The sequence below is a fragment of the Diuraphis noxia genome, unplaced genomic scaffold (genome assembly GCF_037042655.1).
Source record: "Diuraphis noxia isolate RWA-SAM2 unplaced genomic scaffold, SU_Dnox_SAM2 contig0001, whole genome shotgun sequence".
NCBI lineage: Eukaryota > Metazoa > Arthropoda > Insecta > Hemiptera > Aphididae > Diuraphis > Diuraphis noxia.
The window spans coordinates 19739203-19811291 of NW_028301711.1; the positions used below are offsets into that span (position 1 = coordinate 19739203).

General features: G+C 32.7%; 4 protein-coding genes and 5 pseudogenes across 7 annotated transcripts; all 9 read left to right on the top strand.

Annotated features, from left to right (window-relative positions):
* The first annotated feature begins 7102 nt into the window (after positions 1-7102).
* LOC149060244 (uncharacterized) lies at positions 7103-10505 on the top strand. Its single transcript, XM_089220441.1, has 5 exons — positions 7103-8188; positions 8270-8358; positions 8681-8766; positions 9080-9202; positions 10372-10505. The coding sequence occupies exons 1-5, from the start codon at positions 8147-8149 to the stop codon at positions 10407-10409; spliced, it is 378 nt and encodes a 125-aa protein (XP_089076567.1). The 5' UTR covers positions 7103-8146; the 3' UTR covers positions 10410-10505.
* Positions 10411-11363, top strand: LOC149060245 (uncharacterized; annotated as a pseudogene). The gene is made up of 4 exons (XR_016190402.1): positions 10411-10700; positions 10769-10837; positions 10910-11102; positions 11169-11363. The product of XR_016190402.1 is annotated as an uncharacterized LOC149060245 (transcript).
* A 2794-nt stretch (positions 11364-14157) lies between these two features.
* Positions 14158-15580, top strand: LOC149060246 (52 kDa repressor of the inhibitor of the protein kinase-like). 3 transcript variants are annotated; one of them, XR_016190424.1, is made up of 3 exons: positions 14158-14300; positions 14390-14755; positions 15237-15562. XR_016190424.1 is itself a non-coding variant. In XM_089220478.1 (3 exons), the coding sequence occupies exons 2-3, from the start codon at positions 14743-14745 to the stop codon at positions 15395-15397; spliced, it is 174 nt and encodes a 57-aa protein (XP_089076604.1). In that variant the 5' UTR covers positions 14158-14300; positions 14390-14742; the 3' UTR covers positions 15398-15580. The 3 variants fall into 3 exon arrangements, 2 of the variants coding, with proteins under 2 accessions (XP_089076604.1, XP_089076595.1); XM_089220478.1 differs by having other exon boundaries at positions 15237-15580; XM_089220469.1 differs by lacking the exon at positions 15237-15562 and having other exon boundaries at positions 14390-14979.
* An 8847-nt stretch (positions 15581-24427) lies between these two features.
* LOC149060247 (uncharacterized) lies at positions 24428-25921 on the top strand. The gene is given in 7 exon segments (XM_089228499.1): positions 24428-24537; positions 24601-24761; positions 24908-24945; positions 24947-25013; positions 25143-25391; positions 25467-25628; positions 25689-25921. Coding segments are annotated over 7 exon segments (1020 nt in total).
* A 647-nt stretch (positions 25922-26568) lies between these two features.
* Positions 26569-27340, top strand: LOC149060248 (uncharacterized). Its single transcript, XM_089220414.1, has one exon. The coding sequence runs from the start codon at positions 26804-26806 to the stop codon at positions 27338-27340; it is 537 nt and encodes a 178-aa protein (XP_089076540.1). The 5' UTR covers positions 26569-26803.
* A 7431-nt stretch (positions 27341-34771) lies between these two features.
* LOC149060249 (E3 SUMO-protein ligase ZBED1-like) lies at positions 34772-38909 on the top strand (annotated as a pseudogene).
* A 4636-nt stretch (positions 38910-43545) lies between these two features.
* LOC149060250 (uncharacterized) lies at positions 43546-45408 on the top strand (annotated as a pseudogene).
* Positions 45409-47634: 2226 nt separating this feature from the next.
* Positions 47635-48565, top strand: LOC149060251 (uncharacterized; annotated as a pseudogene).
* Positions 48566-49095: 530 nt separating this feature from the next.
* Positions 49096-51795, top strand: LOC149060252 (uncharacterized; annotated as a pseudogene).
* The last annotated feature ends 20294 nt before the right edge of the window (positions 51796-72089 follow it).

Sequence of the window (72089 nt, forward strand, 5' to 3'; positions counted from 1 at the left end):
ATTGTAAATATAAAAACATTGATAATATAATACTTATATGTAATAACAGAAAATATATTAATATATTTTACAGCCTTCAGTTGCAAACTAAAATTATTATTTATAGTGAAATGTTTTAAAGCAGTTTCTACCCTCTATATAACACAGTCTTACATTACATTTTAGGCAAATCACACTTGTTTGCCCAGTTGAACAAAACCGACACCTTCCTTTTTTTGTAAAATCAGGACACGAAGACTCCCGGGTTTGATGCCTTGCGGCTACAACCGCGGACCTCATATTAGCGCTGTGCGCTAGTCGAGAGCCGTGGAGGTTCACGGGCGGCGCAGGGTGGTTTTACCCACACAGTACGCCGGCCGCGCGTCGTCTAAGGACCACGAGCACCGGGCGCACACCCTTCCCCACCGAAGTCGGGAGAGAGTGCGCCCGTACCGTTGGCTGAAGCGTACACGTGCCCTTCGCCACCCAGGTCGGGTCGCAAGCTATCCTCATTGCTTCCCGTTTTTGGTTACGGGCAACCTCCGGTGCATATAGCCCCACCGGTAGGCTGGGTAGGCGCTAAGGAGTAGTCTCACTCGGCAGCTTTCCCCTAGACCGAGCTAGGTCTTCCACCACAAGGTTAGCTCCTGCTAACAGCCACTCCGAAACCAATCCCCCACCGACCGCGCTGCGACCGAAGCCGATGCGCGGCCGGCGTGTGAGGGCACGACGCCAATTCCCTCAGCGCCGCGGGGCTCCCCCACATCCCGAAGTACCATTCTCGCACCACGTTGGGTCTGCACGTCAATGGTTGGACGCTGGGACAGAGCTTCGTCGACGGTATTAAGCGCCTCAACTGTAATCCTACCGAGATTTGGGCCGTGTACCCGGGCTCACGGTTGGCCCTCACCGGGTGGCGCTCACCACCGGCGCGGTGGCCGCGACCCCCGAGTTAGAGGCTCGGTAGCCTGTGCCACGCCTCCCAGAAGCATCACCGGAGTGATCGACTCGCTCTTCATGAGGTCGCAGTCAGAACCTCCAACACCCTAGTCCCCGAAGGTTTCGGTGTGTCCGCGTCCCGGACGCCGGCCCCGTCTGGCCAGTTCCCTTTTAGTCGCCTTTTACGACAAGCAGGGAGTACTGTTGCTGTATTCTAACCGGCCCCAGCAACAGGGCCGTTCTCCTCGTCCCTGACGCGTGAGCACGCCCCTGGTCAGGACGCGCTAGAGCGTGGCCCGCCGCTTGTGCCGCTTACGCCTTGCGTGCTCACCCGGGCCACCCCGAGTCTAAGCACTTACACCTCCTGGTGCGGCTGCGCCCTGACCTTTCCGTTCCTGTTGTCAGTTATGTTCTTTTTGATCATCGATCTGTACGTTTTTGGAGGCAGTCTCTGGCAAAGACCCTGAATGCCTCATAGGTGTTCTTATTTTTAAGGATGGCTCCGTCGTACGGAGGCCACGTTACTGACTCTTTTTGTAATTTCATCTTGAGATGTGTCCTCTGTGCTTCAGTCCTTGGACAGGCAAGGAGAACGTGCTTGACAGTTTCGCTGCCGTTACCGCATGCGCATCCTGGTGCCGGTACTAGCTTGAATGTGTGTAGCTTCCCTCGGAAGTCACCATGTCCTGTTAGCATTTGGCTTGTATAGTGATCCATTGCAAGTGGCAGTCCGTATCGGATCCTTATGTCCGGGATGAGTTGGTGCGTCCACTCACCTTTGTCTTGGGTGGCCCATCGTTCTTGCCAAACCTCTAAGAGCTTACTAAGGTTACTTTCATATTCTTGATAAGTGATGTCGCTTGTCTTCAGGGCTCTTCGAAGAACAAAGCGTCGTACCTCTAGATCAAGTGGGAGTTGTCCTGAGATAACTTGCAAGGCGGCGGTGGACGTGGTCTTATATGCGCTCGTTATAGCGATTAAGGCTTGACGTTGTATACTGCCGAGCTTATTGATGGAGCACTTAAGCTCTAGTGCCTTTTGCCATATAGATGCGGCGTAAGTTATCCTTGGTAGGAATACCGCTTTGTAAATAACTAGTGATGTGCTCTGGTTGATTCCCCAATTTGCCGATGTCATGTGTCGTAAGCGCTTGAACATTTCTGTGGACTTGTCCGAGATGCTTATTATGTGGTTCCAAAATGATCTTTTCGGGTCTATAGTGACTCCAAGATATTTCACAGTTTTTGATGCTGTAATTGTCAGGGCGTTAGCGCCTGAGCCAAAGGGAATAGTGTAGGTTGGTTTAACCCCACCTTTTAATGTCATTACTTGGCTTTTCGCCATCGAAAATTCTAGGCCGTACTTCTTTGACCAGATTGTTAGTTGGTCTAGGCAATTCATCAGTCTTTTCTTTATTGTTTCTAGCCTCGCGCCCCCAACGGCGAGTGATATGTCATCCGCGTATGCTATTATGTGCGATTGTGGACTTGTTATGTCGAATGCATCTGACATTGCCACTTTCCACAGTGTTGGTCCTAGCCTTGACCCCTGTGGACAGCCTCTTGTCATTTGTCTTGTTCTTGTCTCATTTTCAGTAGTGAGCGAGGCCCTTCTGTTCACGAGATAGCTCTCGAGAAGTGCTAACGTTCTTTTTCTAATGTCTAGGGTCTTTAGTTTCTCAAATATTGGTATCCATCGAACGTAGTCGAAGGCGCCTGTTATATCAAGAAACGCACCTATTACTATTCTGTTTGGGCAATTGTCTGTCCATTCGTATAATGCTTTAACTGCTGTTTCCGTTGATCTCCCGGCGACGTATCCATGTTGCTGGCCTACTTCATTGAGGCCGGTTTCTTTTTCAAGTCTTGTCGTGATCAAGGATTCCAGTGCTTTACCGAGGGTCGATAACAGACTTATGGGTCTATATGACCCCGTGAGCAGCGGGTCTTTTCCTTTTCCCTTTGGAATAATGACTAAGTTAGCTGTTTTCCAGCAGTCAGGGAACTTTGCGTTTTTAAGGCAGTTTTCGTACAAGTTTGTTATTGTGTCTGAGATGACCGGCCATGCTGCTCGAAGCATCTTGGCGGTGATTCCATCAAGCCCAGGTGCCTTATTCGGCTTCATTTTCCATATAGCCTCTTTCACTTCTTGAGCGGTTGTGCTGTCAACAAGCGTATCATCTGCTTGATGATCGTAAGGCGTGAAGGTTGGAGGTTCCTGATCCTCAGGAAGATAAGCCTCAAGGAACGTATCCAGCGTATCTTTTAGGCCAGTGGTATATGTCCCTGTGCAGGTCTTCACCGTAGAGGGCATTGGATTCTTCCGTGAGCCACTCTTTGCCCATCGAAATGATTTGCCCCAATGGTTGCTGTTCATGTCTGAACTAAATTCTCGCCATAAAGTCATTTTAGCGAGTCTTATTTTGTGCAAGTGTTGGTTTCTTAGACGGTGGTAAGCCTGTCTGTTTAGTTCAGGGAGACCTTCCCGTCTTGCTTTTTGTAATGACTTTTTTGACTTGGTTAGATCGTCCGTCCACCAGGGAGGCATGACGAGCCCGGTCTTCGCCCTGCCACGCATTGGCATGGAGAGTTTCGCTGCTTGGACAATAACCTTAGTTAGACCATTTGCACTTTCCTCAACTGAGTCCTCTTGAATCTGGGACATGAGACCCAGGAGTACTAGTTTGAACTTATTCCAGTCTACTTTTTCAGTGTTAAACCTTATGCCAGAATTTTTGTGTTTTGATTTTTTGAGACTAAGTGTCATTTCCAGTAGTCGATGATCGCTATCGATCCTATTGGTCACTGACCAGTCTCTCACTAAACTTCGAATCGCCATGGTGGCCAAGGTGATGTCAATGTTTGACTCGCCCATGCCATGTCTTTTGTATGTTTTGAGCTCTTGAGGGGTATTTAGAATGCCGAGTTCTTGATCGTCGATCATTTCCTCAACAGTTTTCCCCCTTCTGTTTGTGTCATTGTTGAACCATCTAACAGAATGACCGTTACAGTCAGCCCCTATTAATAGGCGCTTACTGGATAGGCTGATGCTTGTCAGTAATTCGGTGAACATCGTCGTAGGCTTGTTGTATCTAAAGTAGGCGGACACTATCACCACATCGTCCTTGCAAGGTCCGATGCCGATTCTGGCTGTCGCTATATATCTGGTCGTAAATTGTCCAAGTTTTATGACTTTAATTTTGTCATTGATTATGATTATTGCAGCCTCAGGATTGTCATCGAACAAAACTTGACGGCAGCTTTCAAAGGACGATACTCGTCCTTGAGAAATGTATGGGTCTTGGGCTAGAACGATATCTATTTGGTCTTTCAAGCAGATATCCCTCAATTGCTCAGAGGCAATCATTTGCTTGTTGAGATTGACCTGAATTATCTTCAGGCCATTCATAATGGTTCTTCGTACAAAGATCCTGCCGTTGGCGGCTGACCGTAGTCAGTTCGCTTGGCGAGTCGCTTGAGAGCAGCAGTTCTGGCGGGACAGCTGACACTTGATGCCTTGCATACCTTTGCAGTTGCAGCACTTAAAATTGTCTTTAGCCTTGCAAGTACGGCTGTCATGACTTTCAGAACAGTTACGACATGTCGACTGTTCTTCGCGACAGTTCTTGGCGGTGTGACCGTATTTTTGGCACTTGAAGCACTGTGAGACCGAGTGGTTCAGACTCAGAGTGCTTCGTATACCACCGATGTAAGTCTTTTTGCCTTCAATTCGTCGGAGAATCTCGGGACTTACTTCGAGGACAAGATCAGACATAATCTCTGACTTTGGCCCAGAGTGGTAGGCTACTCTAATGTCCTGTGAATCAGTATCTGATAAACCAAGTTCTGGATTGCATTCTATGAGTTCTTTAATAATTTCTATATTTGTGAGGCTGCTGTCCAAGCCTTTCAGTATAATGCGTGGCCTCTTAGGGATAATTTCGGAGACCATCTCCATGTCCCTTAGAGCATTTGTCGTCTCCTTATTGTCTGGGGTTAGTATCGTCGGGCCTTTAATTCGGCTTTTATGTACAGCCAGTCGCGGATTCTTTACCTTTCCCCTAAGGTTGATCCAAAAACTTTTCCATAGTTTTGGATACTCTACTGTAGTAGCAGAGTCTTTTAGGGTGAACTTCGGCAGTGCCTGAGTTTTCCTTGCCTTTGTAAGGTCGATGGTTGCCTTAATTTTTGCCTTGGGCTTATTTTTCTTTCCAACTTCTTGGAAGGAGCCTCTTGTGGTTGTCTTTGGTACCGATACTGGTGCCGGTGTAAAAGTGTTTGGCTTTGGACCTGAAGAACCTGCCGATTTTTGATTCTTAGAAGGCTTGTTGCCAATCCTGCCATCATGAACGCTGACCCTTACTGGTTCATCGTTCTTCGATGCGGATGGCTGGAGAATTTCTGCATAAGAGATCTTTTCCTTTTTAGATGTACTTTCTTGCGGCCTTTGTGACATGGGTAAATGTTCTTTATTCTTTTTTACCATTTCTTCGTATGCACCTTCCAACTTCGCATGTCGGTATGTAATGTCTCTTACCACCGAGCAGATGCGGTTGTAAGATCCAGTAAGCTCCTTACGCATGGAGATCGTAATGCGTTTAGATAGACTATCGTTATCGATCAGTGTTCTGAGGAAATCAAGTTCCGAGTGGACTAAGTGGCTGAGGTCACCCACATGATCTTCGGGCTCCTCCTGTGTTTTTGTCTTTTTCTGAGTGTTGTCAACTAAAGTGATTTCTGACTCAGGTTTGTGTCTTTTCGTTGAGGTAGAAGTACCTTCGTCGCTGTCTAGATCGTACACAGGACAAACTAGATTGCCAGGACTTTCTACATTATCTTGGTCATTTCCGGTATCCATATTGGTGATCGAAGTCACCGAGACTACCGAGCTTTGACTATCTAATCTAGTATAAGTTAGTTTCGGACTTTTTGTCGGACTTCGTAATATCCTCATCTGTTCGTCTTCAGATAATTGATTGTCCGTGTTTTTATTCAGCTTAGACATAGCATCCTCTAGCAAACCCTTAATTTCTTGGGATCGTTCATAAACTGCTTTTTCCCTTGTATTCAGCCCTTTGACCGCTAATAGTTCGAGGTCTTTTATCGCTTTGCTGACTAAGCTCTTGACTATTTCATAGTCATTCCATTGCTCGTCCTTACTCGAGTCAAGGTTGGATAATTTGTAGTCAATTGTGTCTAATGCTTCAATCATCTTGCCTCGATTTTCATCTGAGGCAGTAGTATTGGGTTTTGGCCAATATAAGTCGTCTTCAAAGAAGCTTTTTATCCAAGCGACTCGTATTTGAATATCCTTTATTCCTGCATCCGTAATTTTAAATCCTTTGTTTCCAGTTTCATGTTTCCAGCTTACATTATCCGAGCTACTGATGACGACCTGTGTGGCGAGCTCACCCACACCTGCCGGGTCTGAGGTTTCCGAGGCCTCTGTACCTGTAACGTTTTTTTGTTTTGTTTGTATGTCCATATTAGTGTTGTTATAGGGGGGCTGCCCCTGGTAGCCCTACACCCTCTGGCCGCCGTCGGGCTAGTTCGGCGGTTGCATCGACCTGCCTTGGGATTAGTACGGTCCGGGGTCGGCCTGCCCCGGACGAGGGTTAATGTGAGAGCCTCTTAGCGACTGGAAAAGTCCAGCCGGGCGGGGTCACCACGACAAGGTGGGCTCTCGTCGACCCCGTGTAAAATCAGGACAATGATCTACTTTATCATATCGAATTTCATCATATGGTCTTGGAGCAATTTAATTTTTAATTTTTTTGGCAGGAAAATCATAAGGTTTTTCTAATGGTCTACGTCCAAGTCTAGGCTTGTCTTTTCTTGTCAACGCAATGCCTATCTCATGTCTAAACTCTTTCAGTCTTTTTTGTTTTTTTCCCCTAGTGCCTTACAGTCTCTACGATACAGTATCCATGCATTATTAACACATATGTCTAACATTTGTGAAAATAATGACATGTACCATTTGTGTGATTTTAGTCCAGTTCGATAAAGAGCCACAAACATATCAGCTAAATCCACTCCACCCATATGGGAATTATATTCTTTTACAATATTTGGGTATGGCACAGGGATCCTTTTTTTCTTTTCTTTCGAGTATCTTTGAATACAACTAGTATTTTGCGTGCTCTCAGAAGTATATGAACTGGCTAAGCAAACAATTTTATTATCTAACCATTTTACTATGGAAACTTTTTTTGATTTATCACATAAAGAAGTAAATGAACCTCTTGACATTTGTATCATTGTTTTGTCATCAGTAATGGGGCAACCACGCAGATGCTGTTTCCTCAAAGTTCCGAGACTTAAAATACCTACCAAATTCTGATCTCAAATAGCTAATAAGTTCAGGTGTGGTAAAAAAATTATCAAAATACACAACAGTTACTGGTTTGTCAGGAATTGAGAAGCACAATACAATTACTACTTTGGGCCCTAGTCCAAAATAGCTCATTTCATAAGGTGAAAAATGTATGTTACGGAATGTACTTTCTCCAGAATATGTTAAAAAGTCATATACCATTCCTGCTCTGACAAATAACTTGAAGCCCCATTTTTTTTTGTTTATTTTTCATGTACTGTTTTCTTGATCCTGCTTTTTTCCCTTTGTAGGGTACCATCATCTCATCGATCGAAAACTGTTTTCCTTGAGGAACTGAAAGGCAATTTATTCGAATAATATCTATAAGTTGCCTAACTTTAAAAAGCCTATCAGTGCCATCAGTCTCTTCATTATTACAAAAATGCAGATTACATTGTCGTTATACCAATGTGAATATGTACCCATTTCGGTTTTTAATGTACCTACCTACGTAATTTTAATCAATCAATTATTTATTGATGGCGTCATGGCAATAATTTAAAAGTATCAAGAATTTCAAGGTAGAAAATAATACGTATCGATACGTTCCGGAAACCGACTCGAGTGTTCAAGAAGTTTGCGATACGTAACTACGTTACACTTGCGATACGTATCTATTCGTACCGGATTTTGATGTCGGTACGTGGCTTACGGTGTGCCCGTTCGACCGTATCATTTATAATTTGGCGGGGAATTGTATTAATATTTTACATATTTAAATTTAGATTATAAATATACATTGGTATAATTATTTTGTAAAATATTAGGTTTAAGATAAAAGTGATTTGTTATTTGTCAAGAAAAATAATGAATGAGTTTTTATTGAATAAGCAATTTGTTTTTTAACGAATGCATGATTATGGAACAGCTATTGGATGAAACAATTAACGTTTATGTAAGTACAACACATACATTAAATTACGTAATAGACATATAGAATAGAGTACTACATAATGTTCTTTTGTTAATTATTTAGGTGTACAATGATTGCTCTGAGGTTTGTTTCAGTGGAGAAATCCACATTTGTAAGAATCTTCCAAAAAGAAAAACCAATCCAGAAATAAGGTAGTTTTAAAATAAAATAACTTACCAATAACATAAAATTAAATACATTTTATTTAGATCCAAAAATAGATAAACTATTATCCAAGGTTCTTGAATTAACATAACTACCACAGTCTGCAAGACACTCATTACTTAGTTTAGAAAATCTAAGTACATATTTAAAATTAATATGGATTTATTTTACTCTTCAAATTTTCTTAAAAATTTCAAAAACTATAACTCGAGTAATTTAATGAAAAATAGGGGTGAAATGTTAGGTGAATCACCATTCACCATGTAATTTATTTTAAGACATTTTGATTCTGATTTTATACTTTTATAGTGTTGGTAATGATACATCTAACACTCGCACACCTACAACACATACTGCAGCTTACAAAAAACAAAAATTATTGAACCAGATAGAAGGTTAGTTGATTTGTTTGCTACATTATTTTTATAAGAATGAAAATGACGCCTATAAAGTTAACAAGGTTATAACTTATAAGACTCGCTTTGTGCTGGTCCCAAAGTGTTACTTAAAGCTGTATTATACTAAAATACATTTACTTTTATTTTAAAAGCCAGTTGGCGTTATTATTTAGAAATTGATTAATAAATATACTAGCAAATAGTCAAGAATTTTGTAATTCTATCTAATTAAATTACATTTTGCAGTTAAATTTTAAAACTAATTTTTGATAAAAATGAACCTAACCTTTTATTATTTATGTTATTCAAGATCCACAAAACGTAGCAAATAGGGAATTAGAAATTTCCAATACAAAATGGACCGAAGACAAAACCAAATTGTTGATCTCCCTTTATAGGGATATGGAAGATCAATTTGATAAACCGCATCAGGGTAAATCTATTATAAATACATATCTTCTAATTATAAGTATTTATTAAAGGGTTACTAAGCACACACTATTTATCACTATTTTTACTTTTATGAACTTATTTCATTATTGATACCACAATTTTTTTCGATTTTTAAGCTCTTTAAATGTAAGCAAGTGTTTAAATTAGATATTCATAGTTTTTATAATTATTTATAATTTTTAGTTTTTTTTCTGCACCTAATTGTTACTTTAATCTATTTATTTTTTTTTATAAGCATTATTAAATTTGAATTTTGACAAATTTATAATTTAATAATTATTTTGTATTTATTTTAAAAATTTATAAAATATTAAACTTTTATAGCTAAGGATTAGAAATTGAAAACAAGGTTCTACTTAAATAGGTTATAATATATATAAATTACTTTATTCACAATAATATCCTCAAATATATTTATTAATATCATAGGGTGACTGACCGTTTTCGCTGAGATTTACTGAGAATTGTTTTCCTTATACAGTGATATAATATCATTGTATTCAAATTTAACACAATCCATTACATTGACCAACTTGTAACCTACTACACAACATAGCGACACCCACTTACCAACCTTTTTTTAATATTTATATTATATTTGTTGGTTACATTTTATTTATATTATATAATATACCATAGGTGGTGGTACCTACTGTCAGTGGCGTACCTATATAGAAATCATTTTTGGGGTGGGCTATAATAGATAGCAACTATAGCAAGTGATTTAGCACCTAGAGAATACTATATATTTAACAGTTTATACAGGAAATTTGCGATTTTTAAGGGAGGGCTCCAGCCCACTAGGCCACCCCCCTATATACGCCACTGCCTACTGTTATAACTTATTATAAATATTATAAAAAATTGTTTTTATTAGCATTATTTATAACTTGTAACTTGTAAATAAGAATTAGTAAAAATTTGTATTTTTTTACATTTTTAATTAAAAAAATTAACCTAAATGAAAATAACACTCACTTTTTACTAGACACATTTTACACTCACTATTCTCACTTTTTTTAACAAAAAATTAGTAGCAACACAATATTAGAATACTATTCATAATTTATGTAAATATCTTTATCATAAACTGAAGAATTCAATTTATTCTCTGGTACTTACTCAACAATTTGTTTTTAATTAATTTAGGAAAAAAAAATCAAAATATGGTGTATACTAGCAGATAAGATGGCAGTTCATAATTACATTGAAACAGGTAAACAATGTGATGCTAAATGGAGGACATTAAAAACTAGATACAAAGAAAATAAAAAAAAAAGCACTACAATCAGGTGAAGGAAAAATTACTTGGCCCTACTTTGATTTAATGGACTCTTTTCTCAGTAAAAAAGCGTATATAAACCCACCAGAGAAAAGTTTACTGGGATCTAAATTGCCAACTCCAACGAAACAACAATCAACTGCAACTATAACTGGTTCTAGCAAGAGTGTCTCATTTGTCGAAAAACCATCTACTAGTATATATAATATAAAAATATTATTAGTTAATTGAATTAGGTAACTTAATTATTTTATTTTATTTTAGGCAAGAATTTGTTTGAAGATATTGATGACGATACCATTGAAGATACCCATGAAGAAATTGAAGAGTCTTGTAATTATTTCAATATTTATTAATAATTTTTATTTGCTCAATATTTTTTTAAATGATGATTTAATATGACAGATACTGATCGATTAAGTACATCTAATTGTGGACTTCAGGAAAGTGATGATAATATAAAAAGTAAAAAGAAATTTCAAGATAAAAACATATCAAGCTTACTTAACTCATTAATTGATCAACGGCAAGAAATGATAGACTTTTTCAAGGAAAAAGAAGAACAAGAAAAAAAACGAGAACAACTACTTGAATTAAGGTAAAAATAATATTGTTGTGTGTTCTTACTGGTATTTTAAATTCTAAATTATTTGTTGTGCTATAGATTGAAAAAAATTGAAGAAGCAGAACAAAAGACTGCAGAAATCATGCAAAGAGCAATGAAATTGAGGAAAAAAAAGTAGATTTGATGAGGGAGTATATAGTAACACTTAGCAAAAATAAATAGATTTAGGTTTGTTTTAATTCCAAATACATAAATATTTATTTTTTTCTTGTTTAAAATTACACATTTATAATAATTAAAGACTTAAAGTATAAAGTTATCAAAATATTGACATATTGCATCTCTTTTGATTTTGCCAGCATTTTTATTATTTATAACATCTGAACATGTGTCTTGGTTATTTGATATTGAATTAGATGTATAAGCTTCATGATTGCTCCAATCATCTGAACTATCCATACAAATATTATGTAGACATACACATGTTGTAATAAATTTGGCACACTTAGTCTTGTCATAAACATCAAGAAATCTAAAACATATTTTATATTTCATTGGCATTGTAACAATAATGAATGATTTTAATGCATTACCTAAGTCGACGAAATCTCCCAAATAATTTTCCAAAACTTTGTTCTATCACTATCCGACTAGAGCTTAATTTATAATTGAAGTGCCTTTGTCCTCTAGTTAAATTACCATTATCCCTATATGGTGTCATTAGACAAGCAGTAGAGGATATGCACAATCACCAAGGATGTGCATATCTCTAGGAAAGAGATTTAATGAGTTGGTAATAAGTTGTTCACCGACTGGGCTATTTTTAAAAACATGTGCATCGTGTGCAGATCCTGGCCAACCAGAAAATATATTAATAAACTTATATTCTGAATCACAAATGCCCTAGAATGACGATTTATAAATAATTATATTTCTTAGTACTATATTTATTTTAAGCTTTACTTGTAAAAGTACTGTTGCTACCTGCTTGCGGTTAATGTAGCTATTTCGGTCAAGGGGAGGCATTTTATTTATCTTTGTCCAAGGTGCCAGTATTTTAATATGAGCTCCGTCAATGGCACCTAATACTTTTGGAAATGCATTAGTTCTTAATGACTTAAACCCCTCAACAGTATCATTAAGTTTATTTCCTTTGGGCCAAATAATGAAACGATCAGAATTTTTACATATTTTGTCTACCATGCAGTTGATTATTGCTATAGCTGATCCAAGAGAAACATCAAATCGGTCACTTATTTGTCTAAATAATAATTGTATTTGTTATTACATTACACAATTAGTCTTATTTACCATGAAAAAAATTACTAACCTATACGATTCTTGATTAGCAAAATACCATAAACCAATTAATATTTGCTTCTTAGGATCATGCCTACCACATCTTAAAGATATGCCATAACTTGGAATTAATAACTGAAATAGTAACTAAAAAAAAGAGCAAATTGAATTGTTATTATTGAATTTGATTATAATATATTTTAAAATTTGTAATGAGGGACAAATTATATTAAACTTGTATTTGAAAAGTAGAAACCAATGCTAATTACAGGAAAATAGGTAATAAAAAATATAAAATATAAAATAGGTAATCACTTCAACAGTTTGCCTACTTAGTCGAAAGTGGCTTTTAAAATCACAGTCTCTTAATTTGGAGACAACAGATTCAATATAAAATGAATTTTTTAATACTTTTCCAGTAAATGAGGTAGCAGTATATAGAACTTCATCATCATCTAAGCTTTGCGTTTGAGTAAAGAAACTTAGTTTAGTCATTTTGGATCTTTGACCAATTAAATTAGACAATATTCCTAAAATAATGAACATTTAAGTATTAATTATAAGACATAGAGGATTTTCAAAATAAATATTCATAATCTTAAGTTATGGTACATTGTAAATGATCTGTAACCTAATGTAGGGAGCCATTCATCCAATATTTATTTATTTATTTATTATAATGGTAAACGGGACAGGCCCTTGATATTTATATAACATTAATATTTAATAATATAATAATACACTATTACATGCATAATATTTAACAGATAATAATATAATACAAAATAATTAGACACAAGAAGTTGTTTAGATCCATCTAATATCATCATACGCATTATAATATGTTAATTCAATAAATTGTATGGCCCTTGTTAAGACATAATTATACAAAACTTCATAAGCTTAAAAATTGTACACAAGGCTACCTAAATATTTATAGAGCTTATATAAAATGTGATTATTTTGTTCTACAATGTACAATACAGTTCATATATTTTTTATGTTTATATTTTATAAAATTTATTTATATTAACCGTTTGGGGTACTAAACTACCAATTGGCGATCCATTATACATGAACTCAGTGTTCGCCACTGTGTCAAAATAGCTATTACTGGAATAATACTACCCAGCAAAATGGTTTTTGAAATACAACAATGGTGATTCATAGTTGATCCAACGCAGAGAGGTGACTCGTTAGTTAGACTTAATAGACTGACCATCGCTGCGTAGATTAATAGTAGGTATTATAATACATACATATTAGCCTAATATTATTAGGACCACACACAAAGTATGGGCACTCACTAAGTTTAAATGTTGAGTACTAACCATTTTTTTTTCCTTTTATTGCTGTCATAAATAAGGTTAAATTGTTTTTTATTAAGCAGCAATTCAAAAGTAATCAATTCCATTATGAACTTTCAATTTCAAAAAACAAGCAAATCAGAAATTCAGAACTTTAAGCATGACAAAGTAGATCTACTTTGTCATGAACTAAAGTAATTAAATTAATTTCAAAAATTTAAAATTATGTTATCAGTTGAATTATTGATAAAAACCAGAAGAGATATGACCACAGATTATATGAAAACAGATAGTGCACTTCGATGTAAACAAAAAATGGTTGATAAGATCACCGCCAAGGTCTCCGCCGAAATCAATGTGACTATTTTAGCGGACTTAAAATATTTGAATTATACCGTATACTGGTGGCACACTTGATGGTGATATACTGATATAGTGATATCCATAAAATCAAAACATACAAAACCTCAAACAAATTTTTTAATTTTTCATTGAACACTCGTGTTTTAAAAATCTCAGTTTTTTCAAAATGACTTCTTAGTTCTTGTGCAGTTAAATTTTGCAATAATAAAATGTCAAAAACCACAGACATTAGCTATTTTAGATTCCCAAGTGACTTATCGAGGTGAGTATTTAGGTTTATTAATTTATTATATAATTTTAATCTGTATATCTTATGATTTGTTGTTACTATTTTATTATATTCTATTATAGGTGTAAACAATGGATGGAAAAATGTCAAACATTACATTTGTTAGGAAAAGATCCTGCTTCTTTACAAAAGAGTTATAGAGTATGTGGTGTTCATTTTGAAGACCATATGTTTTTAAATCCCAGGAATAAGAACCGTCTTACAATGAATGCTGTACCAACAATATTTAGTGGTAAGACTTTTTGTTATTTAAATTAATATATTTTATACTAAATGGAAACTTCTAATTTGGTTTTGCTTTTGCTTATGCTTTTATGCTGCTGCTACACGGCTGAGAGATGCATATGGATTGTTCAGCTACTGTTACGGACCCATACTGTCCGTACTAAAAATTACCTATACATAAGGTTGTGCAATGACACATTTTCGTAAGTTTTAAATTAATACTGCATAAGAATCATGTATTGGAATACTCAGTCTTTCTGGGACCCCTCGTATGACGGAGTCGCCAGACGGTTAGGGATATCCACGACATTCAGAGGCAGGTCGTAACACCACTCAACATCTTTTTTTGTAAGGTTATATTTTAAGCTTATATATTCTGTATTCATGCAAGTTCTATTTTAATAAACGTTAAATTACACTTGAACAACCACGACTTATTCATTTTCATATGTTGATGTATGAATCGACCTAGTCGGGATGCAACACTACTATAATTCTTCTCAGGAAATGATCTTTTGTTGCACCCCATTTTTTCTTTCTTTGTAAAATAAGTTAAACTGTAAAATTTCTAATTTGTTAAGTCTAAAATGTATTATCAAATTATATGATTTTTTTCAATGCGTTTGCCAATGCTTTGCAAATAAATAAACTACTTTATTATAAACAAAAAACTGAAATTTATAGCTGAAATATTATTGGAGAGAGAAAAAGAAAAGAAATTGGAGGAAGAAAAGGAAAGGTTAGAATTTGAGGTTCAGGCAGCAAGAGCATCATGTTCCAGTCCTTTTAGTGCAGAATCATCACATTCATTATCTTACAACGATTATACGAATTATCTATATTAAATCATCTATAGATAAATAAGTACTTACCATACAAGATTAATAATATTAAGTAATTTAAATTGTATTTAATTAAAAAAACATTTTTGTAAATTTTAATACTCTTTATGTAGGATTTGATTTATGTAATATGACAAACAAAATGACATTAATTAATTACTTGTACAATTAAGATTTAAATAATTTTAATTTTTTTATTAATTTTCACTTTTCTTATGTTGTTTAAAAACTTGATATTGTTTTATAAATTATGAAGCATTAATTTTTAAGATTTATGTCTATTATTATTATGTATTATATTTTAATTAACTGTGTATTTTTTATATTATTGTAATCTTTTATAAAAAAATATATGTTTTTACATGCTTAATTTGGTGTTTTTTCCAAAGAAATTTTATGGAAATGTTTACTCAACATTTTGGTGGAATCAGAATTTACCTATCGTATTTACTTTTAATGTTATTGTTTATAAACCACGTAAAACCTAATAATAAAGTAATTTCAAACATTAGTGTATCGAAATGACTCAAAATTGATTTTTTGAATACATTTTTTGTTCATTCGGTGTGTAATAACGCAAAAAGATTACACAACAAACAAAAAGATTTTGGTGAAATCAGGAATAACATATCTTTTGGTTTGGAAGAACTTATGACAAAAAATGAAATACCTACGTATAAAACGTGAGTAAGTTATCCAAATTTCAAAAATATTGTATGAATGTATATCAAATAAATTAGCATTGGCATTTGCGGTAACACTGATTTGGGCGGAAACCAATTAGAACACCGTATTCATTTTTTGCATTGCGTTATAGGAAGTGCACTATCTGTTTTCATATAATCTGTGATATGACTATAATCGGAACGTTTGAAACCCGGAGCACAGATTAATTTAATTTAATTAATTTAATTTAATTTAATTCATTTAATCTGTGCCCGGAGTGTTCTCTTTGAACATCCAAATTTGTTTACGTTTCGATGTGTACCGGTTTTATTTTGATACGTATCGCTACGAAAAACCGATAGGTACGTAACGATATGGTCTTCTTGAAAATCTTGTATGTAGTATAATTATTATTTTAACCATAATTTGGAATTTAACATTTCTAAACGGACTAACGGAGACTCCCCAATCGGCGATCGCTACCTCCGATATATTATTGATACAATATAATATTTATTATTATTATGATTTATTATAATATACGTAATTTGACAACGTATAATATTGTGTCTGTCGTCTTCCGAGTACCGGACTGGCGGTGGCGATTACTAGATGGGATATCGGACAAGAGAGCGAAGTAGGTGTACACACTACACACAGCCGTGATATCATTCAATTATTATTATTATTACACTAAAAATGTTCGAAATTCGGAATTACCCAAGATAAGCCGACGACGCACCGCCGTCGCAGACAGCGATCACCGACTGTCAACCCCGCGGCCCGCAACATAAAACGTTATGTATATACGGCCATCCCTGCACCCACTGTACAGACCATAGATTATAGAGTTTTCCGACGGACTAGCTATACAAGGCGTATTCCGCCGCGTATATCTGTACAATATCTAAAAAAAATGGTAAACCCGATAATTATTGTATCAATTGTATAAATATAGCAGTATCGCATTTGAATAGCACAAATTAATAATAGACATTAGAGTATTAGACACTCATCGATCTACCATTCGCAGTAGTCAGTTCGTAGGACAAGGTTTACTGTTTAGTAATTATGCCGAAAATTACACCACCGCTAATAATTGCCATAAATGAGGCATTGGAAGAAGAAGGAGAGACATCTTAAAACAGGAGGTTTTCGGTACATCCCTATGGGAAAAAAAGGGCAGAAAAGGGCCAATTTAATATCATATACGAAGACTTACGACGATTTCCAGAAAAATTTTTTAGTTATTACAAAATGTCTGTAAAAACATTTGATGAGCTTTTAAATATTGTAAAAAGTGGCTTGGAAAAGAGCAAAATATCAAAGGTGATACAATACCGGCAGTGGAAAGGTTATCGATTACAATAAAGTAAGTGCTAATTTTTTTATTTGAATAAATAGGTTTATTATTTTCTTGTTATGGCTTTTCCAATAAAATCAAAATTAAATACTTTATATACTTGTATGCAAATTAAAAAAAATGGTAAACACCAAGCATTATATTTAAACAAAATAATATTAACATCTATGCTTTTAATAATAATAAAAAATAAAATGAAAATAATTATTGACCTAATAGTGAGGTTGCCAGTTGTTACTTGAGCTGGGAATTACATTATCGGGAACTTGCAAGGTATAGTCGTTTGTTGTATTCAATGCTGAAATAGATGACGAATACTGAATTGGTTGAAGGGGCAGACAATATGGTGAAACTGTTTCGGCAGGACGTTTTCTTGAATATTTTTGTACGACTTGCATCAGTTCAATCCTGGCATCCATTTTACTGGCGTTATCAATTGCCTTCATCTCCGGTAATAATGACAGAAGAAAATGTTTGTCATCATCATGGTCATCATTTTGATTCTGGGATTTATCCAAAACTTTTAAAAGTCGCTGTTGAAAGTCAGAAGGTGAATCGGTATTTTTTCTGTTTGTAATTTTTTTTTTCCCCGGCATTGATGTTGGTGATAGTTCGTTCATTGATGCATCAATATTTGCAGTCAAATTCGAAGGGTCAGCGTTTGCAGCTGCAACCCCGGTGTCTAGTGATACTTCTACTGCGTCGTCATCTCCCATAGCATTTTCTAGAGAAAAAAGTGACATATTACCCGAGGTTCTGAAATTAAAAAATGAACAAGTGAGTTAGGTTATATGGTATTGAATGGTGGGTCGCCGAAATGGAAGTGTTAAATTTAAATTCAATGATATATCATTGTATACGAAAAACGATACCCAGTCGAGACGATTAAATTTTGTCGACCAATAATATTTTATTTTATATTATATTTATGGTGTTATTATAATAACATCTGTAGCCGATAGGTTGAATTCATATTATTTGTATATATAGTAGCATAATTTGAAAGTTTCAAGTACCTACGAATAATATTTGTAAACTAGGTACAAAAATATGACTAAAATCGTTATTCTTGGTTCTTTGTTAATATGTAATTTCGTCCAAATTTGAACTTAAAATAAATATAAAAAAAGCGGGTAAGTCGTGGATGTCGCTCTGCTGTGCATTAGGTTACAACTAGTTACAAGTGGGTTACCTACTCTAATGGATGAAATTAAATTTGAATCCAATGATATTATATCATCAATGTATACGAAAAACGATTCTGAGCGGAGACGGTTTATCTGTCTAGGATATATTACAAATTATTAAAAATTTTCAAATCTTGGATTTAAAAATAAATTTTTTATGCATTTCTAGCTTAAAATAATTTACGAATTTTCATGATTTTTACGTATGTTCTAAAAATTTAAACTTTGAATGCTACACTCAGAAAAAAATATACTACTTTCAATGAAAAACACCTATTCAATTAAAGAAAAACGGGTATGATTCAGTCCCTAAAATTGTGTGTAGTACGACACACTTTGTGTAGTACAAAAAATGCAGTGTGTAGTACAAAATTTAAAAGTGTGTTATAATAATAACCTTTATAATAATGTTCTATAAAATTTTGATACAACAATACCTATTAATTCAGGATATCAAAAAGTTCTTCGGCCACAAAGAATAAAAAAAAAAAAACTATAATTTATATACTTAATATAGGTAATTTAAATTTATTTTTATTTATTTACTGATATTATGTATTTTCATGCATTTTGTACACTTAAAATGGTTTAGGTATACACAAAAAAAATTTTTTTTCAACAAAAATTCTATTTCACAAATATTTTTTTTAAAGAACCTTTAAATTTGTTTATTTGAATTTTGAGGTACTACTTTATTTAAATAAAATTATTTATTGTAAATACATATTATCATTAATTGATAGGTATAATGTATAATTTAGATTTGACTGATTTGGGACTATGTGTCTATGTGTGTAGTACGAAAATTTGGATATTTTAGGGACTGGTATGATTTCGAGCCTATGAAGTTATGTAATACATTTGAAGAACATTTTTCCATTAAATTATTGTTATTTATTTTCATCAAAATCAGTAAAAATGTATTACATTTAAAGATAATCTTACTTAAAATGATAATGTAGAATATTCAAAATAAGAAAAATTAATAATCTTTTCAAATCCATAATGTCTTAAATCAAAAACTTAATTTCCAATAATATATGACAACAATGCTGTACATTTAATGGAAGAAAGTATTGATTTAAAGACACCTTTTATTAATTATAGTATACTGTTCTAGTTAAATCAACATTACCCTTTATTTAAATTAAAAACTCTGGTGTTGAATGAATGACATTTTTTGTCAAATCAAGTCAATAAATGGTATTGAATGAATAACTATTGCATTAATATATATGCAATAAATATAAAGGAATTATTATTTTAAATCAAAGAAATAAAGGAATACAAAATCAAATAATATTAATATAATGCGTAGTATATTACAAAATGTCATTACAATTTACAATTTATAATTAGTAAATTTAGTGAATACAAGTATAGCTTTACAATGTTTAATTATAGTTAGCAATAAAAAAATTGTCAATTGGTTTTTAAATAATAACATACACAATTTACATTATAAAAATCATTGGCTATTGACAAAATTAACAAAATATATTAATAAAATACACTATATAATATTTACTAGATTAAGTATAATGTTTATTAGGATTTAAACACTTTTAAAAATGTTTTAATCTGATGAAATAAGCATCTGAATTATTTGGAATATTATATAAATGCATAGGAGGTCCTCTAAAATCATTTATGTTTTTTAATTCATATTCATTTTTAATTATTTTGTTTATTTTGTAAGAAGTCAAATGATTCACATAATAAATAATATCTATTTTTTGACAAAATATAAAAACTGTGTTTTCATCTAAGCATATCATTTTTTTTAACAAATATACAGTTAATTCACCTTCATATGTTATAAGAACATTATTGTAAGAATACTTGGTATTAAAATACATAATTTTATTGAAACATAAATTATGTTACATAATGCATTTTGTAACAAATGCTTGTATTCACTAAGACATAATACATTTATTTGATTAAAATGTTCATAAGTGATAATGGGAGATCCATCTATTAGTTTATAATTGGTGAAATTATTAATATTAAAATTAAGAAGAAATTCAGAAAAATGTATAGAAAATTTTATGCCTAGTGAAATTGGTACATTTATCCGTGAATTTGTATTTTTAGTGTAAGACTTTAATTGTTTATGTTTGGATTCAAAATTGTAGGACCAAATAAATTTTAACGGACCAGACTTTTTGATTATGCTACAGTAATGAGTAAGAAAGTGGTGTTTTGGTTTTAGATTATCATTAAATAGTTCTACATATTTTAAATTATGATACTCTATACACTTTTGTAGTTTAAATAAAACTTGAATGTCAAATGTAGATAATAACAGTAAATCTATAATTTGTATTAAATTTATTAAAAACTTCCAAGTTTGATCGTTCTCAGGGACTAAATCACCAACTAGTAATGGGAAAAAGTGTACAAATGTTTGCATTTCCCTAGCTGACATTTTGATATGCATATTATTTGTATTTAGTATTTTTAAAGGTGGAGATATATTACCTATTTCACTTTCCCCATACTGAAAATGTTGTTTACGGTTATTTAATGTTTCTAAATCAAAGTAACCTGATTTTATTAAATTTAAAATAATATGGCACATATCATAAACACAAACGCCTTCAAATATATCATGCATTAAATCTACTGAAAAATTTTGAACAACATAAAATGAATTAACCAAATTAAATACAGAATTTTCATTAACACCTGTTTGCTTGTAATCATTTTTTATGACATCTTCTTCATAATTTCGCTTATTACGTAAAGAGTCAACAACTTCAGTAGCAAGAATATTTGTATTATTTTTATTAGAATGACAAAATCGACAAAAGAAAGTAGCAGAAAACGATCTGGAGAAACCCAATACACTATTAACACCCAAATTGTCCCCCACAATTAATCCTAATGAAAAATATATTTTTTCATTTCTTCCTGGCAATTTTAATTGAAAGCCATTGCTTTCTAAATCATTAAGTCGTTCAATTAATTTTAAAAATGTTTTATCATTTCCAACAGCTTTAACATCTTTTGTATTAAAGAGTGCAGCTATAAAAATATTTTGTAAGTTAGAACGTAAATAAAAAGGAGCTGAAGGAAAACAGTAATAAACCCCTAAGATTGATGATGAATGAGAACCAAGAGGGTTGTTGATCTCAAAGTCATCAAAATGTAAAAAATATGGAATAACTATTTTATCAGGATGTTGTGAAATTTTATGCCTCCACAACTCTCCATTAAAAAAATTTGTATAGTTAGTAACAGAATTTAAAGAACTGTGATTGGCTAAAAATGATTTTAAAACACCTGGCAACTCAAAATATTTTTGAAATTGAAATTTTATTGGTAATAGAACTCCTTTAATTTTTTTTTCATCAATAGTATTATTGTGATTTAAAATAATATTTTCAATGGTATTATTTAAAGTGATAATATTTGGTTTTTCATATAATTTTTTGTCTTGTAATTGTTTAAGAAATTTATATTCTGAATCAATACCTCTAAAAGGATTTTTACAAAACTCAGAAATAGTTTCTAATGATTTTAGAATTTTAGAATCTGTACAACTTACTACTATTGTTTCAATTTGCATAGCAATAGTTTTAGTTATAAGTTCTGTAATGTCTACCTGCAATTCAATGGCTTGTTTTCTAGAAAGATTAAGTTTTCCGTAGTATTTAAGAGACAATTTTAATGCTGAATCTTGCAGTAAATAAATATTTACTTCTGGGGTATCATTTTTAATTTCGTTTGGATTATTTACAGATGATAGATCATTATAAGGTAGATTTAACTCTTCAGATACATTAATATTTTTATCACAAGTAACTAATTGAGAACTATTTGGAACATTATTAATTTCTGTTTTCATATGTTTTGCAAACGAGCGAAAAGATGTAAAACTCTGAGAACAATTAAAAATACAACATTTATATATATCATTAGAAGAAAGTGAATGAACTAATTTTAAATGAATAAATAATTTTTTTAGGTCATTTATTATCAATTTACATTTGAAACAAAACAAATCCATATTAGGTATACTCATACAAAATTAAAATTGAAAGTTAATTAGATAAATCTGACATTAAGGAAATAAGAGCAGAACTTTTTCCATCAAATTCAGTATGAATATCATAAATATAGTTTTGTAAAAATGTCCACACTAACACAGATTCAATTGGGTACTTCAAATTAAAAACATGAAATATTTTGAAACATAAATCTACAGCTTTAACAATGTTGGAAAATTTGTAATATGTATTAAAATAATAAACAAAAAATTCTTTGGAATCAATATACTCATCTCCTATGATGCAGATTAGCGGTTGTAAAGTTTGTTTTTTTTCGAAATAACTGTCAACTTTATTTTGAATTTGATTGTACAAGTCACTGGTGTTGGCACAAAGTAATAAAAATGAATTTCGGGCATCAGCTATTGAAGTTTTGATGATTCGTTTTGAGTTTGTAACCTTATCAATCTCATATGATTTTGAAGTTGGAATTATTAGAGAATTCAATAAAGCAAATATAACTGTGTTTTTAGAATCTGTAAAAAATTACATAAGTATACATTGAAATTAATCATACAACATAATAATCATAATAGGTTTACCAACCTAATTCGATTTCAGAATTTTGATTAAAAAGTTTCTTCAATAGTTCTTTGCTGTTTGAATCTCTAATATTAGTTTGCATAAGAGTTGATAGCTTAGGAATAAGTAATGGCCATTTTTCAAATAAAAAATTTTTTTTCCCTGAGTAGATGTACTCAAAATCTATATCAATCTAAAAAAAAAAAAAATTGTCTCATTTATAGTGTACATAATGTGTAAGAAGGTACACAATTATATACAAAAATGTATTTTAACTTTTTTTTTTTATCAAATTATGCCCAAATGATTGTTTGTATAAGGGCCACTGTTCCAATATATCATTTATTTTGATATCATGTTGTGTAAGAAATGTCCGACGATATTGAAGAGTATCTCTCCACTTCATTAACACATCTTCAAAAGGTTCGATATTAAACTGAAGCCATCTTTTGGTAGTAACCAATGTCTGATCTATAGACACATGTATTTATAAAGCATAATATAATAAAATATAAAATTAAAAATAAATAATATAATATATTATGGTTGCATATTATCATATATTTTTAGTAATCTACCTATTAATGGTAATGTTGACATGTGAAATTAAATATAAAAAACCTTACCTTCAATTTGCAAAAGAGGAGAGACAGGTTGGTTGAAATTAGCTGTAGAAATGGAAGCAGTTGAATCATTAATTAAAGTCTTAGGGCAACTCCAAAGGTCGTTCTTGCGCAGTTTTGTCACAGTATTGTGATATTTTTGATATAACACACCTTTTGGTTTACGTTTTGGAACATTCATAAAATAAGTTTCCTATTTAATACAAATAAATAGGTACAAAATTAACACAAAGTTAATTATCAAAATGTATGGTTATTTAAACACACCTTAACTTCAGATTTAAAATATTTTATTATAGTGTCAGCTATATCACAGATTAAATGAAACCAGATAGTGCACTCATGAAAGTCGGTAATATGTAAACAAATTTTTGTACTTCTCAAATCAGTCTGGCTAGGAAAGGAAAAAATAAATTTACCATATTTCATAAAACTGGTCATACTGTACGCTATATGTTATCAAACATATTTCATGATAATGTTTTGTTTATGTGACTTGGCGCGTGTATGTTCTAGTTTATGTGTTTTTTGGTCACGTGCTTAAAATTTAAATTTTACATTTTTACAAGTACTTTCAAATTTCAAAATTTTTGTTAACTTTTCATAACTATTTTATGATGGAAACAAAAAAGGGAAATGGCTCATCATGCGCAGTAAAATACTGCAACAATAAGTCGAGAACCTCTGTTGGTGTTAGTTATTTTACTATGCCAAAAAATACAGAAAGGTAAATAGCATTATATTGTATATTTTAATTTTAACTTAACTTACTAATTATTTTATTTTTTAGACGTTCCGAGTGGATTAAGAAATGTTTGCCCGAATATGTTGATAAAAATGCATTTGTTCAGAACCTGAGAATATGTAGTGAACATTTTGAAGACAAAATGTTCCTTAATGTTCACAAAAAAAACAGGCTGACTGATTTTGCAGTTCCAACATTATTCAGTGGTGAGATATCATTAGATGTATCTTGGACCTCAATTCAATATTATCATTTAAAACATATATAGTTTAGATAGCTCACTGTATAATATTTGGCTAAAATAGGTACTTATTACTTATTAATGTATTAATTTAGCTCTCACTAATTTTAGATGAAATTCTTGCGAAAAGAGAATCCGAGAGTGATTCAACAATGAATGAATCAAATGATATCAACACCAATGGCATGCTCAAGCCCAATTTCATGTCCTAGTACAAGTGAGTTAATATGATAATGGATTAAAGATTTCTAAGAACAGAGCTGATGTAAGCTCCTCGTTCTAGGTTATTTAGTCAATAATTTTTCTTTCATAAATATGTTATTAATTTGTATTTTTTTTTTTTTAGGCGCATCTTTAATTAATACATCTGACTCTTCTTCTCAGACTCCAGATCATTTGTCATATTCTACACCCAGGAAAATTTTGTTAAGATCGGAATTGAAAGAAACAAAGGAAAAAATTAAGAATTTGGAAAAAACTGTTGCAACTCTAAGTAATGTATTAGCAGATAATGATTCCACAGATATTTTCTTAAAACAATGCGAAAATTTTTTATCTCCTACATTACTCTTAATTGTCAGGTCTCATTTAATGTGTAAATTTAGGAAAAAACCAGATTACAGGTATTCAAAATCTCTAAAACAATTTGCTTTAACAATTTATTTTTTAGGCCCCAGAGTGTATAACTTTATAAAATCAACTTTATCGTTGCCTAGTATAAGTACACTTAAGCGATCTACCTCAAAATTTGAAATTCAACCAGGTCTTAATGATTTCCTATTTTCCTTTATAAACTTTAAAACCAAAAATTATTTTTCTGAAGCAGTACAGTGTATACTTTGTGCAGACGAAATGTCTATAAAAAGTCATTTATACTATTTGATAAAAAAAGATGAAATTATGGGATTCAACATAACAAACTATCGCAAGACTTATGAACCTGCGAAGTTTGCATTAGTATTAATACTCAGGGGTATTAATGTGAATTGGAAGTTGCCTTTAGCGTATTATTTAGTTTCAAGTACTTGTACCGGGTATGATTTACAAGACATAATTTTTACAACACTAATAAAACTACAAAGTACACCATTGGATGTTAAAGCCTTCATTACGGACATGGGATGAAATTTTATAGGCTTAAGCAATCATCTTAATATTTCTCCTTCTCGTCCGTATTTTGAAATCAATAACAAAAAGATTTTTTATATTTTTGATCCACCACACCTTCTCAAGGCTACTAGAAATATGTTTTTACAACATAAATTTAAAGTAGATGACAATTTTATTGACAAAAAATATGTTGTGTCGTTTTACAAGGAAGATAGTGAAAGCAATTTAAGATTAGCTCCCAAATTAACTAACTCACATGTCTATCCTAATGCATTTCAGAAGATGCGTGTATATTTGGAGGCACAATTGTTTAGTGCTACAGTGGCAGCCGGCATGAAAACATATTTAGCCTTAGATAAACTTCCTTTTAATTCTAGGCCTACAATTGAATTTATAGAAAATATTGATAAATTATTTGACATTTTTAATTCTTATAAAAGGCCGAATTCAAAAGATTATAATAGACCATTTATCAATTCTCAGCTTCAAAAATCACACCTATTATTAATGGAAAAAATGTTTAATTCTTTAATAGTTTTAGACAAAAATAATATAGATGTAACTAATAGAATGAAGTTTATAAGAGGATGGTTAGTTTCTATTGCTAGCTTAAATTTATTGTGGCAATCCTTATCTTCTGTAAATACGAGTACTAGGCAAAATTATGTTTTATTTACGAACAGGATCAATCAAGATTGTCTTGAGAACTTGTTTTGCACGTTTAGGCAGAGACAAGGAAATAATTTCAATCCAACTCCAGTACAATTCTATTATTCATTTAAAAATATATTTTTCATGAATTATTTTAAACATTCCAACAATGCTAATTGCCTGTAAGATTTTGATGACATTCTATCTAATATTCAAGACCCTACCAATTCTGAGGTTCAAAATATTATGTTTCCAGATAAAACTCCATTTAAATTTAAATCTTCAATACCGGTAACATCTGTTGATTATCGGGATTTAGAATTGCCTGATCAAAATATACTAACTTATATTTGTGGCTATTTGATTAAAAAATGTTTGGAAACACATATTTGCGATATTTGCTTAAATTATGCCAAATTTCAAAAAAATTTAGAACCATCCTTTTTATTTTCTTATTTTAAAGCTTATGAAAATTCTGAAAAATCCACCTTTGGAAACCTATCAATGCCACATTCAGAATTTTATAATTATATAAATAGTTTGGAAACAGTGTTTATTAATCGTTTCCCTGTATTAGCAGCTGAGAATAAAGTAGGTGAAAAATTGAAACTTAGTATGCTATCAATTTACTATTCTCACCCGTGTGAACATTTTAATAAAGACTATCTTTTAAATTTATTCATAAGATTTAGGATTTATTCATCATTAAAATTTTTAAATAGAGAGATGGCTTCTGAAAAAATAAGGAAAAATAGAAAATTAGCAACATTAAAACATTTATAATTATTAATTATTAATTATTAATAACTGTTATTTTGTATTTGTTAATATGTATCAATATGGATCAACATGGATCAATATGGAACAATGATCTACCAGAGTAGGGCGTCATTCCAATGAAATTGTATCTAGATATTTATTAGAATAAAAATGTATTTGAGTAATCTGAAAACATTATTATTCCAATAATAATATTTTCAAATTATTCAAATAAAAATGTATTTGAATAATTATCTAGATATAATTTTGCACATTTCTGTGGTTTATACAATTTGGAGCCAAACGACTGAAAACTATTGGACACTACAGCACAATAAAAATAGAATAATTATGTTAGAATTTTGTTTTAAATATAATTTAACTGTAGTTTTTTTTCATCTACTTGTAAATGTTTGTATGTTGTGTAATTTTAATAAATAAACAAATTAATTAATTGGAATAAAATTGTGTCTTTTTATCTGTGAACAATATTTTTTGTAAATTATTGTATTACAATATTTTTGTTACTCCTTTTTGGACCTACTGCATCGCGCAGTAACCAATCAGATCCTGTTGTTTGGAAATCTATTTTTATATTCCAAAGTGCACTATCTGGTTTCATTTAATCTGTGGCTATATATTCTATCAACTTGGGTGAAGCATGAATTTTATGTTCAATTAAATATTCTATGACAACATCTGCCAACACTTTTCTTAAGTTATCTGATAATTTACTCTGCTTTTTATAATATGTTATAATTAAACTTCCTTTTCCAGATTTATTTAAAATATCTTCAATATTTATCTACAATACAGAAAAATGACTAAAATGAAACTACTAAGCAGAATTCAAATTTGAATAATATTTAAAGAGAAGGTAGATCATAGTGGCAAATAATATAATTTAGTAAAAGTAGGTACATTTTATTATTTCAATCAAAGGTATTGTGTCACGTGTGAACCTCTTGGAACCTCTACTACTAACAGTTTGACAACTAACTGTAGCACTAAATGTATTACCTAGGTCCTAGGTTATTACTAATTTGTATCTTATTTGAAATAAAATAGCCTTTTGCATGAAGAGTAATTTGTCAATACAAAAAAATGAATTTAATAATATGTACCTATTGTACCTACTAGCAGTATGTTCCTAGTAATAATAGTTTTGTGTATTCATTAAATTAAAACAAAAATATAATTAGTAAACTCCTACAACCTAATTAGTAAACAAAATAAAACGTATAGGTAGGTACCTGATCTTTCAAAACTATTGAATTATTTGAGCTACATTCAGATTCTGAAGACTGTGGAGTTGAAGACGATGAACTACAATATGTATTCTGGTTCTACATTGATTGACATAATTAATAATATTATAAAAACACATGGGTATCTACCTAGTACCTACCTCAAAAGTAGTTTGCCACTTCATCAAATTATGTTCAAAAATGATGCGTTGTCCATAGTTTTCAGATGGACATAATGTATCCAAATGATTGGAGTTCATAAACTTTAAACTTTCAACATCAATACCATGGTCTAAAAATATCAACACATTTTTTAATGATGTTTGTATAGACATATAAAAAATACTCAAATAGGCCCACAATTAAAATTTAATTTATGTATACATTACAAGTTAAACTTGGTACTTACTAATAAACACATTAAAAAAACAGTCTCCTTTCAACTCGATCAGAACATCTAATAAAGCTCCTGTTTCTACATTAAATACAACTGCACTGGAGGTATTTAAATCGTCCAAGTCATCAGAATCAATAAACTGCAAGTCCGACATAATTTTTTATGTAATTTTTTAAGCAGCTTCAACTAAAGTAAAGACCTAATTATACCTAGTAGGTAAGTAATAAAATAGGTAATTACTCACGGTGGTAGTGTTTTTTAGTTGGAATTAATTTTTGTACATAAAAATTTAACGAAAAACAACATTTTATTTTATCTCGGTAGGTACTTTAATTATAAAACTTCAATCAGAACTTGATCACGACTGTCAACCACGAGCCACGAGGTATAATAAACTAAATAAACTTTATAGGTACCTACAATTAATACAACACTATTTTAACTAGGTACTTTATGTTTTTAACTTTAAAACGCGAATCACAACAAATAACTTCACTGCCGTTGACCACAAAGGTATAATACAATTAACTAAACATTAAAATTAAATGCAAAACGCAAAACGCAAAACAACAAGGAACGCTTGAACGCTAATATGCGAATATGCCACAGAACGGTTAATGGTTATGCGTTTATGACTTTAAAAAAAATATGTACGCGTGATGGTCGGGGAACGGGGACACGGGGTTCACTGCGGTCGGCCGGGAGTTCCATACAATCTGTTAAAAAATCTTAGTTTTAATGTTATTGACATAATATCAAGTATTATTTGTTATCTGTTTCAATTCTGTTATTCGTAAACTTAAAGGCAAATTAAATTAATCAAACTGATGATGTACGTGCATAAAAAGAAGTAAATCATTTTCGTACTTTCAATGAATAATTTCTTTACTTTAATTCTTTTAAGTTATTGTTTTAGTTACATTAAATTTAATTAGAACAATGTAAATTGTATCTTTGAATTAATATATGCATTTACTTAATGCAATTAACTATGCTATAGATTTTAATAAGTTAATAACTAATATTATTCATTTCTATGAATAAAATATAATTAGATTTATTACTTAACATTAAAACAACGGTTTTGTTTTTTTATACAATTAAAGAAAATATATTTAATATTATAGAATTTTAATTGTTTTAAAACAATTCATAATAAATTTAAAGAAGTGCTTAAAGTAAATAATGTATGAAATGATTTATTTGAAAATAGGACAAGTATTTTTCTGAGTGAATAAATAAAAATTGTCCCCATGTATTCTTATGATTTTTTCATCACTATAAGAATAACTTATGAGGAACTTTGTATTCAATTTTCAAGTATTTTGATAGGGCCAAAAAAATTATATCGACACTTCAAAAAAAATTTTTCAGAAAAATTAAAAATTTCAGTTGTTTATAAATATCCCAAAAAAAGTCAAAATATTTTGAAAATCAAATCATGTAAAGAAAATGCCAATCTTAATAACTGGTAAAATTTTCAAGTATCTACGACTTATACTTTTTGAATAATAACAAATATTTAAAATCGTTTGAGGATACGCTCTATCGTAATAATTAGAGCTCTCGAATTTGAACGTGAATTAAGATACACGTGATCACGTGTTTTTTGTTCACGTGTACTTAAATTTAAAAATCCGTGTATTTAATTCACGTGTAATTAATTAGTAAATCACGGGTATTTATTTCACGTGTGCTTGAAACAATATTTACTGAATTCATTAAATTTTAATAATATATTTAAAAAGATATATTGATAATTTCCGTAAAAAACCAAAAACTAAAAGAATTCATATATACTATTCTAAAAATAAATGTTTCATAAACAGTATTATCGTAAAATGACGGGACGGTAGATTAATGTACGTATATAATACGCAGTACGTATACGACAGCGACGTGGACATTTCTACGAATCGTTTTACTAGTTTATTATAGTCATTTTTTTCAATTGTTGTTATTTATTGAAGCTTTAATGAGACAATCTCGGATTCACGGTTTATGTGTACTAACGGCATTAAAATATAAATTTTCTTTCTAACGCATAACAATGTCTAAGGTTAAAAGTTGGGTTTGGAATACGCTAAACGTGTAGGAGATAAAGCTTACTGCGATTTATGCGAAGAAAATTCTAATCGTGGGCTTGGAGTCAGAGTTCTATATCAAAAAATTTCAAAAATAGTTTTTTTAGCTGTTCAGTTATGGATTATTTTTCTCTATTTTTTAGTCTTGGAATCAGTTGAATCGATCCCTTATTTAAAAAGTTACTAGAAACAAAAGGTTCTATGTGACCCTTATCCAAACAATGAGTTGGATACATCGATAGAACATTTTGTTTTTAAATTTATATTTAAAACAAAAAGTGTTATCTAATAAACCAAATGGGTATTGGAAACAAAAAGTGTTATCGGAAATAAGTGTATGCAATTATACAATAATTATCGTGCATCTTTGTTGTTGTTATTATAAATTGGCGCATTTTACACGCGGTACGCCGATGGTACTAAAATACCGAAATAGCTGGTACCAAAGTTGATAATGAATTAATGAAAATCAATTGTTTATTTGTTTTAACTTTTAATGTTTTAAATTAAACACAGAAGTTTAGTATTATACATAAAGATATTTATTTCAAGCAAATATGTCTAAACCTACTAAACCTAGAACATTAATTAAGTCAAGAACGAATCAATTATTAAAATTAGCTCATAATGAAACACATTCTGTTTCAAATAATAATTGGTAAGTATTTAGAACATTCAAAAATTAATATTATATAAAATAAGATACCCAACTAATCATTTTAAGCATATTTGTTGGAACCTATAGTGAATAATATACCTATCTATTACAAATATATGATGTATTATAAATATTTGTATTACATAGGTTCAACAATAAAAGTAATGGATCTTCAAATAAAAAATTACAATTTGATGTGTCTTCAAATCACAAAACTTATTCCAGAAAAAGGTAAATTTGATTAACATTATTAATATGATATATTTAATTTTTAATTTATATCAAAAGATGGTATTACAGTTAACTAAATTAAAAATAATATTTATATATTGTTTAGGTTATTTAAAGATTTAGACAAGCTAAATACAACTAATTCTGTGGATATAGTAAAAAACAAAAAATATGATCAGCCATTTGTTTCTAACTAAAAAAATGATATATTATGTGAATATAATTTGAACACCACTCATTTTGAAAGGTATTTATATAAATATTTATTAACATTTGCTTATATTTCCTGTAGTTAGTAAAACTATTAACGTGTTTAATTATTACGTGAAATATTTCATTTTTATGAAAAATAATAAAAAGTAATTTAAATTTAAATCTAGAGTAGAAATGACATTGAAATATTTTTACATACCTAGTACATATAATAGTGCTAATATAATAGTATCATATTTGTATAATAATATAATATAAATACAATATTATATTAGTATTATCATTAATTTTCATTATAATTTATAAACATCAAAGAAAACATAATCGTGAACCAATAATCACTAATTAGCTATGAAATCAATGTGACCTTCTAATGATGATTTTGTCAAACATACCAAAAAATTAAAATATTATGTTTTTCAATATTTCATAGTGAAAATTTTATGTGAAATATTTCATACTCATGACCCTAATCCTGAAGAAAAATATTCAATCAACCAACTAGGTAATATATAATATCCAAAACGTTTATAACTCTGGAATTTGTATCAGCATTCAGCAATAATATAATATCTTGGTAAATTAAGCAAAAATCAATTTATTCCAGTTAGATTTGTTATACAATTATAGTTAAATAACTTTGTAAACTAGATTAGGTAGGTACTGTATATTTGAATAGATTAATATTTTAGTTTGGTAATATTTGTTATGAGCTGTAGTTAATAAAACATTTTACATATTGTTAAAAATTAGTTTAAAACTGTTTTAGGCCATTATCTGATACTGAAGTTCAACAAAATTCAACCGTTTTAGCTAGCAGAAGTCCTATTATGTGGTAGTCCTGAAGAAAAAAGTTCAGTTAACCCACTAATAGATACACAACAAGTTGAAAACTCTGGAATTTATATCAACAATTATATATCTTGGTAAACTAAACTAAAATTAATTTGTTGTAATTAGATTTTTATGATATTATAATTAAATGATTTTGTAAAATACATTAGGTTCTGTATAGGTATTTAAAAAGATTAATATTTTAGTTAGGTTATTTTTGTTAAGAGCTGTAATTAATTAAATGATTTACATATTGTTAAAAATTAGTCTTTAACTGTTTTAGGCCATTTTCTGATACTGAAATTCAACAAAATTCAACCGTTTTAGCAGAAGTCCTATTATGTGGTAGTTCTGAAGAAAAACATTCAACTAACCAACTAATAGATACACGAAAAGTTGAAAATTCTGGAATTTGTATCAACGATAATGTAATATCATGGTAAATTAAACAAAAATTAATTTATTGTAATTAGATTTGTTATGCTATTATAGTTCAATAATTTTTTAAACTACATTAGGTACTGTATATTTGAATAGATTAATATTTTAGTTTGTTTAAATTTGTTAAGAGCTGTAGTTAATAAAACATTTTACATATTGTTAAAAATTAGTTTAAAACTGTTTTAGGCCATTATCGGATACTGAAATTCAACAAAATTCTACCGTTTTAGCAGAAGTCCTATTATGTGGTAGTCCTGAAGAAAAAAGTTAAACTAACCAACTAATAGATACTCAAAAAGTTGAAAACTCTGGAATTTGTAACAGTGAAAATATATCTTGGTAAATTATTAAACTAAAATTAATTTATTGTAATCAAATGCTATAATTGTTAACATTTTGTAAAATTATAATATTGTATTTTTACAAAGATTAATAGTACTGTGCATATTTTAGGCTTCTCAATTATGTCAATCACAGTCAGAGTGATGGTACTGCTATTGATATAGACTTATCAGTTGAAAATCAACGACACTTCGATTATTCTGAAAGTAATCAAGTATTTAATATAATCGAGCCATCAGAAGTTAACCTATTACCACCTGAAATTGGATCAAGGTATTATTTATTGTTTTTTAAACAAGAAAACACATAATATTATCTAGGCATTTAATTTTTTTAGACCTGAAATTTCATCTGAAGAATCAGAAAATGAAAAATCACCAATAAAAGCTAAGACTAAGCGAACTAGGAAGAGAATGATTCACAAAAAACAGTGGAAACAAACTATAGTAAAAAATCTTGTCAGTAAGGGACTCCAGCATACATGCTGGAATGGTAAAGTTGTTGATAAGAAGACAGTTATAATTGAAAATATGTGTTTGGAATCTGAGTGCTCTTTTAAATGTCATATCAATTTTAGCTATAACGATTTTTTTTAAATATTTCATGTTTACTATTCTCTTAATAGAAAAGATAAACTTACATTCATTTTAAATTATACAGAGAGAGTTGAGACAAAGTCAGATAAAAATAAGGTAAAAAAACATTTATACTCTTTTCGATACTATTTGAAAAAAGATGATTTACCAAAAATAAGAGTTTGTAAAAAAGTTTTTTTATCATGTATTTGTATTAGTCAATCATCTGTGTACAATGCTCACAATAAAAAAAAATGTGTTATCATTAACACCACCAGATGAATGAAGAGGTTTAAATAATAAAGGTCGTGTCCCCATAGATGATAAACAGTTTGCAATACATCATATATCATCTTATCCGACTGTAGCATCTCATTACTGTAGAGCCGACACTCAAAAGAAATATTTAAGTAGTGAACTTAATGTAATGAAAATGTATTCTATGTATTTAGAAGCTTGCCTTACTGAATCTAGTATCAAACCTGTAAGTGTGCATTATTATAGGCATATTTTCAATACTGAATTCAACTTAGAGTTTTTTGCCCCAAAAAAGGATTTATGTGATTTATGTGAGGAGTTTAAAGTATTAAAAAATTCAAATAGACTAACTGAAGACAAAAAGCCGTTTTATGAAGACCATATAATAAAGAAACAAGAAATGAGAATTGAGAATGATGAGGATAGGAAAAATGAAGATCCAACGTTAGCTATTATTAGTTTTGATTTAGAAAATAATGTCTTAACCATTCCCAAGACTAATGTAGGGTCAGCATTTTATAAACGTAAATTAAATGTTTATAATATGACTGCTCATTTAAAAATGACAACACATACAAAAATTTATTGTGGATTGTGGCATGAAGGGATAGTAGGCCGTTCGGGAAATGATATGGCTAGCGCAGTACAAGCTATTCTTACTGAAATATGTGATCAAAATCCTATAATAAGTCATATTGTAACATGGTCTGACAGTTGCGTTCCACAAAACCGAAATTCAATCATGTCTACGGCCATGATAGGTTTTTTACTTAACAGACCTAATATAGAACATATAACAATGAAATTTTCTACCCCGGGCCACTCAGGAATCCAGTTAGTTGATAACGCCCATTCTCAAATAGAGAAATTCTTAAAAAAAATGGAAATTTGGTCTCCTTTAACATTATATTCAGCGTTATCTAAAGTGAATTTAAAAAATCCATTTGAATTGTTAATACTTGATAAACATTGTTTTAAAGATTATCACAAACTTGCAAAGTTGTTTAAATTCAACCATATTCCTTTTTTAAATGTTTCACAGTTAATGTTTAACCAAAATTCCCCAGATATTATTGGCTTTAAAACTACACATACAGTTTCATCTTTTGAATACAGAGATATAATTTTACCAAAATCACCTGATATTAATGTTTTACAAATACCAGCAGTTGCTACAAGTTTTAAATTGCTTTTAACAGAAGAAAAAAAAAAGATATCATGTCTCTGTTTAAATTTATGGAACAAACTGATATAGATTTTTATAATGAATTATTTCAGTAGGTAGGTAGGTAATTCATTATATTTTATTGTTAAGGATTTTTTATGTTAATTGTCTTAAGTTATAAAAGTTTTATATTTTTATTTATATAATCATAATTATTAAAATATTAATATTTCAAAATAAATGTTATGACCAAGGTAAGGTCAGTACTTTTTAGTGCACCAAAAAAAAAAAAATATGTTACTTGTTTTAGTTATCATTTTTTTTTTTTAATTTGTTAAAAAATGAATAAAGAGAACTTACTGTTAAATGTTAAAAATTAGTCCTACTTGCTTATTTTATTATTTGATTGCCTATTTCACAGACTTAGTACCAGTGGCGGATTTACGAGGGGGGGGGGGGTCCATGGGGTCTGGACCACCCACTCAGATACTGATATGTACATGTATAATTATATTATGCATAGGTACACAGTCTGCCTTGCAGTAGGTATACCGTATAACATAATAATATAATATGTATATTGTATATTTTTCAAATATAAGTAGGTTGATTAACTAGAATTTACTGAAATATTAATACATAATAATAATAATAATAATATTTGAGGACACTGCTTAGTACTTGAAAAAAGACTTACTAAATAATATTATCTTAGTAATATTAATTGTTAATAAATAATACCTACCACACGATTAGTAAACAGATTTTTTCTTGAATATAACTACTAAAATATTTACTTTATTTATTTTATCAAAGTTGGTACCACTTAAAATAATTTTTGGAGCAAATCAATTAATTTGGAATCAATATGTTCTATCGATAGAACGGAAGTTTGTTGATTTTTTGATGCCAAATATTTCAAAATCGCTTGGGCGAAAATACGATATTTTAATTATTGAATCTTAAAAACGCTCTACTGAACAATTTAGATATTGTCACATAGAACTCTTTGATTCCAAGCCCACGTAATAATAAATTTTCGTGTGTTGGTGAACTGGATCAGTACTTCGTCATTTAAAAAACATTCATAATATATCAAACCAACAAGAAAGTAATAAAACACAAAGGTGCGTATTGTATAATATGTCAGAATTAACACACATAGTAATAATAATAACAGCGAGCAATATTACCTATAATATTATGATAATTTTAATATTTAACAATTTTTTAGTAGTTTAATTCCTACATTAGTTTTAGTATGCTATAGTTACATCATTAAAATTTTTAATATATATATATTATATGTAAATCTAGTTTAGTACCCACGCAATCTTTCACATTTTTTTCCTGAAACGTATGTACTTTTTTGCGCTGAAAATAATGGTGCAATCAGAATTATTTATTTTATTTACAATATTATGATTTATGATAATTTTATTTTAAAATAGTGAAGAAAGCAATGAAAATATTAATGAACAATCAAATGTCCACAATTTAGAATTATGTGATACTCAGATTAGCACTTTAACTTCTACTTCATCTTCTAGAGTTCCATCTCGAAAACGACGTCGTCGTAATAATTTAACAAGTGAAAGAAATGATACACCACCTTGCATTCCTGAAAGAACTGAAATTATTCATCAAGCCGTGGCTAAAATGGTGGCTTTAAATCAATTGCCTATATCGTTCTGTTCTAGTGCTGGATTTCATTACTTCATGTCCATCGTAGAACCAAATTACAAGGCAATTAAGGAAGAGGCATTAAAAAAGAGGCTTTATGCACTAAAAACTGATATAAAAAAAAAAGTAAAAGAAAAATTGCGTTCTTCTCAAAGTGTATCGTGTACTTCTGATTGTTGGTCATCGTTGTTACAACAGTCATACATAACTATAGGTGCACATATTATTGATACACAGTGGTGTCCAATATCATTTACACTCACTACTCATGAGTTACACGAACGACACACAGCAGAAAATCCTACCCAGCAACTGGAGAACACTTTCAACGAATGGGAAATAGATAAAAAAGTAGTAGCAGTAGTAACAGATAATGCTAAAAATATTGTAAATGCCGTCACATCATTAAGTTATATTCCTGAAGTTTGTAGTAGTACATGTGCAGCTCATTCATTGCAACTTTGTATCAATAATTCTTTAAAAACAGATACGATAACTGAAATAATTCAAAAATGTTCTAAATTAGTTGGTCATTTCAAACACTCCAATGTAGCAATGAATGAATTACATAAAAAACAAGAACAATTAGGCTATCCCAAAAGTGCATTGCTTCAATATTGTAAAACACGGTGGAATTCAATTTATACAATGTTGGATCGTCTTTTTATAAATAGAAGTGTGATATTGTCTGTATTAACCGATAGAAGTATAACTACATCAGAAATATGTAGAAAATTGGAGATTACAGAAAATCAATGGTGTTTAATAGAAACTTTGATATGTTTACTGAAACCATTTTACGTTCTTACAACAGTTCTTTGTAAAGAAAATCATTCTCCCGTGTCTATGGTGAGACCTTTGCTTTACAAAGTTATAGAAAATCATTTAAAATCACGAGATGACGACAATATAATTATTAAAGACTTCAGAAAAACAGTTGTAAATTAATTAATAAAGCGGTTTAATCTTCAATTTGAAATTACTAATATAATTTCTGTAAGTCATATTTCAAGTTTTTTAGATCCTAGGTATAAGGATCTGGAACATGAACCGATTCATGTTAGAGAAGAAATTCGTAATCATGTTAAAAATGTATTGAATAATATTGTTGTTCATCAGCAACAGCCGCAACAACATACATCGATCGGTAATAGTGATCTCAAATTTTTATATTGTCATGATAGTCTTCCTGAGAATGAAATATATGATCAGTTTCAAGGCTACCTAGCAGAAACACAGTTAAGATTTGACTTTGATCCATTCGAGTGGTGGAAAACACGGGAACATAAATATCCAGTTATAACGAAGTTGGCATTAAAATATCTTACAATACCGGCAACATCAGTCAGTTCGGAAAGATGTTTTTCTACAGCAGGTAATATAGTTAGCAAAAAGAAGCTGTTTGCTGTCGGAAAATGTTAATATGTTGATTTTTATTTATCAAAATAGAAAACTATTAGAATGAAAATTATTATGTTTATTTTTACAAATTATTGTTATTCAATTTCACATAACATGTAGTATTTATAGGTATAATATTCTAATTATAATTTATAACACAAATACATACACATGGATATCTGTTTATCTGTTAGGATTTATTAAACTATAACATATATATTATACTATACGAGTAAATTATGCACGTGAAAAAATTGAGCTTATTGTCCAAAATTAATAAATAAATAAAATTTAAAACATGATTTAATAACAAAATTCACGGACTCGCGTGATAACTTCACGGATTCACGTGTATTTAAATTCATAAATGCACGTGAATTTATTTCACGTGATTGCGTACATGAATTTTAATTTCACGTGTATCCGTGAATTTAACTACACGTGAAATAGAGACCTCTAGTTATAATACGCTATCGTTACGCTATTTCGTAAAAAATTAAAATTCAAACGCACTTAAAAAGTTAATTTAACTTTCCGCTAAAATTTTTTTTTATAAAGTTTAACAAACATATTATGAGAAATCTCGTATACAATTTTCAAATCTGATATTTAAAAAGAATTTTTTTTAAGGATTTCTAGCACAAAGCAGTAAAGCACAATATATTTTGTCAAAATTCGAAATTCAAATGATCATACAAAATTATTACAGATTTACGCTCAAATTATTTTTTTATTTCTACTATTAAAAACATACGAGGAACCTAGACTTGTATTATATTTTCAATATTTTTGACAGAGCAAAAATTTTGTGATTATCACTAATAGAAAAAAAACTAATAGTATGCAATTGAAAATTTTATTAGCCCATAAATAGTTCAACATAAGTCATAATATTTTGAAAATTATTAAGTGTATAAAAATACCAATTTAAACATTCAGTGAATATTTTATGTATTTTGTTTTTTATTTTAGAGTTATAGATATACCAAAAACCAAAATTGATTTTGTCGAATTTTACATAAAAATTCCCGTTTTTCCTTAATTTGTTTTCGTTATTTCCGGCGGTTTTGAAATCTACTGGAAATTGTAAAACTTGTCGTCCTGAAAGCACCTACTAAATTCACTTTCTCACCGGAAAATATACTGAAGAAAATCGAAATATTATTTTAACTATTTATCGTGTACACACACACACAAAAATTTTTTTTAAAAAACACATAATATTATCATTGTAAAATCAATACATTATTCGTGACTATCCTCTTAGAATCTTAAAATTAATCCTATACAATAATTAAGTAATAAATATATAGTTACACTTGATGACAGAATGCCGATCAAATGAAGAAGAAAGAGAAAAACTAGATATATCAACCAACTTATACGAATCAATCGGATCCGACTGTCAACCCGAAAAAATCATGTCATTCCTCAGGATAACCAAAATAGATAAATACATTTAATTAGAATAAATATAGTTTTAAGAATAGTATAATGTAAATTATGTATAAAGCTAATGGCCCATGTCGCCGAAGCTATAAAGATCAATAAAAAAAAAATATATAGTTGGTTTATTTTGTAACTTAAATAGGTTAAACTTACTGTCGAACTTCAAATGTCGGTGTTAAAAATGACAAAGCATCATAATAACAATATTTCGCTTTTTTTGATGCTTGAGAACCTGATCTATCGTACTTGGTATGTTCTTTTCTGAATGCATCACGTAAACTTTTCCACTTTTTTTGGAGTTCTTTAACTAAAACAATATTGGGAAAAATATTTTTAATTAAAATTGTAAGCTGCAATATCTGTTGCAAATTTCAATGTTATGTTAATACATAATATAATGCACATTATATATATATTTGTTATACTTGTAAATCTTAATATTACAGTATATTAAGTATCATATCAAATATGTCTTTAAAATATGATTCATTAAATGTTTAGGTTAAAACTTTAGCATTGATTGGAGGATCATCTTTCAAAGAGTCGGTCAGGCGCATCTTAAGAAAATTGATAACTGATAATTATGCTAAATCATTTAGTTATACTGGGCATAAGAACAATAAACTACCATTTAACAAAACTATTTTGGCATCATTACTCACAATTAAATATGATCTTTTTAAATATAAATAACAAATTTATTATTTATTTACTTATTTTCAAAATACATAATTCAATTTAATCTGTAATTTTATTGATTGCTACTCAGCCCTTAAAATATCCAAATGTTCATTCCACACAAATAGTCTTAAATCAAATTAATCTAAATAAGAAATCAATGCTATAAAAACTAGCACCAATTATATTTCTTCAGCCAATAACACATAATATAAATTAAATAATAATATGTATAAATATATTATTTCATTACTGTGAACAAAATTAAATTATTATTAATTAATTTATATATTAATTTACTCAAATTAATAGTACAACATTAATAACTACAATTTCAACAATATGTTTATAAGAATTAGTTGAAGTTACTATAAAAAACCATATATAGCATGAATTATTAATTAAAATATAAATTTACAGTCAATTTCTTTAATGTTATTACCATACATCAATAAATGATTTTTAGATTGAATCCAAATTGCATTTTTTTTTAAATTTAAAAAAAATAGAACCTATTTAACAAACTCGAAGGTTCAATAAAATAAAATTGTGATATAGTAATTTAAACACACTTTCAAATTTCATACTTTGACACAATTTTAGGGATTGCGATTACTATTATTGGCATTAAAAATTCATGGTGATATTTTTTTCTTAATTTATTAAATAGTTATCATTAACATGTTGTAACATTATCAATTATTGGCAACGATGAATTTATAAAATGTATTTGTATCCTTAAAAATTTGATTCACAGTTGCTAGTTTTTGATTAATAGACCAATAATAATTTTGCAATTAGTTGCATATATTTTATCCTAAAATTTTACTGTATAGTTTATTTTTTTTTTGCATACTTCAAGAGTGCAGATTTTTACTTTTATATTACTGGAATATTTTTTACTTTACTTGAGGATATATTAGTGTTATGTTAATATCAAATGATTTTTGTTCACTGCAGCAGTGACAACAAGCTAATACCTTATAATTAATCAATAAATAATATGATAGTGTCTGCTATTTATATAATAAGTATATTTATATAATATTTATATATTTATATAATAAGATCCTCTTCTATTCTACGCCCCTTTTGTACATTTTCCAAGCCCCTCCTATAAATGAAAATAAATTGATCATCTTTTTTATTGATCATCTATACTATGCATATACACTATACAGTTTGGTATTCATTTAATATATAATATGTTCTAATTATATAGTATGTAATTGTTTTAGAAGCTGTTCATTCATCTCACAATAATTCAGAAAAAACAATTAAAGAAATTGAATCTGTAGCAAGTATTTGGCTAACCAAAGCAGGGGAAAGAGCAAATAAGACTATCGTTTTAAATGTTAATATTAATTAATTTAAACATAAAAATGTGTTCTTACTACTATTTAATATTAACTATTTTTTTTTTTTTTACACAGAATATAAAATATATGAGTGTTTCAAAGTTGATTTTGGTTTAATTTTTTTTTAGTAAGATAGTCTTAAATATTGCATTTAAATGCAAGATTTATAAATAATAAGTTAGTCCATATATATATATTGTATGCAAATATTATAAAAAAAATATAAAAATATATGTATATATATTGTATCTCTATATAATCTAAAATCAATTAATATATTCACAACCAATGGATATGAGTTTTATAATTAATAGAATATGATATTCATCATCAAGTAGTATTTTGGTAATAATGTATAGGAATAATTATGAGTTATTCATATATTATTTAATTTTAAATACCCAAAGAATATTCTATAAATAATTCAAATTACTATATGAATTCCTTTAAGACTATTTATAGTTGATTCAATAAGACCGAATATTCATGGACCATCTATAGTTGACTCATTTTGCAATTTTTTCCTAATATATGCATATTCATAGAAGATCTTTATGTGAATGAAGAATATTCTTTACATATTGCATATATTCTTAATGAATATTCTATTAATATTTTATTAACATCCACGTGTTACTTGGGGAGGGAGAGATTTGAAATGAAATGGTTGTCTAATGTATTTATTATTCTGTCATGTATAGGTTTCGACTTCCATAGTTCACGATTTATATTAAATAGAATAAGGACCCTTATTTAAATATTTAATAATAAACTTTTTTTATAACCAAACATCAGTTTATATTATTTCAGAACAAAAATGTATCAAAATAAATGTTTAAAATTAAATGTTACCACCACCTTTACCGTATTTCGTGATCAACGAACTCTGGCTACCTGCCCTCCTGTCACTGTGATCGATCAGTGTGTATCCAGCATTTCCCCTGTTGTACACATATTTCGCGTTTACAGTATTTTGTCAATACGTTATTAACTTCGTGATTATTTATTAGTTCAGTCTGCTATCAGATTATTTCAGCTAGCCTTCCTCTTATACGTGATTTTTATTAGTCATTACGTAAGTAGTTATTTAAGTTTTTTTTATTTATTATTTCGTTCGCGAGTATCTTATCCATTGTCAGTAAAAATGTGAGTATTTTGTTTTATATAATTATTCATAAAATATTTATGAATTATAATATTTTATCTTATTTTTAGATGCCAAATAATTCATCGCCTAGTACACCGAGGTATGGAGGAGATGAGTATAATAGACGTCTGGCCGGATTACCTCTGCAAGATTTCAGATCGTTACTCTCCAGTTTTCCTTCAACTCGACGCACATAATTTTATCGGATATGGTGAAATGGTAAGTTAATAATTTTAAAAATAAAATAAAATTAAATAAAATTAAAATAATAAAATAATAATAATTATTATTATTTTTATTATTATTTAGACTCAATCTGGTGATAGCGGGTATTCGACCAACCAAGACACGCAAGTGGAAAATCATGATTGGCATAGAGTGTTTTCACCTTCACCACCACCACGACTTTCGCAGATGGAGAATTGGGAACGATCTTTGTCGCCGGTTCATCCTGTTTTTCTGGAAGAAGCTTCACCCGATATGTTCCAGTCGCCGACACCGAGAGCATACGCACTGAGGGTGAGAAACGACCTTTTTGCAGCCATCGAATCTCAGTCAACAGTAAGTTTCGCCTAGTATGTTAGACCTTTCTCAGGTCAGAGCGTCTTCCGAACATAACATGTTAATTGTCGGTGAAATTATAAACACAACGCGACATTCTGGAGAGCAGCCGTTAGGAATGGATTGGTTTGATGACGGAAATGAAGAGGAGTTGAATCGTTATATGGATACATATGAAGATGATGAAGAACTTAACCGGCACATGGATGCATATGAAAGTTTTGGAGGGGGGAGAGTAATAACTGATTTATTTATTATTTTTAATATATATATATATATTTATTTATTTTAAAACCACGCATTCTATATTTTCATACTATATTAATATTTATAAATATATTGTTAGCTGGCTATGTTAGTAGTAAATTTTAAAGTAGCATATGGTCGCATTTCTTGGTATGTTAGCAACTATTCTTATAAGGCTTCTTCGAGTAGCCGACGGTGTAATATGTAGAGAGCCAATGGGGAGAAAATCTATTGTTGAAGACCACACACGTATCAAGTCTGGATAACATAACAACAATTTTTTTCCTAAGAAAAATGTTACCCAAAATAATTTGAAATCTTACTCGAATTACAGATTTATCATGGTCATTTTCTAAATAATATTTTAGTAATACTTGGCTTAAAATATTGCCACCACCACAAAACCTGTTTGAGATCACCGGGCGCTGCCTACCTTGCCTCGGCAAGTGCCTATGGTCGGTCAGTGTGCATCCATTACTTTGTCCTGGTGTACACGTATTTCACGTTCGCTGCCTTTGTGACTCTTAGTCTTTAAATCCGAGATTTTTCAAAGTGTTTAACATTATTTTTATTTAGCAAGTATAATATACCTGTTATATTTTTCTCACTTCTTACTTTAAAAATATATAACATGTTTATTTGTGGTAAGTGTCCTTCGTCTTTCAACCGTAAGTGTAATTTGACTAGGCACGAGAAAACGCATGATTCAGTCCGGCTCTCTTGCTCATCTTGCATTTAAACATTTTCCGACAAGTCTAACTTGTTACGCCATAAGAAAAACGTGCATGGTATGTACAGAACATTTAATATATGATAATTTTTTTCTGAAGTAAATTTATTTAGTTTCTAAATTTTTTTTCTTTATTATTATTATTTTTATTTCAGGTATTGCTCGTGTACCTACAGTTCAACGTAACGAGGTAGCTGTACCTCCACGCGACGGTGTAACCGTCATTCAATCAGTTCCATCGACCCAGCGTCAAAACATTCCGAACGGGTACATAGAGATTGGCCCACAACTATTTGTCCTCGACATTGCAGCTGGAGCGTCAAACAGTCACCAAGTCATACTAAATACTACTATTCCACCGGTACCAGCAAATGAGCAATGGTATGATAACTAGGGAGATGATATTTGTATGGAAGTTTCGGAACACGTTGAGAACGCTGGACTATGTGATGACCAAGGTAAGATTTATATTAATACTAGGTGTATATGGGGTAAAGGATAATTAGGTTTTTTTGTTTAGATTTTTATATAACTACGAAAGAGGGGAAGCGTGTGCATGTAGAAAATACGAAAACTGCTTTGAATTCTAAAAAGATTCGAATGCAGACAGTACAGGAGTTAGGATTCATAGAAATAAGTTCATCAAATAATAGAATAGTTGTGAACTATTTCGCTAAAAATTTAAAAAAAAATACAAGATTATATTACTTTTCTCTCGTCAATCAAATCAGATTTAATAAAATTACTAAAATCAGCTGTCAAAAAAAATCCGATAAAATTCAATTTAAAACTAGAGGGTACATATCACAGAGTCAACGTTGAAGACTCGTCGGAAAATAGATCTTTTAAGACATCGGCCAGGGCGATTTTTTTAGATTCGGACTTAGACGAGATAATTGAACAGGCGTACGTCAAGTTATTAGTCGAGGAAGAAATGTATGTCGCCCGCGGAAGCGGCTTCACGCTGCAATTCATCGACGGAATTATACTGACTGTATATAGGTATACGCCTATGGTTGGTGCGTCCTATTCAAGTCTTAACGAGTATACGGATAATAACGATAGGGACAGTAGTGAAGGTGAGAAAGAAAATGATAGTGGAGAAATTGAGGACGAAAATAATTTTAATATAATTAACCTACAGGATAATAGTGAAGCAGTGAATAATAATAATAGTGAGTGTGGAGACTTAGAAGGGGCTAACGAAGACGGTAGAAATTTAAATATAAATCAAATACAGAATAATGTAGATAATTTTGTGACGAAAACTGCTACGTCATATATTCCATTACCAAGTAGTATCCAAAATAAACGGGCGACTATCAATCCGCTGAACAACGATCAACTTTGTTTTAAATGGAGCATTCTGGCAAAACACGTCACTGGGGGCAATAAAGCACGTATAGGAAATAATTATTATCAACACGAAAACAAATATAACTTTACGGGTTTATCGTTCCCAACTCCATTAAGTGATGTAAAAATTTTTGAACATAACAACCATTTAACCAGTATAAATGTATATGGATTAGAAAGAAAATTTAATCCCATCTTAAAAACAGATTTGTATATTGTTTTTCCACTGAAAGTCGTCGATGAAGAAAAAGCTGATCATTTTGATCTGCTTTTTATTACGGAAAACGAAAAAGTACATTTTATTTTCATTAATAACTATTCCCGCCTTATTCGAGCTCAATCAACTGGACATAATGAGAAACGGTTGTTTTGTAAACGATGTTTTACTTCATTTGACGATAGAGTTTTAAAATATAGAAAAAATGGACGTGCTGGGCTTGAGGAGCACATGAAAATATGTGGGGGGCATAAACCAATTTTGCCCGTGATGCCTACGGCCGGATCAACTCTAGAATTTAAGTCTTTTGGGAATTCAATACGTTACCCAATCGTGATTTATGCTGATTTTGAGGCGTTGTTAGTAAAAACGAACGAGAAAAGAGGAGAAAAAACTATGGTAATACAGAAACATGAAGTCATGAGTTATGGTTTTGTAGTGAAAGCTAGCGAAGACGTTCCACCAGAGCTGATAGAAAAATATAATATCCCGACATCTCCAGTTATTTTCCGTGGAAGTGAGGTTAGCCAGGACGTGGGTAGGCATTTTGTAGAAGCAATTGTTGACGTGGGGCGGAGAATCGAGGATTTATTAAAGACCTGTGTATCCATGATCATAACTGAAGAAGAAGAAAAAACTCATCAAGAGTGTAAGGTGTGCAATTTATGTAAACGTGTTATAATAGGTAGGGAAAAAGTGAGAGACCACTGTCACTTGAGTGGTAAATTTAGACAGACGCTTTGTTCTAAATGCAATCTTGTCTTAATACAACCGAAATTTGTTCCGTGTTATTTTCATAACTTGAGCAACTACGACTCTAATTTTATTATTTCTAATCTCGCATACGATACTAAAACTATTACTGTTATTCCGAATAGTGAAGAGAAATTTATATCTTTTTCAAAATATTTAAGTAGTACTTTCACTATTCTGTTTATCGATACTATGAGGTTTATGGCGTCGAGCTTGGAAAGATTGGCTGAAAACCTTATAACACCAGGGCTTGAAAAATTCCGTGAGACTGCAAAACATTTTGTCGCCGGAGATATGGCACTCGTTTCTCGCAAGGGGGTATATCCTTATGACTATACTGATAGTTGGGTGAAACTAGATGAAAATAGATTACCTAGAAAAGAAGAATTTTATAGCATGCTTAAGGAAAGTGGGATTGAAGACGAAGAGTATGAGCATGCTGAGAAGGTTTGGAGACACTTTGGGTGTACTACACTCGGAGAATACTCAGATTTATACTTAAAATCGATGTGCTGCTACTATCTGACGTCTTTGAAAACTTTCGAGATGTGTGTATAAAAGCGTATTTAATCGACCCGGCATTTTATTACACAGCCCCAGGAATGTTTTTCGATTGCACGTTGAAAAAAACTGAGATTAAATTGGACCTTCTGTCGGATTATGAGATGGTCTTAATGATTGAAAAAGGTATAAAAAAAAGTTTAAAAATTTTGATATATAATTTTTTTTGAATTAAATAGGTATTCGCGGTGGACTGGTGCAGGCAAGCATGCGGTATACAAAAGCAAACAATGAGAAGGCTCCCGAATATGATGCAGAGAAAGAAAAATCGTGGTTGGTTTATCAAGATTGTAAGAAAAAAAAAGTATTAATATTTTTAAATAATAGACTAATAAACTTATCTTATTAAATATTCTTAGGTAATAATTTGTATGGTTATTCAATGAGTGAGTACATGCCCAGTGGAGGATTTGAATGGGTTAAAGCCTCACTTGATGGATTGAACGATTTGAATGACAACTCGCCTATAGGTCGGATTTATGAGGTGGATGTAGCTTATCCAAAAGAACTGCACGATCGGCATAATGATCTTCCATTTCTTCCGCAAAACACTATTCCTGCAGGTTCGAGAGCCCAAAAACTGATGGCTACACTAGAGCCCAAAAAATTTTATCATTCATTACAGGAACCTCCAGCAGTGCATAAAAAATGGATTAATAGTTGAAAAAGTAAAAAATATTGTATTTTTTATAAGCTGGAATATATTTTTGTCTTTACTATTATTATAGGTGCATAGAGTAGTTCAATTTAAACAGTCGAGGTGGTTAGCTGATTATATTTCACTAAATACCAAAATGAGAAAGGAAGCGAGAAATGACTTTGAAAAAGAATTTTATAAATTAATGAATAATGCAGTATTTGGTTTGTTACTTTTAAACTTTTTTTTGTAATTGAAATTGTATACTATTTATTATTTTGTAGGAAAGACGTTAGAAGCGATGAGAAAAAGGTTGAAAATGGAGATAGTGGCAAGTGATAGACGTCTTCAAAAACTTATTAATAAATCTACTTTCAAGCATTGTACTACATACAACGAGAATCTTTCTGCAGTCACGTTGGAAAATAAAATCATAGATTTTTGTAAACCGATATATATAGGTATATATTATATATATATATAAATAAATATTTTATAATAAAATTGACTTAAGTTGTCTTTTAGGTTTTGCTGTACTTGATATATCCAAATCATTAATGTATGATTATCATTATAATGTGATGCAGAAATATTATGCGGAAAAAATCCATCTTATGTATACTGATACGGGTAAATAAATATTTTATATGTTTTATGTTAAGCACTACATTTTTTTTTCAGACTCACTGGTCTATCATATATACACTGAAGATTTTTATGAGGACTTAATTAACAACCCCATCTTACTTGACTGGATGGATACTTCGAATCTTCCACAGGACCACCCTTGTTATATTCCCGACCGTAGGAAGGTACCAGGCTGCTTTTCGGATGAGACGAAGGGGGATATAGTGACGGAGTTTTGCGCACTCCGTGCCAAATCGTACGCTTTTAAAATTATGGGGGACGGGGGGAATAGTCCAAAAGAGGAGATTAGGGCCAAAGGTATAAGAAAACATGTCGTTGATAACCACATGTCATTCGAAGACCATAGGAAATGTCTTTTTGGTGAAGCCGGTTTAAACGTGTATAGAGAAAATATTTCTATACGGCCTTTCAACCACCAGTTGAGGACTCTTAAGACTCAAAAATTAACATATAATAGTTATGATGATAAGAGAATTCAAGAAGATAAAATACACACTTTAGCACATGGCCACTATCGTTTAGAGTGAGTAAAAATCAATAAATATATAATTTACTTTATTTTTTAGGGTTCCGTACTTCAAAAGAAAAAAACGGAACCCTTATAACATCACTTTGTTGTCCGTCCGTCCGTCCGTCTGTCAAGAGCGTTTTTCTCAGGAACGCGTGGAGGTATCAAACTGAAATTTGTATATGATACTCAGGTCTACTGTCCCTGGAAGCTGTAGAAAAATCAACCTTCTAAGCCAACGCAATCAAAAGATACAGCCATTTAGGCCGCAAATTTCCGCAAATTTTCGAAACTCGCACGGGAATCAAAACCTACAGGGTACTTCCCGTGAACTTAGAATCTTGAAATTTCGTACGAAGTCACGTCATATAGTACAGATATAGGAAAAATTACGAAAACCGTAAATTTTTAGTTTCATCATATAAAAAAAAAATATTTTTGAAAAATATTTTTGACAATTTTGAAAATTTCAAGTTACTACTCCTTATCTCATGAACGCGTTGAGGTATTAAATTAAAATTCATATTAAATACTTAAGTCTATAATACCTTTAAACTGTAACAAAATCAAACTTTTATGTCAACGCAATCGAAAGAAATAATAACAATTTAAGCCGCATATCGTCCGTCCGTCTGTCAAATTTTCGAAACTCGCACGGGAATCAAAACCTACAGGGTACTTCCTGTGAACTTAGAATCTTGAAGTTTCGTACGAAGTCACGTCTTATAGTACAGATATAGGAAAAATTACGAAAACCGTACATTTTTAGTTTCATCATATAAAAAAAAAATATTTTTGAAAAATATTTTTGACAATTTTGAAAATTTCAAAGTTACTACTCCTTATCTCATGAACGCGATGAGGTATTAAATTAAAATTCATACTAAATACTTAAGTCTATAATACCTTTAAACTGTAACAAAATCAAACTTTTATGTCAACGCAATCGAAAGAAATAATAACAATTTAAGCCGCATATTTTCAAACTCGCGACTACTTGCGAGGGAATTAAAACCTTCTCTGTAAACGATATTTGATGTTTATTGAAAAAATACAGCCGTGAAATCGTATCCAAGGATACTTCCAATTCTATTTAGCCAGCCTATACCTATAATAATAAGTAAATAATAAGTAATAATAAGTAAAACACCTTGTCCTTGTGTATGCGTAAATGCGTAGTATATTTTACGACTTCATTTTATTTCAATACACTTCGATACTTATAAAAAACCGTACATAAACTTTGTATGTGTACGTATACGAAGACGCTTATATTATTCAAAAATAATAAGTAAAACACCTTGTGTATGCGTAAACGTTTAAGACATATCACAACTTTACAGCATGTGCCGAATACTACAATAATAAATAAAACACTTGACTAATAAGTTTACGTATTTATTTACTATATATAATTTAACTTGGGAAAGCCTGTGTGCGTCGTCGATTATTGCGGCAAGCGTTATAATAGAATCATAAATGACACATGCGACCGTGTTATTTTAAAATCGAAATTAATAATATAATGTGTTACCGATAAGGTTTTGAGTATCCGAGACATATCTATATAATATCTGCTCGTCGTTCGGTTTATTTTCGGTCTGGTCGGCGGCGCGGCGGTGCACGGTGTCGGCAACGGTGCGCGGTGTCGGCGGCGGTGACACGGAAGGGGAAATTTAGGCGGCTACGGTATGGCCGTGGAGCGAGCAACAGCCGTGCGTCTTTCGCACGAGCGCCCAGATGCTGTTCGCACGTTTACCGAAATAAATAAAACTCCAAAACTTTACAAAAATATAATAATTATATTATTATATTATTATTATACTACTAAAAAAAATAAAAATAAAAAAAACTTTTACTTATATACCTACAGGTTTGTACGGAACCCTCGGTGCGCGAGTCCAACTCGCACTTGCCCGGTTTTTTTTCTTATATTATTTTAAAAATTGAATAGGGAAGCTGAAGAACTAGAGCGTGAACTTGAGCGAGTGGAATCAGAGATGTCAGCAATGATGGAGGATAGTGGATATTAAGTTTTATGATGATAATTGAATATATTATTTATGTATTATAAATATTTTGTTTGTATATTTTATTTTATTTTGTGGTATATTTGCTATGTATATTGAATTATTTTTTTATTTTTTAGTTCTACCTAATTAAATAACCTGTAAATAAAAATCTTTTGAATATTTAATACTTTGTAAATATCAAGTAAAAGCTATGTAAAAATATTTCTTAAAATATAATGTATTGTGTCTTAATCTAATTATTATATATTTAAGATAGGATATATTTTATAATTTACTTTTTATATAATTTGTTTTAAATATTGAAAAATATTTCTTAAAATATAATGTATTGTGTCTTAATCTAATTATTATATATTTAAGATAGGATATTTTTTATAATTTACTTTTTATATAATTTGTTTTAAATATTGAAAAATATTTTTTTAAATATAATGTATTGTGTCTTAATCTAATTATTATACAATATTTAAGATAGGATATATTTTATAATTTACTTTTTATATAATTTTTTTTCTATAAAAATGTAATATCATAATATTCTTAATATACTTAACATGTTTTTTCTGTTTCAGATAGATGGAGAACCATATTATTATTATTATATATTTAATTAAATCCTTGTAAATGCTAACATATATATATATATAAATTTATGTTTAATGTTTATATGTTAGCATATAAATAAAAAAACCAATGTAAAATATAATTATATTATGTTTATTAAACAAAAATGTATACAATTACATATTTATGAATTATTTATAAACCATTTCTTTATTGCAAATACTTTATGGAATGTACATTGTTTTGGATTAAATTCCATATGAAAAATACAGCAGGGAAGAGTTTCATCGTCACATATTTGGTCTAGACATGGACATCCAAGGTCTTCGATATTGATGAGTGCGATGTGAGGTATAAATTCAATAAGAAGTTGTTTTTTCTGCTCGCCTTTGACGTAAATGCAGGTGAATTTTAATGAATTCAATATTCTACTTAGTTCTTCATACTCGATATCACCATATTCTAAAGTTAGTTTATGATAGTTATGCTCCAACCACTTGTTTGTTTTTCGACTCTTGTTGTCCTGCATAGATTTCGAGTTTTTAAAAATCCAGTGTCCAGTTGCCCATGTTTCTGTATCGACTACAGACATTTCTTTAACAAAATATTTATTGTTTGCTCCAAGAACACATTGCATGTCTAAGATGGCTGAAGACATTATGACTTGTTTTCATGAACTTATTAAATATTTATCATTTACAGAGGTATACCGTATACCAGTCACGATGTGGTTTACAGCTCGATTGAAATTATATCTCATATATTTAACCAAATATTGTATTTATTTAGTTTTTCTTTTTATAATTGCCTTCAACGATTACCAAACGTGAATTTAATTCTGAAATATATGCCCCATGATTCGGTAATGAGTTTTCATCAAATATTCCGGTTATGCGATTTATTTCATCTTTTAATTGGAACAAGTCATGTCCCTGGATACCTATTGCTGTACTAGTTTCAGCACAGTCATTAAATAGCTTCGACATACGATTTTCACAATTTAATAAAGACTTATTGTTTATTTGTATATTATTTTCCAACAATTGTATCTTCTCTTGTAGATTAACGAAATAATTTTTCAAATTATCAATTTCTTTCTGTTGGAGTTCCACACCATTTAGAATTGATTTATTACTTGACTGAATATCTGAAAGAATTCTCTTAGTATCACCAGCTTGAGAACTACCAAACACGTTCATAGTTATAAAACGACTGACACTATATTTTAACATCACGTGTATTTATCCAACTATCATGAGTATTTTCAAATCCTAGCCACTTGACAAACACACGATTCCCCTTCCTTCTTATTATTTTTTCGATCAAATATTCATTAGGGAAATTAGTTTTGAATATTTCTTGAGAGTAAAAACAACCTGCAATAGGTTTACCCATAATATCTTGTAACTGATATGTAACTGGTAATGTTTTATTTATTTTGATAATCTCAAATATATCAGTATACCAGTTTGGAAGATACCCTTTTGTAAACACGCCTTTTTGTGTACTGATACGAACGTTATCACCGACTTTGAATTTAATTTTTGCATTATATTTTATTTCACGATGTTTTATTTTCACCGACTCAGGGTTAGCATCTGCCTGCATTGGTGACATTCCTATAGTTCTATGTCGTGAATTATTCAAGCAGAATTATATTCTTCAAGCAGCTTCGGTAAAATAGAAATCCACTCGTGTGAACCACGTGCGGTGAACTCTCTATACATTTTTTCCTTTAAAGTTCGATTAAACTTTTCTACAATACAATATGACGGAAGCCAACTAACACAGTAATAGAACGACTCAAACAGCGATACGGTAACAAGGTTTGGTTATACAATCCCATATACGAGCAATCCTTGATAGCCCGCGCATAAAAAATGCTGGGGCTTCGGAGTTCCAACAGTTGCACTCACATGTTTGTTCACACGTAGCCGCCTTGAAGTCACTCGATCAGCCAATCGATCAATGGGATGCTTGGTTGGTTACAATAGTTACAGGAAGACTATATGTAGCTACTGCACAGGCTTGGCAGTTGAGTTGTCAGGGTACTGAACTCCAGAGGTATGAAGAATTGGAAAAATTTCTAATAGGACAATGCACAGCATTCGAGACCACCGAAGCATGGAACGCAGAGTCTAGTGCAGGAAAGGGGTCAATTATGAAGAATCTTGCGAAGGTTCCAAACATGAAGAGAGCGTTAGTCACAACAGAATCGAAGAAAATAATTACTTGCGTCTGATGCTCAGGAAATCACAGACTATTCCATTGTGAACAATTTAAGAAATTATACTTATCTGCTCGTGTGGACTTAGTACGGCAGGCTAGTTTTTGTTTTAATTGTCTTGGACCATTTCATGCTGCAGATAATTGCAGATCTAAGTTTTCGTGTCAGAAATGTAAGCTGAAGCACAATACCTTGTTGCATTATGAAGGGGTCAATAAACCTCAAGGTCCAAGTAACGCAGAGCGATGTGCCTCATGCTTAGTTACATCCATTATACAACCGCAAATATTATTACCCATAAGCAATGTAACCAACCATGTATTTTTAGCAACTGCATTGGTAATGGTTAAGGACAATTGGGGTGGGTACAAAGAGTGTCGAGCTATATTAGATAGCGGATCTCAAGTGAACTTTATCTCGAAGAAACTGGCGGCAATACTGAAACTTCCGTGTGAAAAGGTCCAACTACTCATCGATGGAATTGGAGCAAGCATGGTGAAATCAGTGACTAAGACAACCATCAATTTGAAGTCCCGAGTCAAACAATACGAAGTCAATTTACCATGTCACACCCTGCCTGTAATAGTTAATGAACTACCACGGATTCAAAAACCAGTCAAGGGCCAACCGCAAATGTTTGGAAGAGGAGGAAGCCTTTCAACACTTCAAGGAGGATGTTAACCGGGATCAAGAAGGGAGATTCGTCTTGAAGTTACCAATTAAGCAGGAAGCAAGACAACTTGGAGACACTATCGCAACGGATACATCACGTTTTATTAGCATTAAGAGAAGAATGCAAAGAGACAAAAACTTACAAGACAACTACCGCAAGTTTATGGAAGATTACTTAGAACTAGGCCATATGAGAGAAGTTTCAGGTGAAACATTGATACCTCATCCTGTATGTTACCTACCACACCATGCAGTCTTTAAGACCACAAGTTTAACGACAAAGGTTAGGGTTGTGTTCGACGCATCAGCAAGAACTTCGTCAGGTGAATCCTTGAATGATATTCTAATGCGAGGACCAACCGTACAAGAAGATATATTCTCAATATTGAGTCGCTTCCGTAAGCACCAATTTGTTTCGCCAGATTGCTATAGATGAAGAGCACTGGGACCTCCAACGCATACTTTGGCGATTCAATCCCGAGGAAGCTCTCAAGACCTACAAATTATGTACTGTCACTTATTGCACCACCCCAGCTTCGTTCATGGCAACACAATGTTTGGTAACCCTCTCAGAGCAATTCAAAGAAAAATATCCCAGGGCTTCTTGTATCATTAAGTCAGACTTTTATATGGATGATCTGATGACGGGTTGTGATTCAGTAGAAGAGTGCAGTCAATTGCAAGATCAGATCACAACCATCTTAAACTCTGCAAAATTACCGCTGTGGAAGTGGTGCTCAAATTCTGCAGCCGTGTTAGAATGAATCGGCAAACGTGGAAATGATCCTTAATTTACACTGAATTTAGGTGATGACGAAGCAATTAAGTATTTAGGATTGGGTTGGAAACCAGTGAACGATGAATTTCTTTTTAATATTACCGCCTTACCAGATAGGTCAAGATTAACAAAAAGAATACTTTTGTCAGATCTACAACCTTCCAGACCATTTACTGTGAGTGGAGTTGATTTTGCGGGTCCGGAGTTAGGAGCGGAGTAAGACGCATTACTGGTGTTAAGGCATGGGTCGCGGTGTTTATATGTTTCTCCACCAGAGCAATACATTTAGAGGCGGTAGTTGGCTTAACAAGCGGAGCCTTCTTAGCCGCATTACGGCGCTTCGTGTCACGCAGAGGAAAATGTTAGACAATCCACAGTGACAATGGAACAAATTTTGTTGGGGCTCGGAAAGAGCTATATACAAAACTGTGATTCACAGTTGGCATGTGAAGGAATCGAGTGGAAGTTCAACCCGCCATCAGCCCCACATTTTGGGGGACTTTGGGAGAGCGCGGTCAAAAGCACAAAGCACCACTTAAGTCACACATTAAAGGATATCCGTCTTAATTTGGAAGAGCTCAACACTTTATTATGCCAGATAGAGGCCTGCGTAAATTCAAGGCCAATTACTCCACTAAACAGCGATCCCTCCGAGCCAGAAGCTCTAAATCCTGGTCATTTCTTAATTGGTGGACCCTTACTATTGCTGCCAGAACCGAACATAGATATTGGGCCTATTGAGCACTTGTACCGTTGGAAATACGTGCAAGAATTGATGAGAGGTTTTTGGAATCGCTGGCACAAGGAGTACTTGCCACAACTTCAGGTAAGGGGAAGGTGGGTAGCAAAAAAGGACACAATGCGTGTTGGAGACGTAGTCATGATAAAGGAGGACTGCACTTCGCTCAGCAAATGGAAATTAGGTAGAATAATGGCTGTGCATCCAGGGAAAGACGAGATCATACGTGTAGTAACACTTCGTACATCAAGTGGAATTGAAATAAAGAGACCCAGGCACGCCCGCAGAGATTTAGCTCACTAGGTGCAAATATTTTTAATATCAATATAAGATGTGGGGGGCTTCGCCCCTCACACCCCCCTAACACTCATTACATGGCATATATTATTTATCATCAATAATGGGTATAACAAAATATATTTAAAACATAACTCATTTTATTTATTACTTCTAATAAAATATAAAAATTAATGTATACAATAGTCAATACTCAATACCTATTAATCATTGAAAAGCAATGCTAACCGCCTAGAACTCAATCCAAACTTTTCAATAATACTTTCTAATTGCTGTTCATAAAACATATGTTTTTTATGTGGTAAACCGTACAATGACACAGTGTACAATCAAATAATATTTATTGACAAAATTATTATCATTAATGCACGTGACCGTGCATCTAAGCAATCGTTTTCGATAGGTTTATAATTTTAGATGTATAACACACACATACATATACATATATAAATAATAGTGTACCACAGAATAGATGTCAGATACCGAAATTCATAATAATATTATTAATGACCAAAATAAATGTATTAATAGACGCGTGGTTAGACGTGACTGTACAGTGTACACAGTACTAAAATTCGGCAGACGGCGATATCTCAGAATAGCCAGATGCCAGAATAGCTAATAAGTATTACTATATTGGGAATAATCATGGGCATAAATTAAAAATTTACAGAGAAGGAATTTTTATATTTTATTATTTGTTTGAAAAATCCAAATTATTAAAATTCTCAGGTGGTGCATTTGCACCACCTGGCCCCCCCTCCGGGCGTGCCTTTTTTTTTTACATGGTATCGAGGCACGGGGTGGTACTAACCTTTCGGTCATTTCACCCCCGTGTCTCATCATTTATTGATAAATCAATCGTACAACGGCCAGAGGCCAAACTGAGGGTTACGTGGGACAATTCCCCAAGTAGCCCCCTTACAATAATAAATATGTTTTGTTACATAGTGCGTTTGGTGCTTGTTTTAGTTGCCGGGGTCCTCTTGGCGGGCCGACCGGAGTCCACCGCCCTGGTTTTTTCCCGTTCATTATGTCCTCTTCAAGGGCCGGCCTATGCCTGCCGCCCTGGATTTCTCGTGCTTGGGTTTCCTCATTTTAGTGCGGCCACCTGCCTTCTTCTCTCTTCCTCTTCTTTTTTCCTCATGATCGCTTCAATCATGGCCGCTATGGTGTCCCAATTCTCCTTTGAGACGAGCATTGTGGGGATCAGGTTTGTTGTGTTTAGGTCTGTCTCTAGGGCCATCTCCGCTTGTCTCCTCCTCGAGTGCCACGCGTCGCAGTGGAATATTGTGTGTTCGGCATCGTCTACTGCGTGTCCGCAGAAACAGCACTCCGACGTTTCCAACTTTCCGAATCTCTTCAGGTACGCGGCGAAGCATCCGTGACCACTCAGAGCTTGCGTTAGGTGGAAGCTTGTTACTCCGTGTCGGCGGCCTGTCGAAGTCCCGATGTTTGGGATGAGGGCATACGTCCATATGCCGTCTTCGCTGTTTTCCCATTCCGTCTGCCACGTATCCAGGATGTTTGCGGGTGGAATTACCAGTTCTGGGTTCCTCTTCTTTTCGTGCAGCTTTTTTCTCTCCTTGGCGAGCAGGTTTAGCGGGGGGATCCCAGTGATGACTGCTACTGCGTCTCTTGAAGTCGTGCAATAGGCGGAGGCCACTCTCAGGCAGATTCGCCTATGCACCTTGAGGAGTTCGGCCCAGCCTGTTGCGCTCATCTCGTCTGCCCACACTGGTGCGCCGTACAGCATCACTGAGTGTGCCACGTTACTCAGCAGCTTTCTCTTCGTCTGTTTCGAAGCACTGATGTTAGGCATTATGCGTGACAGTCTTTTAACGACGTTCCCTGCCTTGGTCGCTGTGATCCTGGCGTGTTCCGTGAAATTGCATTTGCTATCGATGTGTACGCCCAAGTATTTGATGCATTTCCGAGAGCGCACCTGGTGGCTGTTTACACTAATCGTCATTTCGTTGTGTGTCCTTGTTTGGGTTATGATCATGGCCTTGCGTGTCCTGGTCTCAACAGGTTGTTGTTGATGTTGTTTCTCAACCTGTTTTGACAGCCCTTCTAATAGAGCTCCTTGCTTTTCCTTGATCCCGCGGAGTTCAGTAATGGCTGCCATGGTTTCTGCTGTTCTCGGCGTGCCTGCGTCTGCTCCAGTCTTTTGTCCATTTGACTCTCTGATTGTTGCTTTTTCCGCCTCGTATAACGCACCGTGTAGGCTGGCGGTGCACGGTTTTAAGTGCTCGGTTGCCCCGATGACTCGCTCAATGGCTTCCACGATCACTGGGGATTTGCTCTTTCCCTTGCAGATTTGTAAGTGGTCTGTGGCCGTTAGTATGTCGTTGATAACTTTGTTCTGCTGCTTCATCATTTGTTTTAAGTTTAACAAGGCTGTCTGTGTGCTTGGTTGCTTGCTGGAGTTCGCTGCTAATAATTTGTCGTGGAAATTTGATGCGCCCCCCTGGGACACAGCTGTCTCAGCACTAGTAGCCTTTAGAGTTTCGGGGGCTAGGCTGGCCACCCCCGTACCCTCACGGTCGTATGGTGACGACCGTAGTGAGCCCGCTACGTTGGACCCGGCTGTTACCCCGGATCCACCCACTACTGCCGACCCCTGGGATTCCGAGGCCCCCGGGGTGGTAACAATATTTCTGTTGTTAACGTTCATATTGGGTATTTAAAGTGATTTCCTTCACTTGCATTTTACCTACTGCCAGGGGATTTTAATTCAGTGTTGCCTTCACCTATGACCGTTTGCAGGCGCTTGCAAGTGGACAAGACCTGCCCGACCAGTTAAGGTCAGTATCTGTGTTTGGGTCTTACCGGGATAGCTTTGTAAGGCTCAGTTAAGAGCCCGCAAGCCTCTCCGCCACGTCAAGGCGGATCCCATGGGGAGGTCCGGGCGTGCCTGAAGAGACCTGTAGTTAAGTTATGTCCATAGGCGCACATAGGGTGTGAATTTAGGGGGTGCTGAAATAATTTATAGTACACAGACCCGTGGGGAGCGAAGCCCCCCACTACACCACCCTAATACTATAATAATTGCCTCGCAATAATTATAAATTTTATTAAAAATAAAAATAAATATTTTGTAATTATATTAAAAGTTATAATAACATGTAATCATTAATTATTAATGTTAGACAAAATTTAATTTTCTGTTTGATATTGCAAATGTTTGCATTATAATTTCCCCCTCTATTTTATTGGTAAGATCTCTCTCAATTCTAAGCGTAGATAGCTTGGTAAATCTTTCTATCTTTCTTGGCCCATATTGGTGCGTAACCAGTTTTTCAATCTACGCATAGCTGAGAAGGAGCGTTCACACGTTGACGAAGAAATTGGAATTGTTATTCCCAATAGCTTACAGACATTTGGAAACGAACTTTTATAACATTGATTTTTCATGCCTTCATATATAAAGCTGGCTGGTAGACTATTCATTAAAACCACAATTCTGCTGATAAACTAACTGTTGATATTTTCAAAATATCCTGATATATATAAACAGATTTATATAATAATATTTCAAAAGATATGACTATGTAATAAATATTTTAAATAGTTTATGCGGTGCTAATTTTAAACCTGGGAGTGCTAAGCACCCCGAAGCACCCCCCTATGTGCGCCTATGGTTATGTCGCTTACCTGTGTCTGAGGATACGCCAGTCGAAAATGATGATTGCAGCCGCAACGTAATTTGCGAGTAATATCATTTAACTTAATATATCGGGCACGGAGAATAGCTGGTCGCACACACATAATCACCGTTTTAATTATTGTTTTATTTTTATATGTTCTTATTTCTGTCCCATGTGAATTATATAATATGTAGATATCCCCGTATGCCGCAGCACCGGCTACGCGGATATTAATTAACACGGCCGCCGCGACTTTTTGTATCGTATAAAACGTTGCCGCGTCAACACCGGTCAGTGCCGAAATATAATTTTATATTCTTTTTCCACAATAGTGGTAAATCTTGTTGTATAAGGAAGCTGGTATAGAATCAATAAGAATTGATTAGCCACTGTAATCCATTTCAACCAAACTATAAAAAGTCAATGTAATTTATTTTATTTTATATACTATTATAATAATAAAAAATTAAAAAAAGGTAATTTCTTTTGTTAACTATCATTACTAGCAATTATTAATTCAGAATTTCTCTTGAGACGTTGCTTCTCAGCTCCGCCTTTAGGCTTATTATGAGACATAATAAAGTGTACAATCGTTAATAGGTACTTAAAAAATTAATTTTTAGTCAAACACAGTTACACAGTACACACTAAGTTAAAATGAAAAATTCAACAATCGTTGGTCATTTTAAAAATTGTTATTGATAACGAACATTTACAGTGCTCATAGATATTATAAGAACAGATAAGGATAAGACACGCCTATATTGGCTTCGTAAGAGGTTGCGGTCTTGTTTGGGGAAGAGAGAAAGTTCAATATCTGCGAGAGAGATAGACTATAAAAGTGCTTTTTGAGGTTAGGTTACAAAAGATTCTAATTGTCGGCTGGCCTAATCTTTTGTGCGCCCTGCCAAATTTCTATGATAACCATTTGAAATAACGCTATTTACATTTTACATTTAATATATCGTATTATAAGTGTATATTGTTGTAAAATTTTATAATTCGTATTACTTATTAGTATTTAGTTTATATTATAGGGGCAGCTAATACAAAATGTTGGTAGTATATTTTGTAAAATGGTTCGTCGTTGTGTTATGTGTAATACTTGTAATAGCAACTCAACTATAGATTCAGAACTAAGTTTTCACTTGTTAGTACCTATTGGGAAACCAATTTTCATATTTATAAAATAATCGTATGAAAACCATGTAAAATGTATTCAGGTTTACTAAAGATCCAGAAAAAAGAAAAATTTGGGTAAATACATTACAATTGAAAACTAATGTTAAAGATTGGCACCTTATATGCAGTTTACATTTTACACCGGAAAGCTATGCATTTAGCAATGAAAGGAAAATATTAAAACAAGATGCAATATCACTATGGTAATTATTTTATCAATAATATATACCTTTTTTTTTTTTCTGGTTAAATCACTGCATGGAGGCCGAACTGTTTTCACATTGCTTAACCCCCATGCAGCATCGTTTATTTATATAAGTCTTAAATTTATACACGAAGAAGTAGTCATAACAGTTTTGAGATACCCATTCCTCAGTAACCTGGTATATATGCGAGTGCCCAATCCTGTTATGGCCTTACAAATACATCAGCGCTGAGTAGGGATAAGCAGGATGCCCGCTACTCCCCACACAGCAAATTACACATTTATTAGTTTGTTTTTTTTTCCTTAGTCTGTCTTCTCAAGCCGGCCTAAGCCCGCCACTTTAGAGTCCCGTACTGATATTATCCATCATCTTCTGCGGCCTGTCGAGCCCTCTTCTCCTCTTCCTTGACGGTAAGGATGTTTTCTACCATCTTGTAGAAGAGTCTGAGGATTTCTTCAGCGTCGTAGAGTAAAATCGCCCTTTGTTGGCTGTCTGCCGGCTGGTCTTCAACTAGAGGACCACAGTATATTAGGTACATCATCTGCTGTTGGTAGATGCCCGAATCGCTCACGAAGGTCTGTACGTAGGCCGTTCCAGTTCTCGCAGTGGAACAAGGTGTGTTCTGCTGTATCCGAAGGACACTGGCAGTGGACACACCTTGGGCTTGCGGCCCTCGCGAAGCGATGTAGGTAAAACTGAAAACAGCCGTGTCCAGTGAGCGCCTGTGTCATGTGGTAACTCCAGGGGACTACTGGAGTCGTCCTGTTATACCACCTAACCAGATTGGGGATGAGGCGGCGAGTCCAAGCGGCCTTGCTTGAGGTGGACCACCTCGTTTGCCATTCTACGATGGTAGCCTTCCTTTCTTCGTTCTTGATCCTATTTCTGGAGACGGGTGGATCCCCTGGGATCGGTTCGTCATTAAACCTACCCTTGATCCTCACCCTCTCATGGGCGATAAGGTCAGCTGGCGGCATGTTCGCCAACAGGAAGGCGGCTTCGTCCGAGACCGTCCTGTAGGCTCTGATGGCCCTCAGGGCGGCCACCCTCTGTGGTCTCCTAAGATTTCTGATGGACTTAGCGGTGCCGCAGACAGGAGCTGCCCACACCGGGGCAGCGTAGAGCAGCTGGCTCTCGACTACAGATCCCAAGAGTCTTCTCTTCCATTGCCCAGGCCCATTGATGTTGGGCATGATCCTGGAAAGAGCTGCCGCCGAAGTGGCCGCTTTTTTAAAGACCGTTTCAACGTGTTTCCCAAAAGAGAGACGGGTATCCAGGATGACTCCTAGATATCGAAGGTGCTTCTTTAGGTCGATCAGCTGACCTCCAATGCCGAGGCGGGGAGGGTTGTAGGCCCTTCTCTTCGTCAGCATTACAGCCTCAGTCTTTTGATGAGCCAGCTGTAGTCCATGTCTCACCATCCATCCGTTGATCTGTTCCAGTACAGGATTTACGAGGTTCTCAAGCTGTTCACCTGTCCTGGACAAACCTACAACTGCAAGGTCGTCCGCGAAGCCGATCATCTGTATGCCCGGAGGAACCTCCATGGTGAGGAGGTCGTCATAAACAATGTTCCAAAGGGTAGGTCCTAGAACCGAACCTTGAGGAACACCGCACATCACCGTTTTAGGAACTCTGTTATCGCCTACCAGTAGCTCTCTATCCGAAATCCAGGATCGAATCATTCGCACCCGGTACTCAGGGGTGCCCTTTTTCCTTAGTGCCTCATCAATGACCGGCCAGCGGAGTGAGTTGAAGGCGTTTTTGACGTCAAGGGTGACCAGCACGCAGAGCTCAACCTGCCTGTGGTTGCCCTCGGTGGCATGTTTTGCCAGCTTAGTGACGACCTCCACCGCAGATTCGGTGGAGATGCCCCTTCTAAACCCGAACTGGTTTGGCGCTCGGCCGCTGTACCGAGAGTCCAGATGTTCGTCCAACCTCTGGAGAAGGAGTGTCTCCAGAACCTTCCCAGGAGTGTCTAGGAGGCAGATGGGTCGGAAGCTAGAGGGAGCCTCGACCGGTTTCCCCGTGCCCTTGTGTAGAAGTACCAACCTCGCCTTTTTCCAGCAGACTGGAAAGGTCAGCGAGGTGAGGCACTTATTGTAGACGTTCAGCGTGGACGAGGGACCAGCTTCAATCCTCTTGAGGATCTCGTTTGGGATGCCGGAAGGGCCACCCGCTTTTCCCGAAGACATATTTTTGGTGGCCTTTAGCAGTTCGTCGACCGTGAACTCAGGAATGATGGTGCCGAAGACTAACTCATCCGAATTAGGGTCGAAGGGTTCGAAGATGTTCCTGACCTCTGGGCGAGGCATGAGGTCCCAATTGGTGACAGGAGCCTCCGGGAACAGATGGTCAGAGATGGCTAGCTCTCTGCCTTTGCTTGCCAGCCTGGTGGAACCGTCACCAAACTTCTTCATGACCAGCTTGTAGGGCTTTCCCCAGGGGTTAGACTCGACCTGGTTGCAGAGCTCCTTCCAGCTCTGCTCCTTGGCCTTTCTGATCTCCCTGCATAGGTCCTTCCTGGCCGCGGAGAAGTCGGCTCTGGCGGTCACGGCTCCATCATTACCGAGTCTCCTCAAGGCAGACTGATAAGCCCTCCGGAGAGATAGAGTTTTGACCCTCAGCTCGGCGATGTGTTCGTTCCACCAGTACACCGGCTTTCTACCCCTAGGACCAGGGGTCCTGAGGGGCATGGAGGCGTCGCACGCATCCGCAATGTACTTGTCCAGCGCTTCGGCTGCGTGCAATGCAACGTTGACTCCAGAGCGTGTTCTCGAAGAGCTAACTGTCTCGAGTTGACATGCTTGTAGAATGTCTCCATGTTGATCTTCTTCAACGCCCAACCTGGATGTCCCGGAGCTGTAGCCGCTGCCTGGGGCCAGTCGGGGTGGGGATTGATGGGAGGAGGGTCCGTGAAGAAGGTCACGTAAGCGTGGTCGCTCAGGTTCGCTTCGTCCAAAACCGTCCAACCATGGATCTCAACGCCTTTGGAGAAACCTCCCCGTAAGGAGTGTCCGCCAGAGACTTTGCGATCTGACCAAGCCTGTGTGTTGTTGCAACAAACAGGTCCCTTGAGAGACTCCTAGCCGCCGGCATGATTGTTTCCTCTTCGCAGACAGGAGACTCCGAGTTTGCAAACGTCCTCTTTCTCGGTCGGTCATTCGACGCGACCTTGCTCTGTGGTAGCCCGATCACCAGCCGATCACCATACTTGTCGAACAAGACGTGTTCGCCTGTCGGCGTGACGTACAGCTGTCCGAGTACTTGTGACCGTCACTTTTGGAAGTGACGTATTGTCCCTGCGATACAACGGGCCTATCGGGTCGGTTCACGGCCGCCAGAGGTGCCGGAACCGGTGTGTCGCGGTCTGCCAGAGTGTAGGCGGCGCTGTGTTTGTATGCACGTAGGCCGCGCCCGAGAATGGCATTCGGGCGGCGCGGAAACTAGGTCACCGCGCGGGCGCGCGCCTTGGCGCGAACCGGTCTCCGTGCGGCGGCGCCGCCGAGAGTCGCGTGTATAATATATTATTAGAAATTGTTTAATAACTCACCCGTTATTTATCTCACGTAGACGTATGAGGTATCGTTAGATTCGTCTCGTAGAGACTGATCCAACAATATCCAGTTCCGGTGTGGGTGAACCTCCAGTGAGTAGTGGTTGCAGTAACAAGTAATTTTGCAAATTCGCGAATTTTAACTGATACCTACGGCTTCGTATGGACAACACGAATCCGTAGAGACCACAACCTAAGCTGTATCTCTAACAGGAGCGGAGAAATCACGATACGAAGGTCCGTGAAATTCGGGCGGCCATGTATAATATATACGGCGGCGTGTGAACGGGTTCGTGTACACACGGGCGTGGTCCTGCTCGCCGCCGTATATTTAATTTAACTTAAAGTCGTACTTACACCAAATTTGCTTAACCGGTTTCCGCGTTGATTACACCAAAAGACGCACTGTAAGCAGACGAAGCTTTTGGTCCAAACCGCACAAAAAACCGTTAACTTTAGCGAAAGAAATAAGCAAAAAACTACAGAGTGTCGCAAAAGAGCGTGCTCCCGGTGGTAATATCAAAGAACAAACAAGAAACGACACTCTGCCGTGTGATAACATAGTGGAGGCTCGGCCTTGAAGTTATGATCGAATTACTGGAGGCTCCACCTTGAAGTTGGTACCGATTTTTGTTTACAATAAACCACATGTATAGTAAATGTAAAATGACAAAATTGTCATTATAAGTAAATTTTAAGGTTAGTTCTTTGTTATAAGTTAATTGTTAACTTTTAAGTTTCAAATGTAACAAAAATTATTGTGTATATTACTATATTTACAAAATCATGAAAATAAATTAATTTGTTATCAAGAATCAAAATTGTTTAATTTCTTATCAAAACTTTTTGGCCAACACGGCGGCACTTGGCGGCATCCAAGGTCACCAATTTATTTAACATAAAAAGATAGGGAATGTCGTACCCCTGGTAATATATACGCGCGACTGATAATATCATGACAAATAAGACAGGTATGTCGGCAACATCCGAATTTACAGCAGATTTCGCGCAAACATGGCCGCCGGCTTTCGCCTATTATCACTAAAAATTATTATCATTATTTACATTCTAAATGTTCTGTGATATTACAATATTACATTATTACCTATAACCTACTGTTTTCAATATTATAACTTTTATGATATTTTTTCCATAATTCTTTTCTTTAAATATAATAAATTATCCTCAAAATGCCTGTGTGTGTTTATGAAGGTTGTTTTAGCGGTAGCAAAAGGCAAGACAAAGAACAAATACCTGGTGTTTATATGCATAAATTTCCTAAAAACCCTGAGCCGCGTAATAAATGGTTCCAACAGATCCAGAAGGGAACTTCAATAAAATTTGTGAACTTTGAAAAAGGTAGGTATTACAACTATTCAAGGTTTAGTGAAAATAGTTGTTGATAGGTGTATGTAAAATATAATAATAATACCATCAATATATTTAGATTTTTTATTGTATTTCGTGTTCATATTAATTTTTATACAGTAAAGTGTAAATGAGTAATTGAGCTATTATTTTACAAACTAACAATTTTTAGATGTGGTATGTTCTCTGCACTTTTCTGCACATCATAAGATGGAAAAATCGTATGCTCAAAAAGTGGCTGGGTATTCACCCATAAATAACAGAAGGCTTAAACCCGATGCAATACCTTTAAGGTTAATTAATTTAATATATATATTTTTTTCAAATAATAGTATATAAAAACCCTAAATTTTTATAGCGTTGAAGGTATAGATTATGATGATATCCCATATTTAAGATCTCCATTAATTACAACACCAAGTGGAGTATTTAGTATTACAAATTTTGAAGAGTCGTCCACCATTAAAAATATCCCACGGTAAAAATCCTAATATAATCACTTTTGTAATTGATTATTAATTATTTACATAAACATTTTTATTTTTAGTACATATATTGACAAAGTTGGAGAAAATATAAGATCGCCTAGCGGTATTTTTAACATCAGCCCAGTTGATAATGTTAATAATAAAAAATGTCGTGTTGAATTATTTACCAATAATGATAAAAATGTACAGTCTAATGAGCCAGGAGTTGAGCCTCTAATTCTTGATATTTCATCAAATAATTTGATTGAGAGGTAACAATTATTATGAATTAATATTATTATTTTGTTTTGTTCTGTGAGCATTGTGGTAGTATTTAGTTAATGTTTTAGTATAGCTTCTAACATTTTATTTGTTTGTATACTAGTGCAATGGGAGAAAAATGAAAACATGTAATTAAAGAATATAGAATTCTATGTTGAAAATATTCGTTAATGGCTCATAAAGGGTTATATGTGTGCATATACAATTAAAATATACCTTTAGAATCATTAACTTGTATTTGATACTAAGAGATATTTAACAGTTGAATAAATGTTAGTTAACAATATTATATTATATTCATTTTATGTTGCGATTTTATACATTTATGTGAATTGCTTTATTTGTGATTAGATATAACGATTTATATAATTAATTAATTTAATAATATTAATTATTATATATTAGATTAATAATATTTTTTGAGATTTTTTGTAAGTAATAATAAACTGATTTATATTTGATTAACAAATGTTTATTTTATTTTTTTATTTAAATATACATAAATATCCTTTGTCCTTTTAACATATAGATTACAAAATGATTTAGAACAATGTAAAACTAAAAATGAAATCCTATTAGCAGAAAACAATAAATTAAGGACAACTATTAAATCTTTAAAAGATTATATGAATTTAGAAGAGAACCGCTTTGAAAGTTATTATAAAATTTTTTTACTTCTACGCAAATTAAATTTATCCTTCATCCTACTAAAAAAATTTGTCGTTGGATGCCTGAAGACATATCGTCTGCAATAACATTACGCAGTATCTCGCCAAAAGCTTATCGCTATTTGAGAAATAAAAAAAGTTTCCCATTACCAGGTTAATGACCAACTCATATTAATTGTATTATTTATTCATATACTAAAAATAGTTATACTTTCTAAGGTCTTTCTACGCTTAGAAGCTGGGCTTCAAAATGTTCTGTTGAACCAGGTCTTTTACATGGAGTGTTGTCATTAGTCATTAATGAAATCTAAAGGTAATTTAATTTAATCAAAATAAATAATAAACTAAAACTCATTATAGTAAATTAATTAATAGTATTATTTTATTCAAATTTCAAGGAGATACAATGGAAATTAATGAAAAATTAACTATATTGTGTTTTGATGAGACTTATAGCGAATACGTTTTGATAAAAAAAATGAACAAGTTATAGGCCCTCATAAATCTGTTCAAACAGTGATTGCACGAGGTAAATAAACAATAAAATGACGCCTATAAAAATCAAACATAGTTAAATTAACTAAAGGGCTACTAACATTTGATAATAATCAATTTTCTTTAAAATAAAGGATTAATAAATAACTGGAAGCAACCAATATATTATAACTTTGATGGGCGGATGACTAAAGAAATATTGTATAAAATAATAGAGTTAAGTGAAATTGGCTTCAATGTAGTGGCAATAGTCAGTAACAGTGGTTCTACAAATGTAGGCTTATGGAAAAGTTTAGACATTTCCATTAATCATACCTCATTTGAACATCCAAAAATAAATGCCAGAATCCATGTTTTTGCTGATGTCCCGCACTTACTGAAATTAGCTAGAAACCATTTACTTGATAGGTAAACACTTCTGACTTTTATAATATTAAACTAAGTAAATAATTTATATTAATAATAATTTAAGTGGGTTTATACTTCCAAATGGTAAATTCATCGGGAAAAATATACTCCAAGAACTTCTGAATATTAACCATGGTAAAGATTATAAATTTGCTCATAAACTATCTGAGCGACATCTTTTTGTAGAAGGATCAAGTCGCATGAACGTTAGATTGGCAGCAAATGTATTTTCTAATTCAGTTTCAAAAGCCATTGCATACTGCGGAGAAAAACATTATCTGGATAAATATAATTGGAAAGAGGTGATTATATAAAAATAAAAAATGTATAGGTAATTATTTATTTTTATTATTATATATTATGTAATTTAGGCTTCAGAAATTATACAATTGTTTAACGACTGGTTTGATATTTTCAATACCCAACATAAATTTGACAAAGGAGTTGCAAGCTATGGACTAAATATAATAGATCAAGACATATTAATAAATAAAATGAGTGCATTTATCAATGATATGAGAGTACATGGAAAAAAATCATTACTTCCTTTCCAAAAAGGCTAGTCTATTGGTCCAATTGAATAGTTTTATAATACACAGCCATAAATAAAATAATATATAAATTAGATATACTTAAGTATCTACTTAAATTAAAATAATATCTTATGCTTGTATCTTGCTTTGTAGGTATTTTAATTTCAAATAAATCATTGAAAAATTTATTAAATGATTTAAAAAACATTTATGGACTAGAATATATAATAGGAAGGAAACTAAATCAAGATGTGTTGGAAAATCTTTTTAGTTTCTTAAAAGGAATGTGTGGCTATGCAAGTAGTAACATTACTGCTTTAGATTTTAAATACAGGTATCAAATGATATTGATCATCTAATGGTTTTAAAATTATAATGTATACTATACTTGTATACCTTTTATTAGCAATTAGATTATATTGTTTTATTTCAGCTTACGATGGTACATCTTAGCCAAACATTCTGACATCATATTTACTGAAAATACCAATTCAGAAGTTGGTCTCGAAACCAGTTTATTGGATGGCCAAGACTGCTTGGTTGGTCAAATGTTCAAAAGTTTAGATCTGTTAGAAACTAGTGTGCCAGAATCCAATAGTAATATTGTCAATGTTCAATCTAATAATGAAGTGATAACAGGATCTATTTCAAAAACAAATTTAGATCTTTTAGAGAAGTTTGAAGTAAATAAACATATTACCAATTATTACTTATTAATTAATACATAACTAGGTGCATATTTACTAGAAACTATTATGCATGTGTGAACAGCTAGAAACTATAGAGCCATTTGAAGATTTGGAAGAGGAATGTGTTGAATATGTAGGCGGATATATTGCAAATCGGTTTTTTGTCAAGTATCCATATCTAACTAATGAATCAAGTGATTCTAAAGTTATTGATAGTTGGACTAAATTTATTTCAAGAGGAAACCTTAAAATACCTTCTGATGATCTTCTACGAGCAATGAAAATAGTAGAAATAGACTTTAAGGAGCTTCACGGAAACTATTTAAATAAAGAACCCAATATTATTAAACAATTAAGTAATAATATTATGAGAAAAATCAATAATATACTTGAGGAAGTTATTAGGTGTATTATACGTACTAGAACATACTAATTATACATACTAATTTATACGTAAATAGCAATGTGTAGATAACATTCAGTGCGTAGATAGCATACGACACCGCTACCATTAAATCATGTGTTGTAAGATACTGTCAAATATACCTAGTACACTTTATGCTACCGAGGTAATACTTCATCATAATTTTATAAACATTTTCAACCGATTTAATAATATGTATACTTATATATTGTATAAGACGTGTCACGCCGTGTTGTGTTATATTGTTACCGTTACCGACATGTTGATATTATAGACTTACACGCGCCTATATCGAGTGAGGCAAAGTATACAATTATACCATATCATGTAATAAAACAAAATTACGTAAATAAAAATTTAAAAAAAAAAAAATGCAAAAGTTTAGCCAACCGTAAATTTATCATTACCACCGCTATATTAATGCCCACTACGAATCCTACACCACCCATTTTCGTACGTTTTTCAAATTGGTCAACACAAATATCACGGCAAAGATTGTACCAATCCGACACGGTGTGTTGACTTCTGCCTGTCCATTTCATAGTTTGAATTACTTGCATACCATGTGCCCAATACCATACGAGCTCTACTATCTGGCATCCAATCCGCTATTACATTTTCCATTAATATCGACGTATGTAAAAAACGGATTTTTTTACGAATGGACGAATTTGACAACCACGTGTTTGGCAACGTAAGTATTTTGTTTTCACAAATTGCCCATCGGAATCTCGTTTGCGGCTATTTTTATAACATTCTTTGAGAACGCCACCACACACTTCATTGCTAACATTATTGATTTTTTCACAAAATTCTTGTTTAGGTAAGACACCTTTTTGTTTTAAAAAATTCACACAAGTATCATCAGTATAAATAATATGTCTATATAAATCACCAATTGAAGTCATTTTGAACGCAATACAAATGACAAACACACGCGAATAATTCACAGACACAACTAATCAACAATCGTTAAAAACCCGTGGGATCTAACTTTATACTTTGTAGAGTGTAGATAAATATTTGTAGATAGCATACGTCACCGCTACCCGATAAATAGTATTTGTAGATAGCATACGACACTAGTATTTAGTGCGTAGATAGCATACGACACCACTACCGATTTAATATTATTATTCAATATTATCTAAGGCAGA

What these genes read in the sequence shown, in the direction of transcription:
- LOC149060244 (XM_089220441.1), top strand. Translation starts at nt 8,147, where the DNA reads ATGATTATGGAACAGCTATTGGATGAAACAATTAACGTTTAT. An exon ending in ATGAAACAATTAACGTTTAT is followed by an intron (nt 8,189 to 8,269) that starts GTAAGTACAACA and finishes TTAATTATTTAG; the next exon opens with GTGTACAATGATTGCTCTGA. An exon ending in ATTTGATAAACCGCATCAGG is followed by an intron (nt 9,203 to 10,371) that starts GTAAATCTATTA and finishes TAATTAATTTAG; the next exon opens with GAAAAAAAAATCAAAATATG.
- LOC149060246 (XM_089220469.1), top strand. Translation starts at nt 14,248, where the DNA reads ATGTCAAAAACCACAGACATTAGCTATTTTAGATTCCCAAGTGACTTA. An exon ending in TTCCCAAGTGACTTATCGAG is followed by an intron (nt 14,301 to 14,389) that starts GTGAGTATTTAG and finishes ATTCTATTATAG; the next exon opens with GTGTAAACAATGGATGGAAA.
- LOC149060248 (XM_089220414.1), top strand. Translation starts at nt 26,804, where the DNA reads ATGTTTCCAGATAAAACTCCATTTAAATTTAAATCTTCAATACCGGTA.